A 52,993-nucleotide genomic window follows, 5' to 3' on the forward strand; every position below is an offset into this window, starting at 1 on the left:
AGTTGGTATATTTTTGGATTCCACGTTTTTATGACATAATTTGATGTTCTCAATCATTTCCGTCACATTTCTGAGTTGAAGATTTGCTGCAGGTTGATGAGAAATGTTGCTGTCCAGATCAGTGGTGCTGATTCTTCTCAGTTTGTTTTGTTCTGGTCTTGGTTTTCCTTCAACTTTTACTCTGTAACTACAGACTTATTCATCTTTATCTGGTCATTTGTTGGAAACACACCTCATGTTGTTAACAGACATTTTTTCTTCTGATGACACGCTGATCAGACATTTGCAGATTTTGCAGATTTCTGTTTAAGAAATGAAACTTAAAGTTTCTATTGGTGATGAAGCTTTGCTGTTGAAGTCAAAACGGTTCCGTTTGTCTGGGATTGAAACCTTTAATTGGATCTGAATCTGATTATGTGATTAGAAACTATAGAAATGTATTTATACATTTGATTTTAATTACTTTTCATCAATTAACTGATTTAAACTGCAGTTGTACAGCTGAGTTTTCCAGCATGAAAGTTCTCAGTTCCAATCCTGGTTTTGGGTTTTTCTGCATTAGGTTTTTATTTTATCCTTCTGAATGTGTGGATTCTTCCTGGGTACTCCTGCTTCCTCCCACAGTTTAAAAACACAAATATTACACAGTTGGATATAAAAAAATAACTATAATTTAATATTTTTTCCTCTAAACTTCATATTATTAGAAATACATGTTACTGACCCACATCAGGGAAATCCAGGAAAGGAAAATGTAAGAAAACTGGTTGATTATTAGTTTTTAGATTTCCATCAGTTTATTTTTATCTGCTTCAAGTTTTGAAGGTGAACTTGAGTTTAGATGAACAAAGAAATTCAAAAGTGAATAAAAATTTGAAAACAGAATTGATTTCTTGTTTCCACGGACATCTTTGTGGGACTGGATGAGAGAGAGACTGAGGTGAGAAGGAGGGAGGAGAGGAATGCTGCTGCAGGAAAGGAATGTGAGAGAAATGCTTGAGAGGACAGAGAGGTGAAAACAGAGAAGGTCAGGTTGAGGGAAGCGTCCGAGCTGCAGGTTGAGTCCCTGAATGAGGCGGAGGAGCCGCTCAACCTGGCAGCTAACATCTGAGCCCTGAGGGGTCGCCTCTGTCGGGTCCGTTAGTTTCTAAATTATTTACTCAGCTGCGTTGGGTTGAAGAAATTCACTGGGTTGGATGAAAATAAAAGGAGAAAACAGGAAAAATGGTCTGAAAATACAAATCCTGTTCCAGATCCGACCGTCTGCTTGTATATCAACCTAGTCATAGATTAACTTCATGATTTCCTTATTTTCCCTCAGGATCTTCAGCATAAAGTTATGATGTTACAACACTCAGAAACGTTTTGTATTTGAATGCCTTTAATATCCACAGTTTGATCTCATCCGTCACAGTTTATACATCAGAATCTTGGTTTTTCTGAACGTTGACCCAGTGTGTCTCTCACTTCTGAAGGTCTGACAGTTTGTTGTCCAGTCGACCCAGAAATCACTCGGCCAGCCTCCCGTTCATAAACCCAAAACACTCTGACATGTCAGGCCTCCTAAATTATACACATAAAAATGACGTGACGACCAGAAGGTTCTGCCTCCAAACAGGTCAGGGTTCTTTTAAATACGGTTTAAAGTTTCCAAGCAGCAGCTGTTTGATAAATTCTGGTCTGTTAAAATTTAAAAAGATAAAAAAAGTTGTATGGGCTTCCCCTGCTTCCTGGAAAAGGAGGGAATCACCATGGCAACCGGTGACTCAGCATTTTCTGCCTCTTCTATTCAGGGATAAAATTCCATAATGGCCGCCCTCATAAATATTTATAGCATCTGAAATAACCCCACATCTGATTAGGAAAAAACTTCAAAATAAGAGCCTGTCTCTGTCATCAGCTAATTAAATTGGTGTCAAGTTCCAAAAGGGTCAAAAAATAAAGCTGAGTTAACATTTTCTCATTTCGTTTTCCTGTCAAATTCATCTGCTATTCCTATCTTTTTTTATTTTCTCTCGTCTTCTCTGACCCAGAATGTGGCCTTTAGAGTATAAATAACCTCATAGAAGTAATTATCCAATCTGCTGGTAATTGGAGGCTTCGCCCCATTTTCTGATAATACAGCCGATCTATTTGCATCCTGTTATTTTTAATATAATCCACTTACATCACACCCACTGTAATTTAAAGACATCGGTAGAGAAACACTTAATGTAAGGACCATAAAAGCCCAATTATTTAAGCCAATTAATTGAATTATTGGGAACACTGAGTGAGCTGCCAGAAACAGCCACACATCTAAATGTAAATTTGGCTCCAGCAGTAATCCAGCAGCCATTACGTTCCCTCAGTATTGACGGCTGTGGACAGAAGAGCTGAACCGACTGAACTGAAGCTGGTGCTGATGATGTGCTGTTGTCAAGGTAACAGCAGGCTCCTCCAGGTGAGAAACGGTCCCAAAAAATGTCTACTTTTTTCAATTCATTTAAAAATTGAGGGGAATCTTCCTGCTAGTTAGGAAGATGAGCTGCAGGTGGATGTGAAGAGTCGTTTCTTTGCATTGAGTTGAGGATTAATTATAAAGGGAGCTTATTTAAAGCATTTATTCCTGTTTATTTTTACGATAACACATCAAACCAATAAAAAAATCAGAACGTATTGAAGGAAAGTGAAGTGGAAGAAAAAAGTCCAACTGTTGCATCCTTTGTGTTTCTAGTCATTCCTGAATCAGAGATGTTAGAAGCATCCAGAGTCTGGATACAGACTCCAGTTGTTCTGGTCATGTTGTGTCGTACAGATTCTTTATTATTCTTCACAAGGAGCATCAGCCACAGAAAGACATTCCTAAAGACACTGAGCGCCCTGTGTTTGTTTCAGTAAACCGGATGATGCTGCAGTATTTAGTCTGTTCCAGCTCTTTCTGCTGCCCGTGTGTTTACTGTGAGGAAACCTCACTTCATTAAGTCTGAGTAATTCTTCATTGGGAACCACTTCTCTCCCTAATTCCAGTATTTGCTTATCAGTCGCCATGTTTGCATGGATGGACTTCCTCTGTGCAGGTACTGCTCCCTGATTGGTCGACAGGCCCGCACCTGTGAGGTCGATCAGGTTTGTCTGTCGGCTTTTATCAGCTGTGGAAGGAAAAATGTCATCGCTGTCAGAAGAACGGAGCGGAAATGGAGAGCAGGTCAGATTTACAGATCTGGGTCTGATTCAGAGATCGCATCATCGCCGCAACTTTGAACTTTCTCTGCACTGGGCCTGAAATTAAGAGGGGATCATAGGAGTGCATTTCTGTATCACTCTGTTGTATTGAAAATAAAAGAAGTCCTGAAACTGCGTTGTTGTGGGAATGAAAGCAGTTCTCCTTGTCTGGCAGTCGGATTTGTGCAGGAGGAAACAAGAGAAGCAGCTTTTAGAGTCCAGTCTGGCTGAATCGTGTTGCTTCTGAACAAACCTTACCCCCCACAGAGAGGCTGAACTGGGAACGGAGGGGAAACGGAGAAACAGGAATGTGAATCGTTGCTCCTCTGAGTTTTTTACTGTAAGAAAAGAGTGAATCAGTTTCAGGTGAGCTGAAGGCTCTGATTGCGGCTCTGCAGGTTTCTGTTGCTCAAACATTAGTGAGTCAGATGTTTAGTGTTAGTGCTCATAGCGCCACCTAGTGCTACGTTTTAGTGATCCAGACGCTTCTCCTCTGGATGTGTTGTTAAATTGGGAGCATCTGTTTTTGCCCCCCAACTATTTACACCATTGGTTTTGGAAGAAATTCCTCCATTATATTTTTTAAGCAAAACATAAAACCAGCTATTAAACCAAACCCCCCACAGGAACATTTTGTTTCCACTGAAACCACATTGTTAAAGCGATAAAAATGCCACACAATAACATGGCAAATTACCATGAACTACTCGCACATGAACACAGTGGTGGTGGCATCATGCATGACAGTCAGAGCTCATGTTCTGATGGAGCCTAAAGCACCAACCCAACCTGCTGTCCACACCTTGTGAATCTCTCCCTTTCTTCAATACTTTTCCTTCCACTCAACTTTCTGTTGTTAGACGCAGGCGCAGCTTCTTCAGCTGTAACCTGTTGTGACTGCAGGTGTCAGTGACTCTCTGGTAGAGAACGGAAAAGTCACCAATGATCCTTGTGACATAACATTTCCCCGTTAAAAGGCAGAGTTTGTTTTCAGTGTTCAGCTCTGAGGACTGTTTTGATTTGGAAACTTTTTTTTGGAAAGTTCATTTATTGTGATGCATTTTTATGTCTTGGCCAAAAGTTAGTTGATGCAATGCTTGTTGTAGTTTGATGCACCTTTACCTGGACATTCAGCCTAACAGACCATGATGTTAAAAGCTAATAATTGTGAAAGTTTGAGGTGACTGATTGTCCAGATGACCCAACATGCCTCACTGTGAGGAACAGCAGCTGTGAAGATGTGAAGCTCTCCAGCGGAGCTTCTGTCAGCAGGATTTGAACCCGGTTTCCTGAAGTGAAGCTGCACAGCGTGAATGTTTCTGAAAATGTGGCCCCAGACAGATTATCTTGTACAAGGTTGGTTGTGGGTTCAGACGTGCAGAGAGAGAAATGACACACACTCCGTGCCGTTTCTGACGTTTTCAGTGCGTTGGCTGTGGTTTGGCTGCATCCAGGGTCGGGCCTCCGATGAACAGACTCCATTGTTGCTCCCCATGAGAAAGGCAAACCATTCTTTCCACTTTCCATTTCAGCTCTTGTGTCTATTTTTTTGTTTCATGTTGGGGAGCTCTCCCCTTTTTTCCAGCAGTTTTAGAAAACCATAAAGGCCAACATGTTTTTCATTAGTGTTCTTGAGAAACCAGCCATTGGTGGGTTGGTGTTGGTTTCACTGGGAGTAAAACTCCACTGTTTAGAGGGAACTAAACATCCGAGAGTAGTAACTGTTATTTTTGATTAATGACTAAAGCTGTTTCTACATTATTGTTAATTATAGGGGTGTAACCTAACATAAAAAGCAGGGTTTGGTTCGCTTCAATAAATTAACATTGGACACTATAAAACTAAACTAACTGGATTAATTTTCTTTAATTAATGACAGATTGGTGGGTGTAGCCAACGGACTGATGGTTAGAATAAACATCATTATATTTACATTGAACATGTTGTTGATCAGGATTTGTTGATTAAGAAAGACTGCAGACATTTCAATCTGGAAAGACTCAGATGGAGAAAAAGAAAAAATTAAAAGATTTAACGACAGGAATGAGTAACAGTTCTTTGGCGCTCGGGCCCCGGCAGCTGATCTGAGCTGAGATTTGATGTGAACTCGATGAACATCCCGATAACCGATTAGGGATGCTCTCCCCTGAGACCCGATACTGGTGGTGCAGGTCGGGAAGGGTTCCATCCTGGAGAGCCGAAGGTTGTGGGTGGAGAAGGTGGGGTGGTGGGTTGAACGCAGCAGCTTGGGTGTGGATCCTTTTATGCAGAGCTTGACTGATGATTGGACGCGCCGGGTGACGTCCAGCGCTGATGTCGGAGATGAGCATGACGCCTATGGGCGAACGGAGGGGGCGGAGTCTTCCAGCTTGAACTTTCGCTATTAGCTCCATTTGTGAGTGAAAAGTTTTAAAATGGTTGGCTGATGCTTTGACATAATCCAAGTTACCAGATGTACCTGTGAGCTTCATTAAAGTGCAGCTGCTGAGAAATCCTGTCTGACCAGAGAGACTCCTCACCAGTTTCTGTCTTGGTTGTCCTCTTCCATTTATTGACATGTGAATTTGTATATTATCTAAATAGTTAGTTTTGCCTTTATAATTTGCCTTTATTCACACGGTGGAAACCATCTCAGTCTTTTCCCTGTTGAGAAACGTCAACATGTCTATGAACTGCAGTAAATATGTGGCGTCATGGCAAATGGAAATAATAAAGACTTCTGCTTCTATCCCAAATCCAATCCCCCTGGATTATTTTTGTTGCTCTTCTCCGTTCAGAGATTATAGCGCTGGGGAACAAAAAATATGTTTGGAAGTTGTCTATGTTTTATTTTTTATCTGTATTATGACTATTTTGCACCACTGAATCCAAAAATTACATCTGTTTTTCTCAGTCAGGTCAGGTTTTTATTCTAATTTGATTTGGAGAAATCTAATCTTCTGAGTAAATTTATTACATTTTTGTAACATTATCAGTTCATTTCCGTTAATATTTCTCATCCAAAAAAGGTTTTAGGAGAAAAAAGATATTTTCTAGCAAACTATATTAATTAAATGTTATTTCTGTAAATTGACTAATAAACACTGATACTGGTACATGTGAATTGAACATTACGACTTCATTGTGAAAATCCCCCCGTCTCTTTCCTGTCCGGATGGAGTCTGTCCTCCTGCTCGTCACTCATTGATCAGATTGTCAGGAAACTGAACCAACGTGAGAACAAGTCCTGCATTTTGATGCTTATGTTGCTCCATAGTTCAGAAAGTTGACCTGATGGAGGAAAACCAATGTGATTTTTGGATTCAGCTCATCAAAATTACCCTAAAACAGTTGAAAAACCACAGACATTTTTTGGCTGTTGATCTGTGTAATCAATCTTCTATCGATTGATTATATAACTTCTCTTTGGCTGCTGAACTTTTTTTAACAGAACAACATCTCCCAGTGTGGGCGCGTTTTCTCCTGATTGTAGGAAAAAACTTCTAAACAATCTTTCTTGAGTTTCTTGCTCAACTCTTGAGAAAATACTTCGTTTGTTGCATGGATCTATGAAGTCCTTCTTGGAAACTTTTCTTCATTCACTCCCTTTGCTGCTGATCCAGCCTGATAACTTTACCTAACTGAAGTCGGTGTTTGCCTCGTCTCTCGTTGTTGTTCTGGTCTCCTTTCCGTCCCGTCTTCCTTTGTCCTGTCCTATTGTTATCAGTCATGTAACTGGAGGTTTGACTCACTGGCTTTATCCCACCATCTGCTCCAGTTCTGGGCTGCAGCTCCATAAACTGTAACGTGGTGCTGACTGAGGCCCAGGGCGACTTCACGTCACCCTGCTACCCCCAGAAATACCCCAACTCTCACACCTGTAAGTGGACCATGCAAGCGCCGACCGGCTTCATCATCCAACTCTCCTTCTTGGACTTTGAATTGGAAGAGGCACAGGACTGCATGTATGACCGGGTCGTGGTGAACACCGGTAGCACTGAGTCAAAGTTTTGTGGTCTGACGGCCCGAGGTTTGACACTAAACTCAACAAGGAACGTGATGGAGGTTTCTTTCATCTCTGACTTCAGCATACAGAAGAAGGGCTTCACGGTTAGCTTCCAACACGGTAGGTTCTAGCTATGACTTGCAAACTAATCCAGGTGGAAAAGCCCCTCATGCATCAGACAGGAGCTGTAGGATTGGTTGATATGTTGATTTCTTTAAGATGCCTCATAGGAGGTTTGTTTTCAGCCACTATCATAAGAGTTGACTGGCAGATAACCACATAAAAATGTTCATCAACTGATATGGCCAGATTATGATGTACTTTGTTGAGGTTGATGTGTTAAGTCTTTAGTTGTTTATTGATCCCATTTTTATGCATGTTTGAATAAGTTTAAAACAATCAGCATTTTACTGTCTTTGCTTTCTGTCTCTGCTTCTTCCATCTCTCCCTCCAGTCGCAGTGGCTTTGAGGAACCAAAAGGTGAAAATCCCAAATGGTAACGGACAAATCGCAGAGGTCATCAACTCCGTTTCCATACCGGCGCTCAATGAATTGACCATATGCTTTGAGGTGGAAAGAACAGGCTCCAGACAGGTGCTGGTTTAAAAGTTTTTTCCTGCATTTTCACCATTTTGATGTTTTAAGTGTGTGGGGATACGTCAACATCAAACCTCCATCCCTGTGTCTCCTGCTCTGCTGTAACCAGATGTCATAAAGAGAGCACCATGCCTCTGCAGACAGACTCCTGCTTGGACGACAACTTTATGATTTCCATCCAGTCGTTTTTAGCATCTCTACATGTTTTGCAAAGAATTGCACAAATGTATATAATTCCTCTTTTACCAAGATGAAACTAATTTTTGTCGTGTCTACATCAATGAAAGACAATTCTGACACTTCAGATGAAGTAAGGCAGAGCCTTTACTCAATCATTTCCTGCCATATGGGTAGATGAAGTCAGTGACATTTAGGGCAGATGTGGCTCAGGAGACATGAGGTACATCTTGTATCCAGTGGTTTGTCTATTCAAAATTCCCATTTGCTGTGGTTATAATAACCAAGGCTTCCAGTAATATTACAGAATCCCTGAGCTGGTTCTTTCTTGGGAATCATTATTCATCAACAGCTGATTAAATGGGCAAGACATCATGAAAGGAGACCTTTGTCAAGTTGTGCTTTTAAACTGTCTTATTCCTGTGTTGCTTTCAACTTACTCCCAGTTCTTCTGGTTCCTGAACAGAAAGAATGGCTCTTCACCTACTACGACATCAACAACAACGTGGCGTTAAGCTTTGGCTACAATCAGACGGGCATGGAAATGGTTATTGACGGAGTGGTCTGCCCAGTAGAGTCGATCATCTCTGTGGCTGAGTTCACCTCTTCCATGAAGTTCTTCTGTGTCCTCTGGATGTCCTCCAACAGTCGTGTGGCTGCTTACTTCAATAGGCGCTACTATGGGAAGAGCTGCTCGCCATCTAGTGGCCACTCTGTGCCAGCTGGAGGAGTCTTCAAATTAGGAGGTAAGGGGCCTTTACTTGTTAATCTAACAGTCTCTATGCAGTAATTAGCATGGTGGACTTCTTGGTCAAAATGACAGAGTCTGTAGTAACACTTGATAAATCTGATGAAAAAGTTAATAAAATCAAAATCCTTGTAAAAGATTCCAGATGATTCAATTAGAAAAGACTGATAAACTGGCTCCATGCATTGTTTGAATTCCCCACATGAAGATAGGTTAGGTAATTACACACAAACTTTGTGTCAATGAACCATTTTTGTGGTAATTTGTTGGCTCATTGCCTTGCTAAGATCCAAAAATGGCCCATTTTCAGCTATGTCCTGTTAATGATGTCACTAGATCCTTAGGAAGAGAAACCAGCCACATGACAGATTCTCCAATGTAATTAAGCATGAGGTGCTTTAATGTCTATTCATCCTTTGGTTCACTCCTTGAATGTTGCTAAAGAAAAGCTTAATCTTAGTTTAATTTCCACAATGGACGAGTTTCTAATATAAAACCTGATGTCCATGTTTGTGATGGTAGGGCAGACAAAGATTTCCTGCCACAGATCTTAAACAAGCAGTTGGCATGTTGCTTTGAAGATATTTTATTTATCAGGGTGAACATATACCTGGTCCATGTTCTCCTTCTCATTTTGGAGACTTTCTGACAGTTCTTGGTGTAAAAACCATCCAGGCTGATGATCATTTAAAAACGTAGAAAGTTGTAAAGCAAACATGATGTTCACTTTGAACTGTGTGCATTCGGTCCAGGCTTAGGGGTGCAGAGTTTCAAAGGGAACATGTACAACCTGCGCCTGTGGAACCGAGCCATGACGGTCCAGGAGCTGAGCGGCTTGACCTGCGACATGGTGGGGAACGTCATCGACTGGGACAACAGCCAGTGGACCATCTCGTCCTCTCTTGCTCAGACTGACAACACACTTAGCTGCAGTGAGTAAACTTTATCATCTTCATCTGGTTTTGGATGGTGGGCATGACAACGCTAAAAAGTAGCTAAAGATGAATGTCAAGAGCTGTGTGTTAGGTTTGAAGTAAATCACATTCATTTTTAAATATAAATATCAACAATAGCTGGTAGGGATTGCTCAGTATAACTACAACTAAACTGTTAAAGTGGACTTGTGCAATAAAAGACTTGATTTGAACCTGATCAAACTGGGCCCTAAAAGGATTGTGTGTTAACTTGTACTTTGGAGAAATGACTTGCAAACATCTCTGGTGATGGGGAGCCCACCACATGGAGAGCTGCTCTGTAAAAACTATGTTGTATTGAAAACAATATTGACCTTTGAGTGGCAGAACCTTCTAATGGCTTCATATTTTTGTGCATCTGCTGTATTTTTATGCAGAACATAGATGCCCAAATTTGGTCCTCCAGAGCTACTTTTGCACTATGTTTGGATTCCTTGACCAAAAATAAACGGCTGAAGGGGTCAAATGTCAATTCCTTCAGGCAAAGTCCAACTTCCTCTGAGCCATGGAGCTGCACAAATTATCAGGCCTTGTAAACAAAATCATATAGTCTATCAACATATTTTCAGTTTCTTCTATTTGATGATTTTCTTAACACAGAGCAATTTTATATGAGAAACTGGAGCACAGTATTTAAGACTTCCCAATGCAGTGAGAGGAGCAGTGGACCTTTACATGCAGAATGTCTTATAGAATAACAAGCAAGAGAAAATGGACTGTGAGCCAAACAGGAGACAACATGGAAGTAATGGTTCAACCTTGAGGCAGGATCCAAAGCGATGTGGTATCAGGTCAATCACCAGGTCCAAATGCAGAACATTGGATTGTATCAAACAGGAACTCAAAGTGTTAAACTATTCAGGCTGTTGGATATTCTGCCAAATCCTGCTACATTCTGCCTTCAGATGGTGAGTTAATGGTTTCCAGTAAGCTGGCTGGCTGAGGACCAGACTTCACTTTGAGTCTGGGTTTGTTTGGCTCAGTTGGAGAAGTTCTCCCACAGTTCCCAACATGAACTATGGAGCGGTTCAAGGGGGACACGGTGTGCTGATTTATTCACTCTTTCACTGTATTCTGTACCCACAGTAGCAGTAAAATGTATTATGCACACAGACACATCCAGAGAAGCACTTGTACAAGCCAAGGTGTGGGTTTATAGAGAACTGTGAATGAGTGTGGAGCCTCAGTGGGCTTTTTCTCCAGCCAGCTGTGTATGCAGGAAAGAACGGGGCTCCGTGTTTATGGAGCAGTTCTGGACGTCTCCATCGTGAGATTCTACATTGTCCTGCACACCCTTTAACTTTCATTTAAATACAGGAAAACACCAGAATATACAAGCAAACTTGAAGGTAATTTTCTCCTAACTTCCACATGTTTGTAATTTCACAAGGTGCTGACAGAGCTTCATTCCTCGGGTTCCCAAATCACCCTCTGCTTGTTCTGGTTTTCCTCGTGCCCTCCACCCAGCTGGCTTGTTTGAGCTGTTAAAGCTCTGCTAGCATCTGATTTAACTCTTCATGTTTGACCTGTCCATGCTGTTAGTTAATGGGGAGCACAGGTTGTTGTCCAGGCAAGTTTTTATGTTTTTTACTTGAGGACACGCCTCTGATCTTGACTCTAGACGTCGTATCAGGTCAGTTGTTCTGATTTATTGTTTCCTTCTTTCCCTCCCTCCCTCCTTCCTTGTTTGCTTCCTTTTTTCATTTTCTAGTTTTCCTTCCTTCCCTGCTCGCTTCTCTCCTTTCTTGCTAGTTTCCTTTCTTCCTTCCTTTCTCTCCTACTTTGCTCATTTCTAACTTTCTTCTGTACATTTTTTTTCTTGCCTCATTGCCTGTTGAGGTAATTGCCTATTTTATTTTTTTTTTTACCTTTGTCTTTGTTTCCCTTATTTCTTCCCATTTTTTATTTCTTATTTCTCTGCTTTCTTCATTATTTTCTTTCTTTCTTACATCTTTAATTCCATATCAGAAAATTGCCGTTTTCTGTCTTTGGGTCTGGACATTTGTAAAAGAAACAAAGTAAAAGCATTTGCTTCTTAAAGAAATAAATTACAGCAACTGAGTGAAATGTTTTCCATGGTTTGTCCCTAAAACGACTGCAGCAGAACCGGGTCCTTCAGTTCTGCTGCCTAAGCAAAGTTCTGGTCCTTGAGGTTGAAATGTGCAGCGATCTTTGCACCAGTTATTAAGGACTTAATGAGGCTTTGGATGCAGGATTAACTGATGACACCAACCACTACCAACACATCCAACCCTGTGGTTTTGCACCATCAACCAACTGGTGAAATGGACGATAATTTGATCCCAGTTGTCTTGTTTAGATCACAGTTCTGGTGGTTTTTCAGCTATTTCCAGCATAGATCTAAAAAAAACTTGATTACTGTAAAAAAAAAAAAGTAGCTGCTATAAATTTCTAGAAAAACAAATAAAAATAGATATTCTGTGAAGTTCTGCTTTGGTTTTAGAATGAAAATAAATATTGGTACTCTTTAAATGAGGTTCATTATTAAATTTATTATGCTGTTGATTGTTTTACCTGATGCCCACTAACCTTTTCTTCTTTTCACAGTCTGCTACCCTCATTGCATTCATTTAACTGCTGCTGCGCCCACTAGTGGTGAGTGCTGCTAACACGCTTCTAATATGCAAAGCTTGTGCTAACAGAGCTTTAATGCATGGAGAAGAATGGAGGAACCAGTGATTTTGGTCCTGTATATGTCAGTCTGAAAATGTTTGTTACCAGCGATAGCACAAAACTCATTCACTAACATCATGCGCTGAGATTAAACCTTTCGCTTTTAGCTGTGGGAGTCTCAGATTATGGAAATTAATAAAACTCTTCTTGGAGCTGCTGGGGGGAAACGGCGTTAAGATGCAGGAAAATAGTTTTACTTTAACACATCCAGGTCAAACGGAGAGCAGTTCCAGAACCATATGAACATGAAGCCGGGTCCGGATCACTGAGAGGCGAACAAACGGACAAAATTAGTATCAGAGTTTAATTTAACAGATCATCACAAGTTGCTACATAACGGGAAGGTGGAATGATAAATAAAATTCAATGTTTTTCACATATTGTTTCAAATCTGAAAAGTGTGGCATGTGTTACTATTCATTCCCTGGTCCATTGCTTTGGAGAGTCTGCATGTCTCTCTGTATTAAACGTACAGACTGAATTTACCACCTTCCTAAAAAAATAAAGACATGGAGAAAATGTTTAAATATCTTATTAGTGAAATAAACTTCCAGTAAAATTCTTAATTTTTTTAAATCAATATTAAGGATTTATTTGCTTAAAACAAAATCCAATATTTTGCTGAATAGTTTACTTGTGAGTTAGATTTGTCTTATTTCAAGTATAAGATATTTGACCAAAGCACTTGGTAAGATTTTGTGTTTTTACAGTGTAGAGATGGAAAATGTAGAGAAACACAAACCTGCTTCCTCAGAAACACACAGTTTTGTTCCCCTGAAAAAATGTAAAACATTCTGTTTTTCGTTTCTGGTCTTTACTCATGATGGACTTAAAAAGTCTTAAATTTGAGTTGATGAAAGCCTGATGAAAGTTTTCTGACAGATCTGGTTAATGTGTAATAATTCATGATTTAACATTTCACTTTGGACCAGGTTGCTTTGGACAGATTATCATCTTAAATCAGATTTTTCCGTTTACTCGGGTTGTGGACAGTCAGTGGCCTCTGCGTCTTTCTGCCTTTTTGATACAGACTCTCCTTTAGCCTGGCTCAGCAGAAAAGCCTCCTCTGAACAGCTTCAGATGATTTGACGAGCACCTGTCAGGCTGCGTTTGCTGCAGCTCCCTGTTTGCAGTGTCAGTCAGAGCGTCAGGCTGACGCACAGCCTCGGTACATCCACCCTGCGGTTGTCACGGCAGCACCAGGAGGCTGTCAGTCAGCCGCTCTGCTGCTGTCAGGCCCTTCAAGACGGTTCCTGATCTCCATATCTGATGGAAATCTGAAGGTCATCTCTGAGCAGAGGTGGAGCTGTGCTCATTGGATATTTATGAGGTAGCCACAGAAGGAGCAACTAGTTCACTGTTTGATTTTTTACAAAGATACAATCAGCTTTAGTTCACATCAGCAGTGAGAACTCTGCTTTCTTTCCATCGACGTTGGACTGACTTGAATCATTTAAATCCAGAGTTTTACTGGAACACAATTCAGATGAAAACCTCCACTAGTATAGAGAACTATAATGAGAGGATGAGCAGAAATCCTAATTAATAAGACAATCTTAGAGTAACTGGAGAGCCATTTCATTCAAAAAGTAATAATTGTTGATGAATATTTAATAAATGTCCACATGAAATAAAAGCAAAATAGATATAATGGGAAGCTTGTTTTTTCAACTTCATTTTTTTCAAGATTTGCTGATTATTTCTGGATTATATAATCTTTTACTTATTAATATCATAATTGTTTAATTTATGACAATTTTATTTTGTAAAACTAATTTATTTTTGTAAATAAAGGTGGTAGGAGAGTCATAATTCACAGTGAAACACGTGGCCTGAAAATGTAGCCACTGGGACAAAATTATAGGAGTTTTGTGCAAACATTTGCTAAAAAATGTTAGCACTGCTAACCCTAAAGCACTAATCACAAACATTAGTTCCCCTAATGCTAAACCAGCTTGGTATTTAGCAGAAGCTAATTCTAAAGCACTAACAGCGCTAACTTTAACCATGTCAATAATGCAATAAGTGCTACAGATTTGTCATTACTCACCTACCTGAACAATTTCACTTCAAGACATGAGGAGAGGAAATGGAGCTTCGTCTTCAAAATAAAAGCATGGATATAAACATCTAACTTCTTGAAGAATTCTTCGCAGTCGATAAAACTTCAACACAACTAAAAGTTTACAAAACATCCAGGTGAATTAGCACTTTAGAACGTAAGCAGATAAATTAGTTAGGGAAGCTAAGGGCACTTAATGTTTTCAAAGTTAGCTAAAGCGTGAAATGAGAAAATTAACTATTAGTTTTATAAAGCAAGTCTAAGCTACACTGAGGATCTAGATGGAATAATGTGAACATGAAAAAGGAAAGAAAAGCCTCTAAAAAGAGTTTAGCATTTTAATGTTATTTAACGAATGTGAATATTTGTTCATATCCTGACGGACCTGAACTAAAGCAGATAACAGCTGTTACTGCTGTTAAAACGTTTAGAAAATAAAATAAATTGATAATTAGAACATTGACAAAAAAAATACTGTTACTTTATCTTTGTATATGTGATCAAAATCCCCAAAATGATTGCAGTTTCATCCTGCTTGCATTCTGTCCCCTTTTTTAAGCCTCTGCTATTGTTCCTCTGATATTTCTCGGCTGTTGTAAATCATCTCCTGCATAGACCCCGGAGCTCTGAGCTGTGAAACGGCTCCCTGGACAAGGAGAGTTTGTGAAAATCAAAGTCAGATCCTCTGTTTTCATCTGGAGTCCCTGTAAATGGATTGTTTGGTCATCTCAGACAGGATCAGAGCGGAGAGTTACGGTCCGCTTTGAAGCTGGTGGTGTTGGTCAGGTAATCTCCCAGCGTCAGACTTTATAACTCTGTCATTTTCAGTTTGGCTGTGATGGAGGTTTTATAGCTGCTGCTGCTGGCCGGCCTCCTGTTTTTCTCCAACTCTGAGCTCTGAGGTCATCAACTGTATTAAATAAAAGCAGCTGTGACTCTTTGCTGATGTTGTTGTTACACTAACAAACCTCAAACCCGCCATACCTCAGTATTAACACAAAACAAGGATAAATGCTGGTGATCAGTGACAAGTTTTATCAATTATTGTTATTAATTACCGCTGCATAGCTAACATTTCGAGTGATTCCTCTGAGTTTAACACAAAATGCCACTTTTCTCATGGTTGAGGAATCTTGGCTTTTTTGGCCTTCAGTTCAGGTCTGTGGAGCTTATTAAAAATGGCCGGGTCCAATCAGAACCAATTTTCATGGCTTGTGTTGAACGCGGGGTCCTGTAAAGATGCATTTCCTCCCTGCCTGCACTTCTACACAGGTTTTTATGGTTGTTTCAACTTCATGGTGCATTTAAATCTAATTGTACTCCCAATTATCTATATTGAAATACAGCAGCCCCCAGTACACCAGGGTTTATGGACCACAAACATCTGCAAATACTTGATACTCCCTCTGAAAACATTTAAAACTGTTTTTCTTAGTAGTTCAGACACTTAATACACTTTAATATGCCTTAATACTCACTGTGTAAACCAACGCCATTAATGTTAATATCAACATTCTCCCTTATCTCCTCCTTTGGGGGTTACAGCCAATCAGCACCAAGGAAAATAAAAGGTACTATAAGATGCTGCTTTCCAAACACCAGCCAATAGCATCAAGTTGCTTTGGCAAGTCAGCCAAAGGAATCTGCAAAGATGTAAATGTTCTGCAAATCATTTTCAACAGAAAACTACATGAATATGTGAGGATCTGCTGCAACTTTAAAATAAATTTAGATTTGGTATCATCACCAAAATTGCAGGACTATAACATCCAAATAGCTTCACTAAAATTCATGAAATGCCCCAGTCATGTCTATATGGGCACTTGAAGTGCAGAAATGCAACAATATTTAAATTTGACCATAAAATGTCAAAACAGTTTTAATTTGAACGCCTGTAGGAAGCAGTGTGACTCTGTAGGCATTTATTACGGTCATTAAAATCCTTATCGTTCATCTTATTTTGTTCCAGGTGTGTTTTAGGTTTATATATGTTTAGTCTGCTTTAATCAAACTTTAGTTCTAATTCAAGTTCTACGCAACTCTAGTTGCAGATCTAGACTAGAACTACAGTTGCCTAGAACTTGAATTCTAGGCAGCCAAGCTGTGGGTGTGAATATGAAACCAAACTTTGAGGACCAAAACAGCAAACTCTGGTCTGCCTATAAATCTAGGTGTCGGTTCGGTTTGAAGTGAACTCTGAATGCAGATGTGAACGCCAAGTGGACCGGAGAAAGCAGGAAGCAGACTATAGCGCAGGGCATTCTGGGTAAATAGAAACGTGTGAGTCTAGCACTAGCAGGAGAAATGGATTGTGATATTTTACCAAAGACAAAAGAGAAATCCTACAGCCTCTAAAATCTGATACTACTCCATTTGTGTTTACATGTGTGTCTTCTTCAGAGGTTTTCATGTCGTTTGCTTCAGTGGTTGTTGGTGCAGCGCCCCCACAGGAGAGAAGGTGAACAGGTTTTTGATTTAGCCTGGTTGGTTTGACTCAGAGCAGTGGTAAAGCGAAACGAACCACAATGGAAATGTAATGCGATCATCATGTGTAAACAGCCTTAGTGTCTCCTCTGATTTGTTTTGACCAGAATCAGGAACTAAAGAGTAACTGAATAAGAACCTTTAATAGATTTTCACTTTTTTTTCTTACATTAGACACTGTAGAGTTATTATTGGATGGGATTTCATTTGTTGAAATGTGCCTCAGCTTTACAGTTTATATAAACCTGATTTATATAAGGCTGGTATAATTGGTTGTGGGTTGGATCATTTTATATACAACTGTAATTCCAAGAAAACAGGTCTTGTCTCCTTTTTTTTATTAAAAATCAGCAGGCAGGATAGTTTTGTGCTCATAGCAACTTGCTTTGACAACCATCCAATGACGAAACTGTCTACCTCTGAAAAAGTCTCAACTCTGTGCGGCTGCCTGTCCTCCTACTGACGTTTCTGTGGATGTAGCGCCCGATGTGTGGGCTGCAGCTGCATTAAAATTCAGAAAGCTAAGGAACAAGAGGAGCCCAGAGTTTGGTCTCCATGCTGCTCCTGTGAGAAAAGAAAAAAGTTTGAGTTTGTTCTTTGCCACAAACTTTAAAAGTGGTGTAGAGTTTCATAGTATTTGCTCAGATATTCCCTGATCTGCCCTCCTGCATGTTCAGATAACCTTGATGTCACCACAATAAGCTCTAGGAGGGACTGATGCTTGATAAAATCAGTACTGATATTTGATCATAGTTTTTCTAACATACTGGGTCAATAACTGAAACTGGGCTGATATGAACAACCGACGTTTATTTCTATTTGCTTGTCATCTGTATTTTGCGTTAGCTTAGCGATGTCTGTGCTTCAGTGGAGGTGCACAGTTAAAGGCTGACAGGGCTTTGTAAACTTTTACATCAACTTTATTTATCCATTCTTTAAGTTCAGCTCAGGTGTGGAACAATCACCAACTTATTCTGAACCGTTTGTCCCCTTCAGGTTCCAACCCGGCTACAGGCTGCGACTCGGGCGGACTGGGCTGCTCAGGTAGGAAAACTAAACACACCTCCAATGCCTGTGCTGGAATTAAGAACCTTAAATCTTTATATAACATGTTTTCTAATTTTATTTTACATGGGAAATATATTTTATGCTATTTATTCCTTCATTTGTTTAATCAAAAGGGTTTAATTAAAATGTTTGCTAGATTCTGACTTAAAGGGAAACTTTTTCCTCACATGTTTCACATGAACCAACTTGTCCAAAAGAAGTAAAAATAAATAAATGGCTTAATAAATTAGTTAATGTGGCAAATATTTAATAAATATCATGGTCAACAGTATTCATTTGACATTTTTATGGCTCACATGTGAAAATGTTATCATCTAATAACGTTAAACACTGTGTATGTCACATGTAAAAGTTTTCCAAGAGTTTTAATTGTTTCACATGTGCAACACGTGTTTTCATTGTAATTTCAGGTTACTAAAAAGACACATTTTTTTCTTAATATTCAAGGAGTTTTAAAGTTTTTATGAGTTCACTGTTTGTTCAGATTCATCTGTAGCTGTGTTTATATTTGGGAATTATACAGGAAGTGGATCTCTTGACATTTTTCCAAGAATGTCCTGTATTTTTGAGATGGTCTTTGGTACCATGTTCATCTGAATCAGAGGGATTCAAACCCTCAACCCAAGCAGCTTGAAAATTGCTGAACTTTCCACTGTCTCTGAGAAAAATCCCTCAGCCTGAAATCTGTGAAACATAAACCTCAGATGAACCTTTTTGTCAGGAATGTGATCATCCAGGAAGATGCTGACTGGATTCTGGACGAACCTTTCTAACCTCAACTTTCATGTTGAGCTTCTGCTTTTCCCAAATCACAAACTTTTTCTGGCCTCTGAGTTTTACAACTGCATTCATGCTCCTCTGAGTGGGAGGAAATGCAGTTCAGCCCAAAAATATTCAGACCCCTGCTGATACTGAAGTTTGTTTCTTATTGGAAAAGGATCACAAATCTGTCAAAAAATATTAAAATCTACGTAAAAGTGTTGGGAATTTTCTAAATTCCCAACACTTAATACCAGGAGGAATTAAGAGGTTTGAGCTGAACTGTACTTTCACTTCCAATATTTGCTTTACAAAAACAAGCATTTTGCAGGAACCAATGAGCTTCTGGCGTGATGTTAGTATTTGACTGTGGCAGAAAAAACGTTTGTAAGTTTGACGGCTGGATGGATTTGTTGTTTTGGGTGATGCAGACATCAGCAGGGGTTTATATCTGTTTGTTCTATAATTTAAGTTTTCTGCTGCTGTTTTCACTGCAGTCGCTTGTTATTTTTGCCTCATCATTTTGTACCTTTGCAGTTCTAGTTGTTTCATTTTTGACGTTTTCAGTTGGGAAACGGCGCCACCTTCAGTGCCTCCAAGCACCAAATAAAACCCCCAGGATGACGCTGCTGACTGCTCCTCTTTTCTTTCTGCTGTCTTCTTATGGTTTCTAAAGTTTCATAAAAACAAAAGAGCAGTAATGGTATTTAAAGAAACTTTTTGTAAGTTTCAGGAGGATTTGGCTTCTGAGGACGGTAACGACTTGCTCCGTTTTTGGGACGTTGTTTATCTCCTTTTGCATCATATTTATCATCCACTGCATCTTTCTCTGTTTTATCCAAACATCTGTACTTCCACCAGCTGCTTCCTCTCCCACCAACTCATCCACTGACTCCACTAACACCAGCCATGCTATTAACGCCATCTCCCACGGTAAGCAAACCTCATCCTCCCTCATTCTGCCTTCCCAGTCATCCATTCCTGTCCTTTCATTCTTGGTTGTCAGGTTTTTTATATCCTTGATGTTTTAGACCCAGTTGCTCTCCTTCAGTTGGTTTGGAGAAACGGTCCCTTTCTAACCCTGTAGTGAGAACAGTGAGGATGTGTTAACACCAGCATCATTTGTCATCTCCAGCCTCCCCTCCTCCCATCCCCTCCACCTCCACCCCTAGCATGCCTCTAACCTCAGCCTTCAGCACCAGCTTTAGCAGCAGCAGCACTTCCAGCTCCTCCTCTTCCTCTGGTAAGCCTTCATCTGCTTTGCTGCCTCGTTGTTTGCCAGGACAGTCTTTGCTTATTGGATGTTTTGTATCAGGACATGATTATTACTTCTCATTTATGGAGTCGTTTGTAAAGCTGCACAGTTAAAAATGACTCTGCCTTTATTAACAGAAAAATTGTTCAGTCATTGTTCACCATGTTGTTCATTCAGTTTTAAATGTAACATGTTTCATTTATAAACTAAACATTTAATTAGCAAGAAAAATATTTGGTTTACCAACTAAATATTTAACTTGCTAAATATTTAGCTTCAAACGAGTTAGCTTGCTAGCTTCAGATCACCATACTCATATATTTAGTTGAAGATAAATATTTAGCTAAATATACTAACCTGCTGTGAAATACTCAACTTCAAACTGAATATTTAGCTTAATGTTCTTCTTCATGTATGTAGCTGACTAGATATATATTTTATATTTAGCTTACTGGCTAAATATTCAACCTCAAACTAACTGAACCTTTATTTAACCAACTCACATTTAAGTGTTTTGCTTGCTAATTAAATATTTTTGAAACTTTATTCAAAACTGTTATATAAATAAATTAACAACGTGGTGAAAAAATTAGTAAAACCTGAACCCACATTTTTTTCTTTGCAGGCTGAATAACCCAAATTATTAGTTTATTTTTGGACTTCGTAACTTTACACCCCATACCAATTATCTATAGAAACTAAATCAAAATGTAGATAACATGGCTCTGAGCTTTGCCACATCTGAATTCACGTTTTTTGAAATAGTGACATTTCATGAGAAAACATCAGAGATGTAGAGAAAGACCTGGAGGAAACCAAAACACATACAAGTTTCTTTTCACTTAATGTATGTTTTATTTCAAAATGTCTTTTCTAAACATCAGATCATTTTATGTCCTGGTACAAAACCTAAAAGAACTAATTGGTTTCTGTCACTGGTGTGAAACTCCGTCAGAGTTCAGAAAGGCTCCTGCTGCTTTAACCCAGTCTGCTTCTGTGATTTCTGTCACTGACATGCCGCCATATTGTTGCTAATCAGCTTCTGCCTCCATCAACACTACCACTACTTCGCCTCCATCCACCACTGCTCCCATTGCTTCAACCAGCAGCACACATGGTAAGGCAGATAGCCTCATCAGCAGCATCCATCAGTAAAACACACTGACTGACTGCAACATGAAAACAGAACCATTAAAACCTGACTAACATGAACAAGTAGATTGTTTTCTTACAGTTTACAGCAGCTGTGGGGTGAAGGAGACTAACCTGCTGTGATGGTTTTACTTCCCTGTAGCTGAACAGACAACCAGCATCACTGCAGCCGTTTCATCTGCTAGCACTAACCATGCAGACACTAACAGCACAGCGCTTGGTAAGAGCAACATTAACGCCAAACTGTCTGCAGAAATTATGCACAATAACATGAACAGTTTTTACATTTTTCGATTTAAAATTTTCCAAGCCAACCTGAACCGATGAGAGAATCTATTGGATTGTTTTCTATTTTCACAACCTGATCGGAAATCACTAAAATATAACCTTTCTGACTGCAGAGAGTAGGCCAGAACTTTATTTTAATTTTAGTAGTTTCTTTAAAACAGGGACAATGTGCAAAAAACATGAATAAAATATGCTTTTCACCAGATTTAGCTTAGCAAGCAGTTGAGTCAATAAAACAGTCAAATACCATAAAACATACATTAAGTCTCTACATTCCCTACATACGATCACAAGGTCATAAAATTTCATTATAAATGGTGCTAAATGCCAGACTTCTGCTCTGTAATCATTAATGTCACGGTTTCTCTGCTGGTCATTTCCTGACTTTACAAGAAAAGTCTTTCAGGTTAGTGGAAAGTTTTAGACTTTCTGGGAGTTTGTTCCATTTTGTAATGCCTTTGAGGGAAAAGTCTGTCTGTGGAAATGCTGAGCTGCATTTGGGTTTTCTGCAGTCGTCACAGTTGGTAGACCTGAAACCCGTCTCACATTTACCAAAAACATCAGCAGCTGGTCTAATACAACAGAAAACTAACACTTTATCTACCCGATAAAGATCATGCTAACAGTAAAACATGGTGGTAGTAGCATGGTGATCTGGGGATAAATTGCTGCTTGTAACTAATCGAATCATGAATTTTGAATCGTTAGATTGTGAAATTAAACTTATATTTTGCATTATTACAATGACTCAAAATGCATCTCAGTAGTTTAAAAAGTGGCCTAATCAAAGTCCTGAGACAGAATTCCTCAAATGTCATCCAAAATCCTTGCACAGTGATGCACCAAACTCTTTTCCTGCTCCCACACCTTTTGATGATAGCTGTGATCATCGACTGTAGAACAAAAATGACTTTTTCACACATGACCAGGTTGGTCCAGATAGACAATTACTTCATTTCAATAAATGCATTTTGTGTTTACTCTGTCTAACATAAAAATTAGTCTGACCTGAACCATGAAAGTGTGACAAAAGAAACAGAATCAGTAGAGAGCTATAAACGGTTGGTGTTTTCCACCAAGGCGGTTCTGGTACCAGAACAGGGCTGGTGTTGTTTCCACATCCTGTAAAGACACTTTTCAGTCTCTACTCTCACTAAAAACATCTGTGCTAATAAATACTAGAGTTTAGTGATGCGGGGAGATTTTGACTCAAATCAGGACCAAGTTGTTCTTGGGACCTGGAAATATTTCAGACCTGTGTGTCTTGCAGAACAATGGCTCTGTCCGCCCTCTGCTTTGAAATGCATCATTATTCTGTTTATTGAACAGGAAATGATTTTTATTCTGGAGGAAGTTACACAAACCTGAGCACCAACTCTGGTTTGGTGGAAAAGTAACATCTAATGAAGCTAAACAGGGCAGATTGGACAGACTTGCATGGATTAGTGTCCAGTTTGCTTTGGAAACAATAACATTTATGCATGTGTTATTTTTACTTCTTAATACTTTAGCAAAACTTGTTTGATTCCACCAACAACGTGGATGACTTAATTACACCTAAAATGACATCAAACTTGATTTTTACTTATTTTGATTCAAGATTTAATCATTCAAACCAACAAATACACATTTAGCGTTAGGTAATGAAATATTTTCTTTAAATATGAGTTCCTGTTTTCCTGTTAAAATACCTACATTTTCCCTGCTCAGCAGATTCTTATAGAGATGGATGGATGGGTGAAGCAGCTACTTTCAGTTGTTTTCATCAACACACAAGATAAAATATCAATGTTTTATAAACTTATTTTTGATCATTTTATCAAGATTCATTAGAGAAACACATCAAATCAATACTTTGTTTCCATAGTAACTGAAACCTGAGAGCCTTAAAGCATCTTTCAAATTCCTCCAGATTGCATAGGAACCTTGTGTTTGTCAGACATGTTGCCCAGTTTCTGTAAATTTAGTGACTTAATTTTCAATCACATATTTAATAATTTCATCTTCCTGCTCTTCTTTATCTTTTAACCACCCTCTTTTCTCTAGTTTCTTCCTTCGTTTCTTCACCTGAACCTTATCCAGGGACGACTCTCCAGCTGCCGTTTCTAACCACCAACCATCCGTCGACTAACAAAGCCGATGTTTCTTCTCTGGGTAACAAACCAGCTGCATGTCCTGTTAGCATCTAAACTCCTCAGGTTCTGAATTTCTATCCAGTCTTCACACCTTCTGTGTTCTTTATTGCTCTAAGATTTTATAAACTTTAAATCATGCATGGGATTCGTGGATCAATCGGCTGAATTTGTGGTGTCAGATGGTCTTGGTTTATGTCATTGGTTTTAATGTACTTTGCAGGCATTTCTTTTGCTTGGAAATGCATTTATTTATTTAATCTAACCTGCTTTTTCACTGCAATGCTTCCTCCTTTGATGCTGCAACCCAACAGTGGAGAGGACTTCTGCAACATACCCCAATTCTCCAAGGCCCAAACATAAAACTCTAGTTAGTGGATTAACTCCTGGAAGAAACTTTGGACTTTTTCAATCGATCAGAAGAACCCGGCGTGCGTTATCGTCCAACCCCCGTTCTCTAACATCCAGTCAGTTCAGTCCTACAGGTCAAGACTCCAGACCTCCAAAGTCACAGCATCAGCCCAGAGTTATTGCTTCAGCCACAGGTCCAGCCTCCCCAGTGGATCCATCACGCCCACGACCCCCCGCTGCCTTCCGGGGTTCAGCTTTCTATCACAGCCCCAAACACTCCCTGGGGTTCATCTCAACCCCCCTGAGGAAAAGGCCGAGTGGAGGAAGGCGACCAGCTGCCACCCGAGCAACCCCCAGCAGGGTGGAGGTTCGTGTGACAAAACCTTCCCCTCTAAAACCCGGACTGAAGTCGACAGCCAGCCCTTCCTCTAGGAACACGTCTCCCATGTTGGGAAATCAGCTAAACAGTTTGATTTCCACAGCAAAGTCTTCATCTTCCACCCATAATACCACAACAGTCAAGACCCCCACAACCAGTCGAGACTCTGAAACTCTTCTTGCACCCATACCATCACGGGCCTCGTCTCCACGGCAACATAAAGGTGAGGTGTCATCATCGTCAGGGCTGAGTAACAGAAAGAGCAAACCTGTAGCGCCCCCTTGGTTCCCTCTGAGCGTCAGCGGTGGTGATTTCCTAACGAGGAACTGGACGGATCCTCTGGAGTACTCTTCAGGGTCTGACATGTTCATGTATGATTTGGGTGACATGTATGAGTACGATGCTGTTTCCTCCCAGGAAGCACTTCCTGCCAGCTCTGTAACAAGAGTCAGTGACACTCTGAAGGAAAGCGATGCTAAAGAAATCTCTCCAAATAACACGAGTCTGATTGAACCAGAGTTTGATGAACCGTCGGTGTCTTTAACCGAAACTGCAGCCTCACCCTCTGCTGCTGTTTCTCCGAAGGTTCCCCTGAAACAACTTGTTGCTGTTTCTGTCTCACAGCAGAAACCCAACAGAACTCCTGATTCCTCTCTTTCTGTGGAACAAACTGGGTATCTGCAAATAACTTCATCTGCCAAAATTCATCCCTCCCCTGTTTTTCTCTCTCTCTTCCCCGCCTCTCTTCATCCTCCATCTTCCCCACCGTCCCTTTTGGGTCCCACTGAGCCACCCTCTGTCTCCTCCAGCAGCTTCCCTCCTCTTCTCCAGCTTCATGCCTCTCCTTGGGTGTCAGGAACCTCCCATCCTTCTGGTGTACCGCTTCCGTCTCCAACCTCAACCCTCCAGATGGGATTTGACCCCAGAAATCCATCTGTGTTATCACATCCTCTCCTTTCTGATTCCGTCTCTGAATCCCAGATCCCCTCTGGTGTTGGTGCACTCTTCCCTGAGTCCTCCATGTCTTCTGAGGAAAGACTATCCAGTGTAACAGTAACTGACTCTAAATCAGACCCATTAAGTGTCTCAGATGGAACTCCACTGAACAAATTCTTAAGAGGGAATAATCCAGTTTCCAGTTCACCTTCGGAGAATTTGTCTGAGGTTTTGAGGCCAATCACTCCGTCACTACATCCGTTCTTACTCCAGCCTGATCTGAGAGATTTAAAGGATGTAAATCTGTTTCCAGATCAGTCTCATCTGGGTCGCCTATCCACCCCAGCTCGGCTTCCTGCTTCCTTGTCCTCTTCGCCTTCAGATATTTTCCCTTCTGTCTTAAGCGACAGCCTGAGGACGTCGTCTGAGACGTCTCCTCCTTCTGTAGGGAACTCAAAACAAATCATAGGGAATCCTGCTCTTTTTCTGGCCCAAACATCAGCAGCTCCCTCTCAGGTGGATCACGATGACCCATTTATTCAGTCTTCTTTACCCTCGCCTGCCGTTCCACTGACAACACATCGCAGAACCGCCGGAGCACAGCTGGGAATCCCGGCTCCTCTGCCAAATAACTCACACCGGATTCCAAACTTAGCACACACACATCAGCCTCTTTCTCCCTCTGTTCCTCACATTCCTTCCCCTGCATCCTTCCCCTCTCCCCCCACTCTTGCCTCCAGCAGGGCGACATTAGCAACCGTCAGCGTGACAGAAGCAGAAATTGGCTTTCTGTCACCCACTCGACCCGCAGCGGCGTTCCTGAACAAACACTTCCAGACCCCACACCGAGCCGACATGCAGCCTTTTGAGCTCTTTTTCTCCCTCTCTGGGAAACAATCTTCCACACTCTCTGGAGATGAATGGGAAGCCATTCCCTCGCAGCCTTCGCTTCCTGCCAGAGACGCTGTCAGTGATGAAGTTGACTCTCATCCTGCGAACGGCTCCCTGAAAGCAGACGCCTCCAGAATTGATTCCATATTTGATCTTGCAGATGTCGCTCCGAAGATGCTTCCTGCTGAAGAGCGAGTCTCTGAAGTCGGAGTGAGTTCTACGGCTGAGAGCAGGAGAGACGGGATGCAGGAAGCTGCAACAGGTTGTTTGATTGCTGCTTCTAAACACACAAACAATCCAAGCATGATGGATGCATCTCAGCAAATCACTTCTGCTGTTACCCCAACACCCCTGCCATCTTCCGACCCCAATCCAGCAGCTTCCAGGTCCCCCACCAGCTCTTCCATCCATGCCCCAAATCAAGACATCATGTCTGGGCTAAAAGAGCTTTCCGCTATCGCAGACACAAAAAACATCTCCATCATGAATAAAGACATCATTCTGATGCTCAAAGACGCCCCTCTGGAGCCAGCCGAAGTGACAAACTCCACACGGCCCAAAAATGCTTCTGAAGATTCAAGTCCTTTAGAAGAACCAGCTGTTGCAAAGCCAAACCCGGCTTCAGATCCGAACCTGTGGAACCACGGAGTTTTCCTAAAACCATCTGCAGCTACAACTACTTCCTCCTCCTCAGCCGCTCCACTCAGAGACCCGAGTCCGACCACGCTGCGTCCCGCTCTGACTGCTGGTTCCTGCCACTGCAAACTGACCTTTGATTTTCCGTGTCTGTGCAGAGAGTCATCAGGGAACAGTATGTTCAAACCGTAGCTGTAGACCGTCGGAGAAAACAATCACGTGTAGAAACCTCCTTCTGATTGTATTAAGTCTTAAAATCTGGGAGTTTTCGCTCAGTGTGATACAAGGGATACGTTAGATTCCTTCTTAAGGTGGTTGGGCTTTTCTGTAGAACAACGAACCTTTAATCATATAAATCAGTTCGATCTTCTTGATCATACAGTGTGTTGTTTGTAAAGTTACACAGTCAAAAATCAAAATCATGAAAAAATAAATGGGCGTCAATTTTACAGCCATATTTTCAACATCATTAATTCATTTACAAATGTCACAGTTTCAAACTAAATATTTAATTAGCAGACTCAGTATTCAGTTCAGTAAATAATTAACGTGCTGATTATTTAGTTTATTTAGCTATTCATTTAGTTTAAATACTTTGCTGGCTCTAACATTTAGCAACATATTTAGTTTTTAGACTAAATATTTTTACTAGCCCAGAGTTAACTAAATATTTAACTAACTCCAATATTTAGCTAAATATTTAGTTTTTAGACTAAATATTTTCAAACTGAATATTTAGTCTACAAATATTTAGTTTATAAACTAGATATTTTGTGTGCTTGGAGTATTTAATTTTGAGTTAAACAGTTTCTTTGTAACAAAATATTTACCTCAAAGATAAATAATCAGTTTGTAGCCGAGTTTGTTTTTTTATTTATATTGAAACTGACGTTTATAAATGGTGAAATTATGACTGAAAAATTAACAACTTGTTTTTGTCTTATAGCTAAATAATCTGAATTCCTGCTGTTCATCTTTGACTGTGTAACAAACGGCACCGTTTGGAGTTTTGCTGATTGGTTTGGTGTGATTCTGGGTCCATTCTGAGGCCTGAGCTGTCCAATCAGGCTGCTGTTTTGGTAGTTCTAGTTTAAATGCAGGTATCGGACGTTTTTTTGATTTTCTGACACTTTTCCTCAACAGTTTCAGTCCTCGACTTTTAGCGAAGTCCATCCTGCTCTCTGGGGGAGACCTTCCTGCTCAGCTGCTCGGATTCTGAGTCCTTGTCAGAAATCTGCTTGAGATGTTTGAACAAGCAAAAAAGTAAAAAAAAATCCCTGTGCAGTTTGCAGGCTCTCCGACCAGAAACAATGTCTTCTGTTAGGGCCTCAAACTAACAACTGTAGATGTAAGAGAGACACCTAGTGGCTGCTGTGAAGCATAGCAGGAGATGGAGCGACGCACTAAACCCGCTGGGGCTCAACGCCATGAGAAAACGATAAATACTGTTAATAAGATGAAATATCTCTGAATATTTATTTCAGTTCATCAAATCAGGAATACTCCTGATAAAAATATGCAAAAATATTTAGAGTAAAACTAATGTAACTGTTGCTAAAATACCTTTTATTGAGGGACATTGTCTTTTTGGATTCATATTTAGATTTTTTTTTTATGTATTCATCTTGAGTTGTGAGTGGCAAAAAATTATTCAGTTTCTAAATGTGCAAACCTGCCAGAAGAATATTAATAAAGAACTCATTTTAGGTATTTATTTTGAATAAAAATGTTAGATTGGGGAATGATTTTCCTTCTACTCCTCAGTTAAGCTCAGTTGAGTTACTGTCAAACTCCATCCACTGCTGGTAATTCTGTCTGTCTGCAAAACATTATCTTAATCTGCTGAACTTCCCGATTCCCTCTAGCGACAAAACTGCACAAATTAGCTGATTAGATTATTTTCCATCTCATCAACCAGTAGATTATCGCCTAAATTTGCAGGTTTTATCTGTCCATACCCAGAAATCTGGGCTCAGCTGCAGCAGCTCAGTCAAATCCCACTGGTGTTTCCAGAGAGATGAAAATAAGGGCAGTGATAAACCTCAGATTTTGGTTAAAAATCTTTAGCTTTCCGCAGATGGTTAGATAACCGTTCAGGCAATCAGAAGGTTATTTGCATCACAGTGATGTGAGTTTATTCACCCAAATGAACTAATCTCCCTCCATTCGTGTGTTGCTGAATACATTCTCTATTTTACGCTCAGTTTGAATGCAAACGATCAAGACTGGGGGAAATTGGGCTGAAAGGTTGAAAACCTGTAAAAGATTTAGGAATCTAGCAGCATCACTGATGAAAACGTTGCAGTTGAGAGAGAAGAAACCTGTTGTTTTGTTGGCTGTTATCTGCTGAGCAGCACTTTTCCTGCTCAGCAGTTCACTGGAGGTTAACATGCCTCTGCTGGCTCTGAGTGCTTGATTCATCTCCTGCTGTGAGGCGCAGAAACAGGAAGAATGAAACTTGAATGAAAAGCTCTGACTGGGACGTTTTCCTGGTTTTTTGCAGACGGTTTGTTCTACCGGGTTTCCTTCACGGTGGAGTCTAAGCTCAGCCAGCAGGAGGTGCAGCGAGCCACAGCGCTTTGGGTAAGATGGGAGAAAAGTTCCCACAGTTTCCCCTGGAAACAGCAGAAAGAGCTGATCTGAAGCTTCATCAGTACGGGACAGGATTAGGGCCAAACGTTAAAAAAATATGACTTCCTCTCAAAGTTATGATTCTTATTCTCTGAATTCTGACATTATTCTTAATATTCTGACTTTTATCTCAAAATTTTCACTTTAAGCAAAATTCACACTCTTTTCTCAGAATTCAAACTTTAATCTCAATTTTTAACATTTCTCAGAATTCAATTTATTTTTTTTTTTGCTTACATTTTCAGCTTTTCTTTTAATTCTGACTTTAATTTCAGGATTCTGTCTTTTTTTCTCAGAATTGTGACTTTTGACCTCAGAAGTTTGAAGTCATATTTTTTTATTTTTTCCTCTTCTGAACATCAGTTCTCATCTGTTTGTAATCTCTGGCTGCTGCTGAGTGATCAATGTGTTTCTTCTTGCAGATTAATCAAACTTTTCAGAACTGGACCCATTCTTTGGATTACATCAGGTGATTCTGCAAACTTTTTAAAATCTGCAAATATTTTTTTGGTGCAGTTTTGTATTTTATTCTGTTAAAAAGATCATATATGAGGCCTTCAGGATGTTTTAAAACATTTTATTCACAGGTGTACTATCATCTCCATGGTAACATCCTGTGTCCTTAAATAAAACTGTTTACTTCACCAGCTTGAAGTAAACTATTAAGTATCCCAACTAAAGGGATAATAAAAAGGAAAATGTTTCTATTTTTCTGTTTCTAATTGCGCCAGGATTCTCTGTCTGTTGCTACTGCTGCCATCTAGTGGACGTTCACTAAAACTACAGTTGAACGTCAAAAGAATGAATAATTATAGAACGATCTTTAAAAAAATCTAAAAACAAATAAAAAAATGTTGGAAAGAGAAATATTGTAAAACAATGTAGATTCAAACACTGTTTATTACTAAAAGACTAAATGTTTTTATTTGTACTTTATTACATTTTATCATGTCTCCTTGAAGTAATTTGTTTCTGCTGTTTCTTTATTTGTATCTGTTTTCCAGAGTTCAGCAGAACGCAGCCTTGAACAGGTGAGTGTTTTTAAGCTTCAGAGCTGAGCTTCAGGTGATGACCAGCTTAAATCTGAGCTGCTGTTTGGTCTCAGTTTCACCTGCCAGGTGCTGCTGATGATCACCAACGAGAGCCTGGGTGAAGCCGACGTGTTGGACCAGCTGAACAACAACCCGGCCGGCACCAGCCTGCTGGGCCAGGCTGCCAACATCAACGTTCACCAGATCGGTCAGGAACGAGTTCAGCTGCAGAGATCTGTCCAACTGGAAACTCTGAGTTTAGATATTTGTAGATATTTGTATATTTGTTTGTGTTCATCTAATTATAATCTATCATGTAGATTATTTAAATTGAAACCTTGGTTAATAAATACCAAATTCTGGTCATTTATTTGAGTTTTAAATCTCATATGTTTAATAAGGCAAACAGTTCAAAATACATTCAGGGATTTTCTTACATTCTTTATAGATTATTATATAATAATGATTAATGATGTTACCATTTAAAGCCTTATTTTATTACATTACTACATAGTTGGGTGTTACAGTCCTCTTCTCTTTGTTCTGTTTGTCATGAACTGTCTGTATCTGTAACATGTTGGTCTGTTTGCCTCCTTCCTCACAGAGAACTGCCCAGAGGACAACAACCTCCACTACCTGTGGCCTGAGACCAAACCCAGAGTCACTCACTTCCTGCCCTGCTTCCCCAACAAGGACCAGAGCGCCTCCAGAACCTGGTAACAAAAAAATACTGCAGTTAGGCCAAGGTCAAACTGTTTTTGATTTTTATCACAGCATGTGGTATTTTGAGGGTATTTCCTTTGCTCAACCTTCGACTGATCAGATTTTTTAAAATTTCACCTCCTTCTGCTTGTTGTAATCTAAAATTAGCCGATATTTGGAAATGTTGAACAGTCCCACAGCATAATACCACCACCCCCATGTTTCACATTCTATTAGGAAGCTTCATCAGCGCGTTTTTTTTTTCCCCCCTTCTGATGTTTTTCTTTATATAAAGAGTAAAAAACTTTTGTCTTGACACAAAAGCCCAGAAACATAAAGAATAAAATAAACGGATGTCAGATGTTCAGTTTTATCACTGTTGTGTTTTTCCTTCTGGAAGTTTTTAATCACTTTTGGAGCGATGTCCAGTTCTTGGTATCGTTTCTGTGCTGCCATGTTTCCTCCATTTGTCACTGATTAGCTTCTGTTGGTCACAGTTTATCTAATCGCCCTGAAACTTCACAAGAAAGCATGAAACCTCGTAAATCTTAAGGAACCCTAATCTCATTAATTGGAAATCATTTTATCTTCTCTGAAGTTTAAACTGAATTTTAAATGGTGTTTAAGCAGAACCGGGTCGCTGGAGAACATTTAAATCTGATTAGCTTCAGTTTGAGACGTTTCATTAATCACTGCTGGCTGAACAAAGACGCTCAGCTCTGATTATCAGTAGATTCACTTAAAAAGCCATGAGGCCGATATAGATAGACTCTTAGTGATTAAACTCCTGGTGACGACAAACTGTTCATTATTGTTTCTAATGCAGAGACAATATACAGCTAATAGTGTTTGTATGTAATTAATGCAAACAAACATAACCGCTTGATCTAATTTCTGCTTCTACTTATTGTTTTCTGTTATTGGTTCACTTTAAAGAACATGTGTTATAGCAGATTATATAATAAATATATATTAACTAGATGTTTGTTTTGTTCGTCTGCTGAATGATTATGACAGAGTCGGACATATTTTGACACATTTAACCTGTTTTTGTCTCTTTTCCCAGTTTGATAAACCCAGAAACCTTCCAGTCTGTCTGGTCGGCTGCAAACCTCGCCAACTACTCAGTCACTGCAGGTACAAACAACTGAAAGCACATTTAGAAATAAAAATATAACTGTCCAAAGTTAATAAAAGCTTTCATTAGCTGAGTTTATCTAAAATTTACACAAATTTAAAAAATGTCAAATGCATTTTAAGTTCGGCTTAATTTGGGATAAATACATTTTCTGAAGAGTTTAAGATTAAATGAAGAATAAAATCCAGAAAATGATTTTGATACAAAATTGTATTAAGTCTTAATTTATACATTCATTTAATTTATATTAAAAGTAATTGAACAAAGAAAGTCTCATCTGGCAGCTTAAATTAAACTGATTGTAAATTAAACAGGTTTAGATTTAATCATGTTTGCCTAATTTTTTATAAGTTTCCACATTAACCCTTAAAGACCATGAATTTAACCTACTGTGTGTTTTTGTAGAAAATGCAGCAGGCGTGGCGGAGCAGCTGGCAAACTTCACCAAGAACACTCTGTCCAGGGAGGAGGTGGGATTCAGACTGAAAACTCATCAGAACCATAATGAGAATAAACCCAACCAGCTGTTTGTTTTCCTTCCTTTTGGGCTGCAGGTCTCTCAGGTCGTGACGAAGGTCCAGGAACTGGTCAGCGTCGCCAAGATCGACACGGCGGTGGCCGAATCAGTGGTCCATATCATCTCTAACGTCATGGTCAGCTCAGAGAAAGCGTCCAACATGTACGTCTTCCTGACCGTATCATCCGGCCTGCTGGACCAGATCCACACGCCTCTGCTGAGGAAACTCAGATTTTACCTTTTCTCCTCCAGAGCTCTGAAAGCTGTGGACGAACTGGCTAAGAAGGTGGAGTTTGATGGTGCGTCGGTGCACATCAACTCTAAAAACCTGGCTCTGGGCGTCCTGGCGCTCGACTCCAGATCGTTCAACGGGACGTCATTCAGCGCCTTCTTCCCTCCAAACTCCACTGACCCCCAGGTAACTGGGCCAGTCCCCGCAGGAAGAGCACGTTCTCCTCATCAATCCTCTTCCAAAGTGCTGATTTCTGTTTTTAATTAGCAAAATCCTCTTTTGTTTTCTTTCTTCTAAACCAACATAATGAGAAAAGCCTCTTAAAATAGGTTTATATGTTGTTTTTATTGTATTTCTGTCCCTGTTAAATGAAACCAATCAGCTGAACTGAGTCCTTCCTGTGTCAGATCGAGTTCGACCGGACAGCCAACCCGTTGGCTCAGGTCACGCTTCCCGCCTCGCTGCTCTCCGGAGTCTCTGCGGACGTTTTCAGCCGCTCGTCTCTGTCCAGGATCAACTTCATGTTCTTCAGCAGCCCCAGCCTCTTCATGGTAGGATGGCAGGGCTGAGCTTCATCGGTGAGGATGAGGGGAGCAGCAGGTCACGCGTCTCTGTGTTTCGTCCCCAGAAAGAGCAGAAAGGTTTGTCTCTGAACAGCTACGTGGTGGCCAGCAGCGTCGGGAACATTTCCATCACGGACCTGCAGGATCCGGTGAAGATCGAGATCGCACATCTGTCTGATCAGGTGCATTTATTTGTCATTTACTTACTGCAATTATTTTTACTTTATGTTTCTTTATTTTTTACCCTGTTTATACTTTTATCATTTTAAATATTTCTTGTGATTTTTTTCTTTTTTGCAAATATTATATTCTGAACCAGTTGGCTACAAAATTTGAGTTATTAGAATTAATTTAAATTTGTATTTTATTCCATTGTTGGTGTTTTAATTATGTTCATGCTAGTTGCCTTTATTTTATTCTCAGATATTGTTTTTGTTTGTTTTGCTTTTCTATACTTTATTTATGTTATTAGAGCTGAATGTGTATTCTTTTTGTCTATTTTTAATTTTATGCACTTATTGTTTATTTTAATTAATAATGGATCAGTTTTGGTTTTTATTTCATTCAATCAGAATTTATAATTTTGCTGGGATTTTTTTTGTTCAGTTTTATATTTCAGGTGATTGATTTAATCATTGTGAATATTTTCAAGTTAAATTCCTAAAATATACTTTCTTTTATTTCTTCAGTAATTTTTCTGGTTTGATTTTAATGTCTCATCTAATTTTTAAAATTATTATTTTCTCTTTTTTAATTTAAATTCAACTCTTTTTTATTTATCAATATTCTCTCTCAGTGTGTTTTTTCAGATATTTTTCCCTTCAGGTTTGGAGCATAAATGAAAATGTTATTCTATTTTTTATGTAATTTTTTTGTTGAGCTGTTTCTTCCTGTTTCCTATCAGGGGTCGTCGCGTAGAAAATGTGTTTTCTGGGACTTCAGCATGAACAGTGAGTCTGTCACTTCAGTTTTATCCTGCAGTTTCTTTTCTGCTTCAGGTCACAAGGTTGTTCTGAAATATTCAAATATATGTATATAATTTTATGTAACAATGATAAATTAATCAACAGCTTTAATCTGTTTGACCGCCACCAGGGGGCGATGGAGGCTGGAATAACCGCGGCTGCAGCGTTTCTAAAGAATCGACCTCCAGCAGGACCATCTGCCTCTGCAACCACCTGACCCACTTCGGCATCCTGATGGTGAGACGCATCACAGACTGGGATCCATCAGACGTCGCTGTTCACATTCACAGCTGTTTCCTCAAACAAACATAAACATAACAAACAAAAAGAAAAGTCCTGCTGGGAGTCAGAGGTCAGAGTTAACGTTGTGAGCATATAAATCTTATCGTCGGCTAACCTCAGACTTCATTCTGAAAACAAAATCACATCTTTCATTTTCCTGGCCTGTGATGACGTTTGAGAACATTCAAGTGGATTCTGGAGGTCATTTAATGTCTCAAACTCAGTGTTTTGGTTCAAGCAAAGGTGGAAAAACATCTCAATGTCCAAACCTACCATGAAAGTGTTTTAGTTAAGAAATGTTTCTAAAAATAATGAGCAAAACAACTAAACTCACAAAGGCAGATCAGGTTCTGTTTGTGTTCCAAGTCGAGCCTGGAAAATAAACCAGCAGTGAAAAGAAATCCTGAAGAGTTTTCTGTGTCTCTGATTCCCTGCAGGACATTTCCCAGACTTCCTTTAGAATCGATCCAGAGAACAAGAAGGTCCTGACGTTCCTGTCCTACATTGGCTGCGGCATCTCGGCCATCTGCTCGGCTGCCACGCTCCTCACCTACATCGCCTTCGAGTGAGTCCAGCCGCTGTGATTCAGTGGTTGGAGTTATAACCACCATTCAGAGAATCAACTAAACGTCCTTTTTTCCATCCTCCCAGGAAACTGCGACGGGATTATCCGTCAAAGATCCTGATGAACCTGAGCACGTCGCTGCTGTTCCTCAACATCGTGTTCCTGTTGGACGGTTGGCTCGCCAGTATGGTCTACAGCGAGGGGCTGTGCATCTCTGCAGCCGTCCTGTTGCACTACTTCCTGCTGACGTCCTTCACCTGGATGGGCCTGGAGTCGGTGCACATGTACATCGCTCTGGTCAAAGTCTTCAACACCTACATACGCAGATACATCCTCAAGTTCTGCATCGTGGGATGGGGTGAGCGCTTTGTGTTTTATAGGATTATGGTTCATTTACAACTCATTGAAAGTTGAGATATGACCAACCGGTGCTGATTCTTGGAGTTATATGACGTCCAAACCTTTTATGCCGTGTGCGAAAATAAAAAAAGCCCCCTCATGCTAGCGCAAAAACTTAGCAAGAAACTGCTTTGTTTTCTAAACTGATGTATTTTTGTTAACCAAATGTATTTTATATTTCATATTAGTATAACTATGTGGTTAATGGAAACGCAGCTATTAGTAGTTTTCTTTCCAGAACTGCCTTAAAAACTGTGAACTATATTTATTCCATTTTAACTGAGTGTGACTGTCTGTTTTTCAGTAGAGTTGGTAAAGATGTGTTGTTCTACTGACATTAAAATGACAGCAAAAAATCACAGGCTAATAAAAGAAAAACATTTATTTCTAACCTGAAATTTTCTGTTAAAGGTATAAATTTGTCACTGAAAGTCTCATACAAAGAAAAACACATTTAAACTGTTTCTAAACTCTTGGATGAAGAGGCCAGTTCAGCTTTGACCTGATCCCTGAGTGGCCCGGTCCAGTCCTGGTTCCTCCAGGCCTGTTTCTGAACCTTCACCTGTTTCAGGTGAATCAGGAAAAGACCTGAAACATGCAGGATTTCGGCTTCTGAGGACCGACTTTGGACATCACTGATAAACATCCGTCTGCGTTTTTCATTTCCCATGTTCTCCTATAAATTCATAAATAGAAAAACTTTTGCTTTGCATTTAAAAAATTAATGGATAAATCTAAAAATATGAGTTTAAAACCTGGCATTCCAACAGCGAAGAAGAGGAGATGTCTTCTGCACTGCAGAGTTCAGAAACCTGAACTGCAACAGGAACCTGTTCTGCTGGACAGCTGAGACGTTTTGCAGAAAGATTAGGACGAATGACACCTGGATCTTTTCATGGCTCCATATCATCAATGCAGGAATGTCTAAAAGTTGGAAGAACAACTGGAAACATTAGAAACTGGGGAAGGCCTTTTATGGGATGCACTGCAAGCTGAAAAGCAGAAATAGATGGATGGACCAGCACAGAGTGGATGGAGGAGCCCAAACTGTCAACTGAAAGCTTTTAGGCTCTGAGTTATTTGCATTCACCAAAACATCAGGGGAGGAAGGATTTGTTCACTTTGAGCTTCTCCAAAAACATCCAGAAGACGATGGGAGAAAAACAGAGTTTAGGATGGAGGCGATGCATCAATCAGGCCGGCGTCAGAAACTCATCCAGAGATCCTAAACAGTAAAAGTTTTCCTCTGCGCTTTCTTCCAGGTTTACCTGCAGTGCTGGTGGGAATCGTTGTCACGGCGAATAAAGACTATTACGGCGTCTTGAATAACCACACCGATGATTCAGCAATGATGTAAGACCACCATATTTGGAGTTGTAACCTGTCTGGTAAAATCCAGAGTGTGTTGTAAATGAACATTTAAATGAAGTTTTTATCGCTGTAGAAGTTATTGTTTCCTCTAAACTTGAATGTTACTGAAGGTAAACCACGGTGGGACTTCACTGCAGCAGCCACAGACTTAGCAGATGTTTCCTGTCCTGCATGTTTCCTCTCAGGTGTTGGATCAAGGAGAAGAGCGTTTTCTACACAACCTGCGTTGGTTATTTCTGCCTGATGTTCCTGCTCAACGTGGCCATGTTCATCGTGGTGATGATGCAGATCTGCGGCCGCAACGGCAAACGCAGCAACCGCACCCTGCGAGAAGAGGTCCGTGCTCAATGTTTTAACATAAATCTGAACATTTTTCAGTCAAATCAGCTTTTGGTGATGAGATTAATGTGTCCAGGATGTCTTTGAAGGTTTCATTTGAAATGTTTAAATTGTTAAATCCTCCACTGTGGTCCAGATTCTCAGGAACCTGCGGAGCGTGGTGAGCCTCACCTTCCTGCTCGGGATGACCTGGGGCTTCGCTCTGTTCGCCTGGGGACCCGTCTACCTGACCTTCACCTACCTGTTCACCATCTTCAACTCCCTGCAAGGTCCTGAGTCCAGACGGCCGTTACCTCCGAACCGAACCGAACCGAACCGACGGCTCATGACTTTAGAGCATCTAAACATTCAGGGTTCAAATGAGGGAGGAAAAAATTATTTTAATCTGAGGGGATTTCAGTGGCTCAAGTTTGATCATCCATCCATTCATCCATCCATCCATCCATCCATCCATCCATTCATCCATCCATCCATTCATCCATCCAGTGAGATCTTTTGGCTCTTTGGTCTCATGTGAAAAAATATCTTATTTTTATAATCTGGTTGTTCAGATTGTACTGCAGCTCCTCCTCATTTATTCAGGCTAAAATTTGCTTAATGTTCAGCAGACATGATAAAAAGTCGCTTCATAAAAGTTTCAACCTGAAATGTTCTTGCCTGATCTCATCTCCTCTCAGGTCTCTTCATATTTATCTTCCACTGCGCTCTGAAGGAAAACGTGCAGAAGCAGTGGAGAAGATACCTCTGCTGTGGCCCCTACAGGCTCTCAGAAAACTCAGGTATCCGTCCGTCCGTCTACCTGCCTCTCTTCCCCACAGGAAGCCCTTCGGATTTGTCTGCCTTGCTGCTGCCAGGTTCACAGAGCTGTGAGAAAAACAAAGGAAGGACAGTTTAATAAAACCTAAGTCACCTCGGCTCTGCAGCTAATAAAAGCAGATAAAACGCAGCCGTCTCTCAGGGAGAGGAATGTCCTCCAGGTGCAGTCAATCTGAGGACGCTGTACTCAACACTCTGTGAACATCCAACATGAAGTTTGACTTCATACTGTAAAAATTCCTTATGAACTTTGTGTGTCATCGCCTTAGAAATGAGGAAAACCTCCTTCAGCCAGGATCACGGTCGTGTTCCTGTCCTGCCTGTGTGTGGGATGAACACAGCGAAGTTAACAACGACCTGTTGGGCGTCTCAGCTGGACGTAAAACAAAAGCTGTTTCCACATTACCGAAACTTTCCACTCATTGACTCAATTTGTCCAAAACTGGAGCACACAGAGAGAGGGATCTTTGATCTTTGATCAAGGTAAACGGTAAACGGCCTGTACTTGAACATGACCCCAAAGTACTTCACTCTACGTCTCATTCACACGGTGCTGGGGGTGAGCTACTGGATAGTAGCTACAGCTGCCTGACAGAAGCCTGGCTGCCGGGCGCCGCCGGTGCAGATGAAACGCCTTGCCCAGGGAGCCGGGATCAAACCAGCAACTTCAGGACAAACTCTTTCAGGACGTCTCTGGAGAGTCCTGCTCTCTCTCCTTCTCTTCTCTCCACTCTTTTCTTTGAGGATTTGGGTCTGGAGACTTATGTTTCCATCTTCAAATTTCAGATTCTGTCTGGTTTTTATTGAATATATGCTGCAGTTTGCAGGTTTCATGGACTGTAACAATGTTCTCTCTTTTGGAGGAGAAACAGACCCAAAGCATCACAGATCTCCCACCGTACCTAACCACCTGGATATTGATCTGTTTCAATAGAGTTATGGGTAATTGATGATTAATGTGGCCAGGAAGCATTCAGTCTGCAGACCAACAGAATTAGATGGTTGACAAAAATCTGGAAACAAAAGCCAAGACAAACTGAAGCTTCCACTGAAGTGGGCGGAGCCTCGATATTTGTTGTGTTTGTCGATCGGGGACCTGAACGACGCAGACGCCAACCGACCTGTACTGTAACCAGAGAAAGAGGACCGCTCCAAGAATCAGACACATTTACACAGAAATGTTTCATTTTGCACACAACCCCAAAGTCAACACCCTTAAAGGGACAGCATTGTGAAAAATCAACTTTTTTGAGCTTTACATCATGTTATAAATTAATTCACTCATCACCATCATACCTGAAGTTTTACCTTAATTCATTCATACATGTTTGAGAAATCCTTTAATCTCCATGGCAACGAGTCAGCTGTCCAAAATGCCTGAGTGGACACAGCAGCTCCTCCTCAGAACTGCAGCGTCCATCTGCCCTCCCCACTCAGCTCCTTCAGACTAGCCAGCAGCAATTAGCAAACACCAGGTGGAACTGAGCTCATTATAGGAGCTGATTCTCAGTGAAACGCTGGTAAAAACATTGCTAAAGGGTAAATAGAGGAGCCATGTTGTGATGACTTCCTGGAGTTTTTAAAGAGACAGAGCCCCACTTTCAATTTGTGAAATCAGGAAGTCATATTTGACATACATATCACTTTTAGAACAATTGAAGGTTACACAGTTACTTGATTATGCTATAAATTGGCTCCATGTGCCTGGAAAAATCATTTCTACTCCAGGTAATCACCTGATGTGGCTTACTGGTTCTGTTTGCCTCCTGCAGACTGGAGTAAAACGGCCACCAACAACACGAAGAAGGTGAGCTCAGACAACCTGGCCAAGTCGCTGTCCTCCAGCTCCTTCGGCTCCAGCACCATCAACTGGACCTCCAAGGCTAAAGCCACACTGACACCGTTCTCCAAGCGAAACAGGAACACAGGTGAGACGCCTGGCTAATGAGAACCCCACATGAAAGTGTTTTCATGCTTGACAGATCAAACAGGACTGTAAGAACCTGGAACAACTCTGAACACAGTAGTTTACTAAATGAACGTCTTGCTGTGAGAAAATGAGCTCAGATATAAAAGAGTTTTTCCTTCAACCTTAAGGTCTGGAAACAAGGGAAGGAATCAAAGTTCACACAGTCGGACTTTGGTCTTTAAAGCTACAGTGAACAATAGTTTACCAATCTTTGTAGAGTCCTATTGGGGGGACGTTTCTGCTTTTCTGTCTAGTCTTTATAACCGATCGTGTTTTACAAAAATAAAATGTCAGAAACAGAAAATTAAACCTTGTAAGAAAAATAATTTTACACACGATGCATGGGGGCTTCAACCAAAGTCGGTCAGAAACTGTATCAGAAGGAAAAAGGCCAGGGAATAAGATCCGGCAGTGAATCATCCCACTCATCCTCCTCATTATTCTTTTCCTCTTCATCCACTCATTTTTCTCATCATTAATCACAACATGCAGCCCATTTTTCAACCCTTTTATCCTCCTTGTCATTTTTATCATCGTCATATTTGTCATTGACAGATTTTTCTTTCCGTTCTTTCCGCTCATCATTCTTTTCATCCCGCTCATCCTCTTCATCATCCTTAAGGACTCGGATTCGTTCTGTTCCTTCTTCTGTCACCTTATGTCACCTTTCTCTCTTCTCCTTAAAATGCTTCATCCCACTCATCCTCTGTGACCCAACTTGATCGTATTCCTTAATGTTTTTTCAACCTGTTCATCCCAATCATCCCTCCCATCATATTTTATATAATCCCTCTTTCATCCAATGTTTTCTGGTTTCTATTCTTCATCTGTTTTATCCCACTCATCCTCTTCGTTATTCTTGGCTCTCTTTTCATCCCACTCATCTTCCTCAGCAGTCGTCACAACTGCTTCCCTCTATGAGTCCCATTTATTCTCCCCATCCGCATTGAATTATTAATCCGATTAAAACCGTTTCCACTCAGTCTTGTTCTCAGTCCAGTTTAGTCTGATCCAGCACATCATCCTTTTGTTTCTCCACTGTAAATATCAATCCTCGCCGTTTTCCTGTTTCTTAGGTGCCATCTGGAAAGTCCTAACTATGAGGTCTTTTGTCTGCTGAGGCAGAATACCAACACCCACATCTCATTGTTCTGAGACAAACAGCCTCTTTGGACGTCCATTAACGCTGTTAACTAGTAAACTTTGCTAATGATAAATTAAGCCTTTTATTTCCTCTAGTTTGTTCGTTGTACCACGCTAGAATTAGTGGAAAAATCACAGCAGTTGTTCCTTTGTAAGTAGATGATTGTTAAGAACAATCAAATCGGAACCAGGCTGCCTGAGTCCCTGTTTCCAGACTGTGTGTGCAAACAGTCATTGTTCTGTTCATTTTGTTGCAAGTTCTCATGTGTGTGTGTCTGTGTCTGGTGTGTAGAGAGCTCATCAAAGCATTAACAGGAGGAAACCACCTGCAGAGGTAAAGATGATGTCATGTGATCCGCTTCAGGTTTCCCAAAACGCCTCTGAGTGAATCTGAATTATGCAAATCCTCAGATTCACCTTTTCACAGGATGAAAAGTCCTGAATCAGACGTTTTGGGAAAATGCCGCCCGCTGAGTGTGTTGTGATTGTCTGCTCGCTGTGATGTCACACTGTTTCCAACCCGAGACGCTTTGAAGGGTTTGAAAACCAAACTCCACCCGCTCAGAGCGTCCCAGGATGCAGAAACAAACGCCCACTGCCAGTCTGCATCTCTGCTAACATGTGTGGTGTGCTTTGGTTTCCTCTCAATAGTTTGCTGTTATGGATTCTTAATAACAGCCTAATGTGCTTCGTATCAGTCAGTCACTGATCATGTGGGTTTGCTGTTTGGAATTAACACCAAATGTGAAAGACGTCAAACATTGTTTATATGTTGGGATGAAATAAACTCCAGTGGGAGTGAATTGATCTGGCTCTCATTGGCTGGAATCACATGAAACATCTGTTCTCCAAACTCCACCAAAGCTGCAGCATTTCAATCATTTCTACGATTCTTTCATGAGCCGCCAAACCGTAACGCAGCTCGCAGATAAACAGCTAAACTTTAGTCTGAAATGTTGCTGTAGATGAGTTCATTCTAACTTTAAAGTTTAAAAAATCTTTTTTACAATAAATATTAATTTTTTGTCTTTGATACTTTAATATTTTTTACATAAAGTAGACGGGTACATCAGAACAGACCAAAACATTTCTCACGATAAAATATAGGAAACTGTAAACATTTCTTTAAAAAGGACAGATCTGGGACCAATTTTGTGTTTTGAATCTAAAATGATTCACAACTTATTTTTTAACAAAAATCTGTCATTATTTAAATTAAAATGTTTAATTTTAATTGTTGTGACCCAAAAGTTCTTTTAACTGAGAATTTTCCAAAGTTGCTGTTAATCTGACAAACGAGCCTAAAACGAAGACAGACTCAGATTCTTGATTATGATCCGTAAGTTATTATCATAAAACTTTAATTAAACTGTGTTCACTTTTATTTGTTTGCATTTGGACCAGTAATGAAACATGATGTAATACTGCAAAATAAGGCTCTAACTGACATCTTGCTGGCAGAAATGATTTCATGAAGTCATAAAATCGGATTCTCTTACAATGAGAACAAAACAAAAATCTTCTTTAAGTCGTTGGTTGCTGCCTACAGATATTCAGCCTGCCTGCCTTTCCTGGTTTTACTGAAGACAAACAGAGATTTGGGAGTTTATTAAAACCTTCCAGTCAATTTAAAGTTACTGAGGATGTTTAATTTGGGATAAATATTGTGGGGTACTAGTAGGACCAAAACCAAGCGGTGTAATTTCCAAATTTTCTGATATTTATTGATTTAATGGAGGTTATTTTTGCTATTTGAGTTCCTTTCTGGTACACTTTGCACCACCTCTTTGTACTTTGGGTTTTATTGGTACAACCTAAGGAATAATCACCAAATCCACTCAGTTGACAGGAGCAAAGTGTTTCAAGCAGAAAGTAATGTGTGCTTTAACTTCAAAACGTGTCCATCTGTTTTTACAGACCATTAAACCTGTGGATGAGTTTCTAACCTCTTCTAAAATCTTTCCCACTTCATGTCTGACAGCTGAAATTAGCGGCCGCTTGTGAGTTCAGCTGGACTTTAAGTGAGCACAGATGGTTGTATTTCTTTGCATTAAGTTTTTATCATTATCTAAGTTTCTCTAAACAGATTCCTCATGCAAATGAACATATAATTTTTGTTTCGCCCACAATAGGTGTAATTTATCAGTGATAAATTTCACTAACCTTCATTTGGCTCTGTGTGCCTTTCCAGAACACTTTTATTGGCTAATCGTGGACGTGAGTGAAGTAAGAAGATTTAATTTCTGACAGTTTTGAACAATTCTTCGGTTTGTACAGCTGGGAAGGATTTAATTCCTATTTTGTCTTTAGTTTGGCATTTTTACAGCACAGGAAGCGAGTCCAGCTCGGCTCGCCGCTGGTTTGGCAGCTCACACGGTGGGCTTCCTTTTCACTGCATCGCCACACAACAGTCAGAAATAACAGATTAACACCCGAGTCTCAGTATCTGATTTTTATCACCAGGTGGGCTGGAAGAGGCTTGTTTGTCCAACACATTCCACAAATACACAGTTGGGTTGAAGTAGGAGAACATGGAGACCGGGTCAGCACCTTCCTGGTCCTCTGGAGCTAAGTGATGTTTTCTCGTAGTCAGTGTCTCAGGAAGCTTCTCTTCCAGCGCGGAACATCTTCATTTCCACACCGCAGCTCCATCAACCTGATGACTTTCACTTGGAAGAACCTGAACACCTTAAAGTTTCTGCCTCAATAAATAATCTGTTATCCTTGGAGGGTGTCAGGTGGCGAGAAACTATACGGCAAGCAATTAGTACCAAAAATACTACATGTATTAACTGTGTTCTGATGTGTAAATAACAGGATGCACCGCTTTTTGTGTGCAGTCAGTTTCCTCTTCCCTACATTTTAAATGTACCTGAATGGTTTTGGGTAAAAGTGTAATGCTGAGACCCAGAACCACAAAAATGTGAAATGTGAAATAAATGACAATAAATACAATTAGAGAGGGACTTTATCCACAGGTGGAGACACCCTGAAAAGACAAACATGCAAATCCGTCTGCACAAAAACCGTTTATGAGGAATTCTTATTTTATTCTCATTTTTTAAACCCGCTTTGATTTTGTCCATGTTTTAAATTAAAGAGCTTATTTCCTAACTCAATGAGAATCAATAAGTGAGATCAAGATTTTTACATTTCCCATCCCTCGTTGCCCCTCATTGTTCATTTGCAGCTCTGCGTTTCTCTGATTTTCCTTTCCCACCGAAACGCTGCAGCTCGTTATAGGGGTTCCAAAGGAGTTTCCAAACCTGAAAAGATGTATTATTGTGATTCTCAATGCACTTTGACGTAAATACCATTACCATAGTTCAGGTATGCAATCTTTGGACATTTTCCCACAATTTTCCAAATAGAGTAGATACCAAATCTGCTCTGAAAACTCCTTTGCATCTCTGAGGATGAGTTTGTTGGGAATCCTAAGGCTGGATCAATCCATATCATGAGGAAGAAGTTTCTCTTGTAGCCAAATTAGCTGCTATTTGTCTCATTTTGGGTCGCCTGGGAGGAAAAAACTCACATTATGACAGAGTCGCTCGTCCCGTTTGACCAGAGTTGTAACGTATAGATCTGTTAGCTGATCTACGGTCGGACATTCACAGAGGCCTGTTACCGTTTCCACATGGATGGGAGACCTGTCAACGTTCAGCCACTTCGCAGATTAAACCTCGTAAACCACAGATGAGCACACTGGAATAACACTCAACAATTTTGGAAGTAACACCTGATTAACTTCCAAGCACGACCAGGAAAACTTTCCAACCGCCGCCTCTGTCGTTTTGTTGGCAGCGATGGGAATGAAAAAATGTCTCCAGAAGTCTTGCAGATCAACAGTCCGGGGACACAGACTGAAAAACATTGCTCATTTAATGTTTTTCAAATCATTTTAATCAAACTCTGTAGTGTGCTGCCTTCCTGTTCTCATGTCAGCTTTTTGGCTGATCCCACAGTAAAGCAGAACCAGGTTATCCTTCTTTGTGCAGTTCGTCACATTTGAGGCATGAAGGACAGTCTGATCTGATGTCCTAATGGTTCTGATTAAAAACACGTTCTGTTACATGATCAGAGATCTGCACACATGTGGGCCTCGTTTCCCTGCTATATCTGAGGAGCTTCAGCTGAATCAGAGTCCAGTAAATGTTGATGTCGCTGCGGCCCTGGTACGCTGTGATCAACAAGTCGGAAGACGTTTCTTTGAGTTCAAAGTGCTTTAAAGGGAAACAGATGAACAGACGGATGGATGTTTTCTACAACGACGCTCACATGGCTGGAGCTGTTAAATATCGCTCAGTTTTTACAAGTTCTGATGAAATGTCCCAGCATGGATTCACGTTTTCATGTTTGTCAAATTCTGATGCCGAAGCTGAACCTGTTGGTCACATTTTGTAAGTTTGTGCAAACTGCAGCAAATAAACAGTATAGGCCTTCCTAAATTCATAAAATCTGCTTTTATTTTCCAGTATCACACCATTTTTTCACAAGCCACAATTTCCTAATCCAATAAAAACTGCTACAAATGTTCTGATTCAGGCCTTTAACCCTTTGAACTGGGCGTGGCATTCGGACCTCTGAGGTAAATGTAAAGACTTTGTTCAGCAGATCTCCTTCTCCGCTGCCAACAAAGTCTTTCTCTGCACAGCAGGATTCTGACTGAGTCCCTGCCTGTATGACAGCGTCACGCTGGCAGTGGAAGAGGCCTAGCGAACACTAAATGTGCTTGGTTTGGCCGGAGATGCGTATGTTAAGCTTGACTGCTTTGGCACCTGTTGTACAACAAATTCCCAAGAAATGTAAACCTGAAAAGGCAGCTGGTGTTGATCCGGTATGCATTCACTTAGCATTATTAGTACGAATTCAGACAGACGCAAACAGATGGAGAATGCTAATGAGTTTTCTGCTGAAATTCACCCAATAATCATGTTGACTTTGGCTCCTGGTCTCCTGTTTATGCATGTATCCAACCAAAATGTCTTGATTGGCTTCACATTTTCCTACAGGATGTTTTCGATGGACTCAGACCACAAGAACTATTAAAATCTATCAACTGTTAGAATCCTCTAATACGGTTCTAATAGTTAAAGAACAAAAGCACACAAACCCTTACGGACGATCTCACTGGGGTGAAATCCTTTGGAGCCAAACGTTGCCTTTCAGGCCACATGACAGGGAAGAACCACAAACTCTCTTTTTATTAAAATAAAACAAAAAAATCAGCTTCTCTTAATCTAAAAACCTGTTTCCTTTCTACTGTGAAAATAAAACTTGTAGACACTCTGCTGATTAAAAATAAGTTTTGTGTGCAAAAACTTGTCAATTCCAGTTGTTTCATGTAATTCTTCTTAAGCCAGTTTTAATTTTGTTTGAATCAAATAAAACGTGGGGCATATTTTAAATTAAAGAGTTTATTTCCTAACTAGATGAGAATCGATAGATGAGTCTGAATCTTTGTGTTCCGGTGGTTAGTTTAAGTCAATGACCTAATGAGTTATGCTGTAACTCAAACCAGAAAAGATGCATTGAGGGTTTTTGGACTCATAAAAATGACCCCTAATAACTCAAATGACGGCACCCAGTCTGCTTCCTGACCTGTCTTCTGTCTGAAATCCTGTCCTCTTGGTCATGATTATGACTCCAGTTAAGGTTCAGACAGCAGATGAAGCGTTTTGCCCAATTACACATCAGCAACGTGACCAAGATGTCAACCTACTGGTTACCGGACGAACCCCCTACACCTTCAGCAGCACATCATTTCCATTTCTGTTTGACGGTAGAAACGGTCTGTTAGCTTCATACGTGAACTCTGACCCCAGCTGTGTCGTGTGGAGCCGAGAACATTCCTTCAGACAAAAAGAAGCTCTTAAGGTTTTCACAAGAGTTAAAGAGTCTGTTCCAAAACATTTTCCTCGTGTTTTTACTGGCGGTTTGATCAGAACTGTTCAGCAGAGAGAATTTATTCCTCTGACACTCCTTGTTGATGGTGTACACCCATCCTCTGCTTCCCATGCAGCCCGGAGGGGCTGAGGTGTAATCCCTCTGTCTCCGTACATTCACCGGCTCTGGGAGCTGGAAAATGAAAAGCAAATATGAGAATGGCTGCTGTTGTTGAGCTTTGACACGACGCAGGCCTGCTTCTCTTGGCTCGGCTGTTTCATCTGCTGGTTCCAAAACCTTCCAGGACTGGACCCTTCTGGAAGAACAAAGGCTTCAAACCAACAAGCCACATTTAGGAGGGAATTTTTCTAAAAGAAAAGCAACAACCAAACTGGTTTGTGGTAAGCTAGTCAGCTTTTACTAGGCCAGTTTTCAAATGGCGGTATTTTGGTTTAGTTTTTAGTGCAAATATCTTAGCAAACTTAAATGACTCAAAAGTAGCTTAAATATGTTTTCAGCAAGATGCATGGGCTTGTTTTTAGCCAAATGGATTAAAAGCACTGGTCCCACTGACTGATTATTTCACTTTCAACATGCAGATCTTATATTGCTGATCATTTGTTCACTGCCTCCTGGTCTGATCCACAGAGTTTCTCTTAGAGGTCAGCATGTTATCACAGTTTCCTCTGGTTTTCTTCCCACAATCCAGAAACAAGTATTTTAGACTAACTTGTGGTTCTTCATTACCCTTCGGTTTCTTTCTTCACCTGGTGGTGGTCTGAGGTATTGCATGAGTCTGAGACCCTAAGCATCAGAAAGCAGGCAAAAAACACGAAACACGTGAGAACCAGAGGTTTTCTTTCTGATGACTCCTAAATGAGAGCCATGATCTGATTTGCGGTTTTTCATATTTTCTTGCATAACAGTGGAAACGTTCCCAGTGGGAATGTTACTTCCTGCTTCATGGGTGAAGCACAGCATCACTGCACATCTCTGCTCATCTGTTCTGTTTCTTTCACACATCCTGACTCAGTCACATTCCTGATCTTTCTTTACTGCTGGTTGATTTTGAAAGCATAGATTTTATGATAATTTAGACCGTGATGTGTCTTTTTTAGTGGAATAGCTCTTTAAATTATACGTTTATTTCAGGTTTGTGATTCTCGTTGCCCTGCTTTTACATTTGCTTCCTAACTGTCTTGTTTCCGTCTTTCTCTGCAGACAAATGTTTCTCCAACCAGACCAGCCCCAAGTGTGTCTCCTCATCCTCTTCCTCCTCGGATGTGGAGCCTAACTCGTCTTCCTCCTCCTCCTCCTCCATCCTTCCTGTCAGTCAGATGATTGACAAGGTGAGAGATTACTGCTCCACGCGCACCGACAACTTCTACAAAAACATCATCATGTCCGACAGTTTCGCCAACTGCACCCGGCTCTAGAGCTGCAGCTCCAGCTTCTGGAAGACCTTTTCTCTTTGTAAATATTCACGACTCGCTTTCAGCCTGGGATGCGCCTCGTTCTGGAACATCTTCAGGCGTTTAAGGCTCCTCTGTTGTTGCCAGAGGAGATTGTTCTGAATCTAAAGGAGCTTGGGGAATCTTTGCAGATCTGACCGGGAACGTCTTCTGGAACGTTTCCTTTTCCGTCCAGGAAAACGGATCAGCCTTTCCGCCGTCCTATTACGCACCTACAATCTTAAGGAACATGTTTTATTTTATTGTTTTCTTGTGTTATATGTGTTTGTTTGGTATTGTATAAGTAGTAGGAGTTTTACAATGTGGAAATCATTTAGATTGAGAAATTTGTTCAAGTTCAGCTCATTAAAACAGAATCAGTGACATTAAAATCTAGTCCTGTCCTCAAAATTTCTATAAATTATGACAGAATCAATAATTCAATAATTCCCCAAACCAGCTTTAATGCAACACAGAAGATTTTCTGATGACCAAACGAGCAAAGTGTCTCAAGGCCAGAGAAACAACTGGCTGTTGCAAAATAAATTATTAAAAATATAACAGCTGCAAACCGTAAGAAGCAAAAAAGTTATTTTTCAAAATGCTTGGTGGGAGTCCACAGCTGAGGGCTCCTGCTTTCTGCATGGAGGGTCTTTCCTGGTGGTTGTTGGTGGTGGACTTTAATTATAATAAATATTTACATAAATCTGACTGAGATGAGACTGAGATCATGAATTAGAAATAAATATCTGGACCTTATTTAGCCATGAACGTTTAGACTTTCTTCTCTTATATATTCCACACAAAATCAGCTCAATAAAAGACTATAAATCATTTAAACAGTCGTCAAACCACCAATACTGTAGCAGCTTAACTGATTTAAATGTAGGCGACATGGACTTATGGTGCCGTTTGTAAAGTCACACTGTCAAAACTGAACAGCAACAGTTTGGTTTATAAAGCCAAACTGGAGAAAAACATTATTTCACTCACAAGTTCACCATGTTGTTCAGTCATTTATTCACTGCTTAAAACTAAATATTTAACATTTAGTCAACCAACTAAATATTTAGCTCCAAACAAAATGTTCAGCAAGCTGAGTATTTAGCTTCAAGCTAAGCATTTATAGTTACCAGGGTAAATGCTTGATTTTAGACAACATGAAGCCACCTGTAAGCTAAATATTTAGTTAAGTATGTAGTTGGTAAGCTGAATATCTAGCTCAGTATATTTGATTTGAAGCTGTGACATTTATAAATAAATGCATAACATGATGAAATTATTTACCAGCTAAATAACCCAAACTACTGCTGGTCATTTTTGACTGCATGTGTTTTATTTACTATTGCAGCTGTAATACAAAAAATCTTTTCTGTATTTCCTGAGTGGTTGAGAGCTAAATGGTGGTTAATATGGTGACATATTTCCGTATTGTATAAGTTATTTTCTGGCAGTAAGTATGTCTTTAAGTGTTATGGAAACATCTGGCAGTGACCACATGATGCCTCCTGGATTCATTCAGGACTGAAGCTCCGCTGCTCATGCAGACAAAAACCTTTTCCATTTAAACTCAAAGAGAGGAATGTTAATCATCACTTTAATAATCTGTTTATACACACAGAATAAGCTATAAAGAGCAAAATATGGCAGCAGTTTTCACTCTGATGTAGCTTCAGCCTCACCAAAGACAGAATACTTTGGGTGAATTTTGCTTCCTGAGTGTTCACTAGAACCAAATGATCTTTTGCAAACTCTGCAGAGCACAGAAACCCTCCTGGAATCAGTTTGAGACACGTCAAGTCACAGGAACAAACCCTAAGTTAGAAACGACCCATAAAACCTCCCAGTTTTCCACATCCACGCGTCTCCAGGATGACGAGGTGCTTCAGTTTGGAGCTATAGGGTGGTCAGAGACGCTGATGCGATCCTACTGTATCATGTAACCGCCGGACTGTAAAAAGGGAAAGAGCCGGAGAGAAATGGGCTGTTATGTTCTGTTGTCTTTTTTAATACTGTGATGTTTGTTTGTGGAGCCATATCCTCTGTAAATAGTGATCTCTCTGTTCGATGTGCCTCATTCTGTGTGTGGATGCAGGAAGCTGCAGTCCGGATCGTTGTGAAGCTCCGAGTGCAGAACGGATGAGACGGGAAAGACCAAACGGACTTGGTCCAGATTAGACTTCTGTGTTGTTAGGAAACTGATCTTTGATTTCTCTCTGCAGCTGTTTGGGTGAAGATTAAATAAATACACTTTATTGTTACATAAGCAGACTTTTTCCACCTTTATGCTGCTTCATTTTACATTTGAGAAATACAAAAAGAAAGCCCGACCAAACGCAAACGGAGGCTCAGTCAGTCTTTGCTTCTCCTGCCAGGTTAGTTTTAAATCTGGCAGCTTGAACGTGGAAAGAAATGTTTTAGGGTGATAAACAGTGATGTCTCTGCAAAAAGTATGAAAAATGAGGAATCAGTGGGGAGTTTTCCACAGAGCTGCACATAAAAACTCATTTTCTTGTAATTTTCAATGTCTATGAAGCAGAAGGAATAAATAAACTCAATCAATCTTAGAATCAGGAACCTGTTTTGTGTCTGGCTTAAACATTGACCACAGTCTCTAAGAATTAAAAGGTTCATTTCGCCCATCTCAGTGAGCCAGTTTTATGATATTTCCCACTGGAAGAGGGAGGAAACCCAAGAACATTGTTTTTGGGGAAAACTGTAAAAGGTTTAGCAGCACAAGTGAAATCCCATCCCGGTCCCTCTGTGTGTTGGCACCGGTTTAAGCTAGTGGTACCTTTAAAGGGTCATGTTCTGCTTTTCTATGACTTTCACCAAATAAGCCAAATATTCACATGGAAAACCCTTTCCTGAAGTCTGATAACTGGAAACAGGATAACATCGCCCCTGCAGCTTTGGCTGCAAAAACAACATTAAAAATAAAGATTTTGGATATTTAATGACGCTACAGTGGACCCCGACTAGTTCAGGTTCGGGTTTTTTTGTCTGTTTACTGAATGTTTTTTGTAGAGCATTTAAAATATATTCTAAAAAATAAAATAGCTAAGCACAATGCTTGACCAGCATTTGAAAACCAGCCAATCCAGAAGTCTAATTTATTTTCCTTGGTGCTGATTGGCTGCATTGGCTACAATGAAGACCATAGATATTATCCTCTGTAACACTGACAGGCTCCACTGTGCATATTTTAACTGCTAAAATATGCAGTTATAGACATTTTTAGAGCAGATTCATGCATTATGGTACGACTAATTAGTAGAATTATGAATTAACAAACTAGAGAATAAGATGATTGTGACTCACTGGTGATTTGTGTTTCCCTTGTTGGAGGCCACAGCATCCATCTTTCCATCAGGCAGAAACCAAGAAGCTTCAAACAATCAGACGCTGTTAAAACTGTAAGTTGAATTGAAAGAAATCTTGGACTGTAAGTGTCACCATCCTCTGGTGGACCCACGTGTAATCTTTGATGCATTTACAGCGTTTTATGTTCGATATGATATTTTTAAGACTCTTCCATTCCAGTTAAATTTCCAGATTCGGTTTGGTAAAATCCACCTTTCTGTGACCCGTTTAGACGGTTGACGGTTCCTCTGTGGTAACATCTGACCAGTCTGGACTCAGAGTTCTCATTATTTCTCTCATTTATTTAACTTGAATTGAATTTTTTTAATACGTTTTGTTGAATACACCGTTTGTCTCCCGTGGTTAACCACACAATCGTCTTTTTGGATCTCGACCCACCGGTTCTGGCAGCAGCAGAGTTCAGCATGAGGTCCAGTGCGTGGTCAAGGACGCATTTCACCGACCACCAGAAACCACGGGTCGCTCTTTCTTTCCTTTTCCCAGCATGGCGGAGGAATTTATTCATCAGCTCACCAAATAAAAGCCAGAGAGACTCAGGCTGGGAGAGCGGACGTCCTGTTAGAGGAAAAATGATTATACGTTTTCTCTTGTTGACCAAAATACAACCAAACTGGGCCAAAACACTTCATTATGAATAAGTGAGACTTAAATATTACCTTCCATTTTAAAATAGAAAGGAGTATTAAAGGAAACTTTATTGATCATCTTTTAAAAATAGGGTTTAGAAAGCCAGAAGTGGTGTTCTTAGAGCTAAAAGCAGTTTGTGTCTCATCTTCAGCCGACTGCATCCAAAAATCACAGAGGATTTTTATTTATGGTTTATCAACCAATCAAGTT

At 40.3% G+C, this 52,993-nt stretch overlaps 1 protein-coding gene across 3 annotated transcripts; it reads left to right on the forward strand.

Moving 5' to 3' along the window:
- Window positions 1-6,485: 6,485 nt before the first annotated feature.
- LOC106940571 (G-protein coupled receptor 126-like) lies at window positions 6,486-51,073 on the forward strand. Of its 3 annotated transcripts, none has more exons than XM_015023346.1 (31): window positions 6,486-7,309; window positions 7,644-7,783; window positions 8,430-8,709; window positions 9,464-9,643; window positions 12,254-12,301; window positions 17,922-17,969; window positions 19,614-19,685; window positions 19,888-19,995; window positions 21,047-21,124; window positions 23,894-26,947; window positions 29,276-29,355; window positions 29,826-29,872; window positions 30,408-30,434; window positions 30,509-30,642; window positions 31,039-31,150; window positions 32,203-32,273; window positions 32,680-32,744; window positions 32,829-32,953; window positions 33,044-33,209; window positions 33,431-33,574; window positions 33,652-33,768; window positions 34,491-34,536; window positions 34,682-34,788; window positions 35,271-35,398; window positions 35,485-35,756; window positions 37,060-37,150; window positions 37,354-37,504; window positions 37,644-37,776; window positions 38,185-38,286; window positions 40,096-40,251; window positions 48,543-51,073. In XM_015023346.1, the coding sequence occupies exons 1-31, from the start codon at window positions 7,075-7,077 to the stop codon at window positions 48,755-48,757; spliced, it is 6,732 nt and encodes a 2,243-aa protein (XP_014878832.1). In that variant the 5' UTR covers window positions 6,486-7,074; the 3' UTR covers window positions 48,758-51,073. The 3 variants fall into 3 exon arrangements, with proteins under 3 accessions (XP_014878832.1, XP_014878833.1, XP_014878834.1); XM_015023347.1 differs by having other exon boundaries at window positions 30,408-30,420; window positions 30,501-30,642; XM_015023348.1 differs by lacking the exons at window positions 12,254-12,301; window positions 19,614-19,685; window positions 19,888-19,995; window positions 21,047-21,124; window positions 23,894-26,947 and having other exon boundaries at window positions 6,509-7,309.
- The last annotated feature ends 1,920 nt before the right edge of the window (window positions 51,074-52,993 follow it).

The sequence above is a fragment of the Poecilia latipinna genome, unplaced genomic scaffold (genome assembly GCF_001443285.1).
Source record: "Poecilia latipinna isolate Pla-1442-1.1 unplaced genomic scaffold, P_latipinna-1.0 Scaffold3282, whole genome shotgun sequence".
Classification (NCBI taxonomy): domain Eukaryota; kingdom Metazoa; phylum Chordata; class Actinopteri; order Cyprinodontiformes; family Poeciliidae; genus Poecilia; species Poecilia latipinna.

Coding starts and splice junctions, on each gene's coding strand:
- LOC106940571 (XM_015023346.1), top strand. CDS start 7,075: ATGCAAGCGCCGACCGGCTTCATCATCCAACTCTCCTTCTTGGACTTT. Junction 7,784..8,429: donor AAAGAACAGGCTCCAGACAG/GTGCTGGTTTAA, acceptor GTTCCTGAACAG/AAAGAATGGCTCTTCACCTA. Junction 32,954..33,043: donor TCAGAGAAAGCGTCCAACAT/GTACGTCTTCCT, acceptor TTTCTCCTCCAG/AGCTCTGAAAGCTGTGGACG.